Source organism: Oryctolagus cuniculus, chromosome 18 (genome assembly GCF_964237555.1).
Source record: "Oryctolagus cuniculus chromosome 18, mOryCun1.1, whole genome shotgun sequence".
Classification (NCBI taxonomy): domain Eukaryota; kingdom Metazoa; phylum Chordata; class Mammalia; order Lagomorpha; family Leporidae; genus Oryctolagus; species Oryctolagus cuniculus.
This window is the reverse complement of record NC_091449.1, coordinates 6772580-6840966: the sequence shown is the minus strand read 5'-3', so window position 1 is coordinate 6840966 and position 68387 is coordinate 6772580. Positions and strand designations below refer to the sequence as shown.

At 57.3% G+C, this 68387-nt stretch overlaps 3 protein-coding genes across 5 annotated transcripts; 1 reads left to right on the top strand and 2 right to left on the bottom strand.

Moving 5' to 3' along the window:
* Positions 1–2723: 2723 nt before the first annotated feature.
* Positions 2724–5111, bottom strand: LOC138846622 (sialic acid-binding Ig-like lectin 14). Its single transcript, XM_070062954.1, has 5 exons — positions 4863–5111; positions 4405–4788; positions 3944–4222; positions 3577–3712; positions 2724–3429 (listed from the first exon to the last, which is right to left on the bottom strand). The coding sequence occupies exons 1-5, from the start codon at positions 5101–5103 to the stop codon at positions 3396–3398; spliced, it is 1074 nt and encodes a 357-aa protein (XP_069919055.1). The 5' UTR covers positions 5104–5111; the 3' UTR covers positions 2724–3395.
* A 33210-nt stretch (positions 5112–38321) lies between these two features.
* On the top strand, positions 38322–50684 carry SPACA6 (sperm acrosome associated 6). 3 transcript variants are annotated; one of them, XM_070062563.1, is made up of 9 exons: positions 38322–38681; positions 38789–38866; positions 45513–45581; positions 46025–46048; positions 46297–46374; positions 46459–46565; positions 46784–46940; positions 47050–47260; positions 47345–50684. In XM_070062563.1, exons 1-9 carry the CDS (start codon positions 38492–38494, stop codon positions 47376–47378), a joined length of 948 nt encoding a protein of 315 aa, XP_069918664.1. In that variant the 5' UTR covers positions 38322–38491; the 3' UTR covers positions 47379–50684. The 3 variants fall into 3 exon arrangements, with proteins under 3 accessions (XP_069918664.1, XP_069918665.1, XP_069918663.1); XM_070062564.1 differs by lacking the exon at positions 46297–46374; XM_070062562.1 differs by having other exon boundaries at positions 46297–46565.
* Positions 47811–61281, bottom strand: HAS1 (hyaluronan synthase 1). The gene is made up of 5 exons (XM_051836595.2): positions 60979–61281; positions 55727–56431; positions 54145–54370; positions 53650–53782; positions 47811–52938 (listed from the first exon to the last, which is right to left on the bottom strand). The coding sequence occupies exons 1-5, from the start codon at positions 60985–60987 to the stop codon at positions 52263–52265; spliced, it is 1749 nt and encodes a 582-aa protein (XP_051692555.2). The 5' UTR covers positions 60988–61281; the 3' UTR covers positions 47811–52262.
* Positions 61282–68387: the final 7106 nt, after the last annotated feature.

Below are 68387 nucleotides of genomic sequence, written 5' to 3'. Positions count from 1 at the left end.
AGGAGGGAAAAACGCAGGGGGTGGGTAGGAGAGGGGCGGTGGCAACCAGAAGCCATGAGGGACAGACAGACAGACAGACAGACAGGACAGGTTTCCCCACAGCCTGTACCAGGAAAGCTGGGCCCCCAGGGCAGCAAAGAGGCCAGGCTGGGCCACCCCGGGACACAAGGCCCCACCTAATAGAAGTGAAAAAAAATCCAAAGTAATGAACAATCCAGAACTTTGGTTTATCTCAGATGGTGTGTGTGTGTGTACGTGTATTTTTCCCAAAGCCATATTACTTTTAAATTCTTTTTATTTTCCTGTACTGTTTGAAAGACAGCAGGACAGAGACAGAGAGCTGCCGCGTGTGTGTTCCCTCCCAGATGCCCACAACAGATGGGGATCAGCCCTGGCCAAGCCAGGAGCTCAGAACTCCATCCGGGTCTCCTGTGTGGGCGGCAGTGACCCGAGCCCTGGGCCATCCTGGCGGCCTCCCTGGGGGCACGTTAGCAGGGGCTGGAACAGGATGCAGCCGGAGCAGGAAGCCAGGAGCTCCAGTGTGGGGATGGAGACCCCAGCACCGTCTTAACCCTGCAGCACACACCCACCCCCAATACCACTCCTCCCTCGGATGGACCTCAGACACAGAGTGGCCATGGCGACTTTGGACGCGTCCAGGCCCCTGGCTTACAAGGAGGCTCCATCCCGGCAGGTCCACTCCAAGTTAGAACGCGGGAACGTGAGGATGCGCTCAGTGCACCCTGCGCCCAGCACCACGGGACTCTTGGTGTCTGCCCTCGAAGCACGTGACCCTGTGGAGCCGGATTCACGGGCACTGTGAGCACAGGAGGAAGCCGGCCCGAGCGGAGACGGATCTCCAGGTTGGAGACTTTCCTGAGCATGCACGGCTCTCCCTCCATCCTAGTGATGGAACTCGCTGTGGGTCAGCTCCACCTGTCCAGATGTTGAGAGGCTGAGAGGAAGCTGGTGAGGAAGCGCCAGGAGCCCTGAGGTTCCCCCTTGTCGGGGAGGGCGACAACAACGTGGGGAGGCTGGGCTGAGCGGCCAAGAGACAGGGCCAGGGAAGATGGCCCCTTGGCCCCAGCCTGGGGGCTGCAGAGTGAGACAGCCACGGAAGACTCTGTCACGGGAAAGAACAGGGATTTGTGCCACACGGGGTCCAGCGCGCACTTGCACCTGCTTCCTGTCCCGAGGGTGCCGCCCTCCTCTGCCCCCCAACCCGAGGAGGACGTGGTGCAGATACGCCCGCGGGAGGTGCTGCCCAGACAGAGGAAGGGCCAGCCTGTGCTGCCAGTCCCCGTCACTCACGGATCACCACGGACTCGCAGCTGTGGGATCTCCGCCGTGGTGAAGCACCAGCCAGCCAGAGCCTTTCTGGGCACAGAGAAATCTGAACACAATGCGGTATCTGAGCCCAACAGGTTTGCACCGTGATTAGGAAATGTTCTGTTTCGGTTAGGAGATGCTGGACTGCTTCGTACGACTGACAAAACGGAAAGGCGGGAGGAGGATGGGGACGGCGACAGCCCCGGGGTCAGGGTGTTCCTGTGAGCACTGGGGCAGGAGGTCCCTGGCAGGAACTCTGAGGGCTCCCTGGGGGACATGATGGCCCAGGTTCCGCAGTCTCTCACTGCGATGGGGCTTCCATTGAATGTGTGCCCCCAGCTCCCATTTCTCTGTCATTTACTACCAGTGTCTATAAAACGCTTAATAAAATTTATGATTTCAGGGACCAGGGTTGTGGCATAGCAGGTAAAGCCATCACCCGTGATGCCTGCATCCTAATTGGGCGCTGGTTCGAGTCCCGGCTGCTCCACTTTCAATCGAGCTCTCTGGTATGGCCTGGGAACTGTAGCAGAAGATGGCCCAAGTGCTTGGGCCCCTCAGCCATGTGGGAGACCTGGAAGAAGCTGCTGACTCCTGGCTTCAGCATGACCCAGCCCTGGCTGTTTCTAGGTAGTCAACTAGCAGATGGAAGATCTCTCAATATCTCTCTCTCTCTCTCTCTCTCTCTCTCTCTCTCTCTCTCATTCTGGCTTTCATATAAGTAAATAAAACTTTTTTTTAAAGTTTTTTTATTTATTTGAAAGTCCAAATTAAACAGAGAGAGAAGAAGAGGCAGAGAGAGAGAGAGAGACTGAGAGAAAGATATTGAGAGAGAGAGAGATTGAGAGAGTTCTTCCATCCGCTGGTTCACTCCCCAAATGTCTGCAGTGGCCGGAGGTGCGCTGATCTGAAGCCAGGAGCCTGGAGCTTCCTCCGGGTCTCCCATGAAGGTGCAGGCATCCAAGTACTTGGGCCATCTTCTGGTGCTCTCTCAGGTCACAGCAGAGAGCTGGATCAGAGGTGAAGCAGCCTGGTCTTGAACCAGAGCCCACATTGGCAGCCAGCACTGCAGGGGCTGGCTTCACGCACTACACCACAATGCAGCCCCTAAATAAATAAATCTCACATTATTTTATCATTTCAGGCCTTCTGCAGGACGTGGTTCAGTGGCGTTTAAATCCATTCCCTTGTTGTGCTGCTATCACCACATCTGTCCCAGGAGCTTCTTCATCCTCCCAACCAGGACAACTCACACCCAGGACCCCAGCCCCATTCTCCCTGGTCCCCGTGCCTCTCTCTTCTCTCGGGTCTGACTGCACTGCACATGTCACGCAGGCAGAGCCATAGATGCCTGATTTCCCTTAGCCTGTGTCCTTAGATCATACGTGTTGAAGCATGTTTCAAATCTTCCTTATTTATTTATATATTTTTGAGAGACATTGTTATATACTCACACATACACACAGAAAGAGAGAGAGAGGAGAACGAGAGAGACACACAACGATAGGTCTTCCATTTGCTGGTTTTCTCCCAACATGGCCGCAATGGGCAAAGCTGAGCCGATCTGAAGCCAGGAGCCAGGAGCTTCCTCTGGGTCTCCCACGCAGGTGCAGGGACAAAGCACTTGGGCCATCCTGCACTGCTTTCCCAGCCAAGCACAAAGATGGATCAGAAGAGGAGCAGCCGGGACATGAACCGGCGCCCATGGTGGATGCCGGCACCACAGGTGGAGGCTGAGCCTGCCACAGCACAGCTGCCCTGATGGGGTCTTGACTGGAACAGAAATGCTGTGCCCCTGACCACACCGTGTATCCGGGTGTATCCAGGAGGGAGCCAGGGAGACCGGAGACTCAGCTGTCAACAAGGCAACTTCTGGGTAACAGGGCGCTGAGGTCCAAGTGGGGAGGGGACAGGGGTGGGAGCTGAAGCTGGGGTGGGGTGGGGCAGGACCAGCAGGGATTGGCGGGTGAAGTAGGGGTAGGGGAGGAGCAACAGGGGTGGGAGGGTCTCATGGAGAGACTGACAGTGTGTCCGCGCATCTGTGGCTCTGAGCTCCAGTCCTTCTGTCAGTGCTGAGTTGAGACGGAGAGGGCTCCGCACCTACAGTGCAGACAGGAGCCTCGTCACATCGGCCACGTTAACTCCCAACCCTGGGCAGGCAGGGCAGGGTAGGGCAGGGCAGGGCAGGCAGGGCAGGGCAGGCAGGGCAGGGCAGGGCAGGGCAGGCAGGGCAGCCGGGGGGTTCACCTGGAGTAGTAGATCCAGGTGAGGCCGTAGGTGAGGAGGAAGCCAGCCCCCATGAGGGAGCCCCTGATGAGGGTGAGGACCAGGGGCCAGGAGCCCTCCTGCTTCTCAGGCTCACAGGTGCAGGCAGAGGGACTTGCTGGGGAAAGGGAGAGGCTGAGGGTCCACCCCTCCCATCCTGCCCTGTCTCACTCTGCACAAAGACGGTCACGCATATGCACACTCATTCATACATGCACACACTCACACATGCACACAAACAAGCACACATCACACACATGCGCTAGTCACACATGTGCACACACACATGCACACACACCACTCCCACCGCCCTCGGGGGCCCAGCTGTCCCCTCTGCCCCAGCACTCACAGGAGACATTGAGCTGGACGGTTCTCTCCGTGGTCACCTGAGCTCCTTGGAGGTCCACCCGACAGGTGAGGCTGGTGCCATGGTCCTGGGGCCTCGGCGTGAAGGTGAGCAGTGGGGAGCGCAGTGTCCCGGGGTCCTGAGAGCCAAGGGCCTCCCCCGCCCAGGAGAAGGAGAGCGGTCTCCCCCCGGGGCAGGAGCCCGGCAGGCTGCAGGTCAGCTGCGTGGGGCGGCCGGACTCCAGGGGTGCCGGGACGTAGACGTGAGGCTTCTTGGTCAGGGCTGGGCAGAGAGGCAGGTGCTGAGCCCCAGGGTGGGGACCAGGGTGACCCTGAGAGTGACCCGGGCCTCGGGCCCCAGGCTGGGTCCTGACCCCACATCCCTTCTCAGCAGCCCAGCCATTCTGTCCCTGACCTACTATGGGGTGGCCAAGCCCCCGGCCTCACCCGGGTCACCTGCCACACCTGTCACATGCAAATGCAGCTTCGTTTCAGCGTAGGTGTATCTGACATCGCCTCCTGTCTCCACGCGGAAGAAGTACGACCCTGAGTCCCCCCTCCTGGCATCTCTGATGCTCAGGGAACAGTTGGGGGTCCTGAGGTCGCTGGAGACGTGGAATCGGCCCTGGGCCTCTGTCTTCACTGGCCGTTGTGGATGGTTTGTGGCCACAGGATCATCAATGTAATTGTGGTCCCCCTCCCGGAACCAGAAGATGTAGACTTGGCTGGAGGAACCCCAGAAGGGCTTGGGGTAGGAGAAGGAGCAGGGCACAGAGACACACAGCCCCTCCTGCACCGTCACCGACTGCTGCACCTGGAGCTCATACCCGGGAGCCTCCTGCAGGGACCCTGGGCAGGGGGACACAGAGGCTCAGCCACTGCCCGGCCCCCACCTGTGCCTCCCCCTCCCCCGGCCCACTCACCCCCCCACAGCAGGGGCAGCAGCAGCAGCAGGGGCAGCATAGAGTTGCCGTCCAGGACCCACTGTGGGAAGGAAATGCCCGGAGCGTGGGGTGTGTCCGAGGAAGCTTGACAGGAAGCCAGGGGCTGAGTGAGAGCTGTGGTCCCCGCCAAAGGGGAACTTGGGCCCCATGTGGGTTTAGGGGGTGTGGTGGGAACAATGAGACCATCTGTGCCCCCACTGTACTCCAGTGGCCCCTGCATGTGGACGGCTCGTCCTGACTTCCAAGTCTAGATTTGGGAGGTGTGCTGTGGCTCCCTCGGCACCAGCGTTGCCATCTACGCCACATGGCCAGCTCCCTGGGATCTGGAGTGTGGACCCTCAGGGTGAGCCAAGAGCAGATTCGCTGTCCTGTGGTATGGCTGTGCCGAGGGTCATCGTCTAGGAGGGAAGTCCAGTTCCTAGGGACAAATAGATCACCCATACAGGGTCTCCCGACCCCAGCCACTCCCGTCCCCCTCACCCTCAGGGAGCCTCAGACTCCAGCCCTGGTGGTGTTGTCCAGGCTGGATCTTTGCAGGCAGAGGGCGTGTAGTAGCCAAGCTGGACCTCTGACCCCTCAGCTACCAGCTCTGCAGCTCTACAGAAGTGACCACACCTCTGTGTTTCAGTCTGCTCGTCTGACACATGGAGACGGCCACAGATACGCTGTGTGCATTCAGTGGGCTCCGCTGTGTAGAACGCCTAGGCAGTGGCCGGCACTGGGTACTCAGTCCCTCAACTAACACTTCCCATGCACCTGTCGCAGGCCAGGCTCTGTGGACACAATGAAAGAGAAGCTCTCAGGATGGGAGGTGGATCAAAACCTCTCTGGGTGGAGCGGGGTGTTGGCTGGTGTTGTGGTGTAGCGGGTAAACCACCGCCTGCAGCATCCATATGGCCACCGGGTCAACTCCAGGCTGCCCTGCTTCCAATTCAGCTTCTGGCTGTGCGCCTGGGAAAGCAGCGGAAGATGGCCCAAGTGCTTGGGCCCCTGCTCCCGCATGGGAGACCTGGAGGAAGCTCCTGGCTCCTGGCTTTGGCCTGGCCCAGCCCTGGCTGATGCAGCCCTTTGGGGGAGTGAACTAGCAGATGGAAGCTCTCTCTTTCTGTAACTCTGCTTTTTAAACAGATAAGTCTTTAAAAAAAAATCCTCATGGGGAGGAGAAACCTCTGAGGATAAAAAAAATTGTAATACCAAAGAGGAATTGCTGGGGACTGCTGAAATTTTTACGAATGCAGCTGGAGATGGCCGCACATAGAAGTGACATTTGAATAAAGCTACGAAGGAAGTGAGCGGATGAGTCCTGTTTGGATATTGGCAAAAGTGGTCCCTGGACGTGCACAGATGGCACAACTCTGGTCCCAGGGCGGGAGCAAAAGGGACGAGCTGGGGGAACCATGAGATGCCCCCCTGGTGGGACGATGGATGGGCGATGACACAGGGGCAGTTCTGGGAGGCCGCCTGGCTCAGAGGGTGGACAGATTTGGGGGCTTTCACAAGAACCTGATTCCCACCGAGCATCTCTGGGTTCTCTAGAAAAGGAGAACTGAGAGAGGGAGGAAGAGAGAGAGAGAAAGAGGAATGGAAAATCCCAGAGAGAAACAGTTCGTGTTTTAAAATTGTGCACCATTATGAAATCTCGGGCCTGCCTGCTCTGCTGCCCCGGGAAGTGAGTCACCCCTGGCCCTGCAGATGCCTACTGGGCTCCAGGCTGCAGCCCAGTTGTCACTCTGCTGTCACATCAGTGGTCGCAGTGGCTCAGCACTTGTGCTCAGGTGGCCCAGAGTGCGGGAGCAGTGAGCCGGGGAGTCTGGTGTGACAGAGAAGCCGCGAAGGGCTTCCTGCAAGTGAAAAGGTAACAGCGCTTGCTGTAGCCACTCTCCATGGCTTCAGAAATGAATCCTCTGGGGTCTTGGAATCTGTGCCCTGCGGGTAGAGGAATTGGCTCAGGTCGTCAGGGACACCGACAAGGCTCAAGACTGCCTGTGGCAGCCGAAGGTGCTCTGGACCAAGGGCTGCCTGGCTCCTCATCCTGGGGACATCACTGTTTCAGCTCAAGTCCATAGGCAGGAAGAAGTTCAGGTCCCAGCATGAAGGCAGCTGGCTGAAGAACTTTCCGGTATTCACAGCTCTGTGTTCCGTTCACACCCACCCCAGGGAGGGCAACCTGCCGATGCAAGCTTTACCCTCATAGTAGCAAAACACCCTCAAAGAAACAGCCAGAATAATCAGTGACCAGCTGTCTGCAAGTCCAGGGGCCCAAGCAACTTGACCTTTGATGAACCCTCCAACCAACGCGTTGAGAAGATAGTTCTGCGCCTCAGCAGCGGAGGGGCAGGCTTCTATCAACTCCCACTGCTCACTCTGCTTCCTGCAGTGAGACGAGACTCCGGCAAGGCTGTGGCAACACTCGGGAGGTGAGATGGTGATGACGCAGAGGAGGTGGTGAGGAGCAGATGGAGCTAGCAGTGTGTGTTGACAGGCGAGAGAAGAGAAGCAGAAAGGTCAGGATGAAGCCCACGTCTTTGGCCCCAGCATTTGCAAACTTGAAGGTGGCTTTGCCAGATGAGGGAATATTTTTATTGTTTTGTAATGTTTAAAGCAGAGAACCAAGGAGGGTTTTAAGGAAGAGAACCAAGAGTTCAGCTTCGGAACATGTTGGGTTGGATGTGCATATCAGACACAGAGTGGAAAGTAAGTGGAGGGAGTTATGTCCATGAGGCTGGAGCTTAGGAAAGACTTCTGGCTGGAGTGATTACCATCAGATGGCATTTGGAGTCATGAGCCTGAGTGATGTCAGTATATGTGAGATTTAAAATGCAAAAGAGACAAGGACCGTCTCCAGGGGCTATGAGAGCTGGGTATCAAACCCAGGTTTCCACTGAAAATAACTAAAAACAGATAGTAACTCTGTGTCTCACAGCACACCAAGACGTTTGGTTGGCCAGACTTTTCTTTTTTTTGAGACAAAATGAAATCCTCTTAAAATCATGGAGGGGCTGACAAGAGACAGAAGAATTTTCAGTCCAGAATTGAAAAATGTGTTGAAACCCAGGAAGTCACACATGCTGGAGGTGGGGGTGGGATTTGAACAGGGGAAGCTTGAATTTAGGGCTTCATGGACCTGAAGATCAGAGTGTGACAAATGCCATGAGTAGGGAAAGTTACCTGGTGCTTTGGTTTGGATACTACTTTGGGTGCTGACCATCCCCCAAGAGGCTCATGTGTTAAAGGGTTGGTCCCCAATGTTTTACATTAATGCTCCTAAGATGGTGGACTCTTAATCCAATCATGGTGCTTAGAAGTGAAGCCTTTGGGAGGTGATTGGGTGGAATTGTGCTGGGTTAGACTCACCAATGGATAAATAGTAGCTCACAGAGGCACAGTGAGGCACACAGTGGGTCACAGTAGATCACGGAGGCACAGTGAGCACACAGTGGGTCACAGTAGATCATGGAGGCACAGTGAGCACACAGTAGGTCACAGTAGATCACAGAGGCACAGTGAGGCACACAGTGGGTCACAGTAGATCACAGAGGCACAGAGAGCACACAGTGGGTCACAGTAGATCATGGAGGCACTGTGAGCACACAGTGGGTCACAGTAGATCACGAAGGCACAGTGAGCACACAGTGGGTCACAGAAGATCACAGAGGCACAGTGAGCACACAGAGGGTCACAGTAGATCACAGAGGCACAGGAATGCACACAGTGGGTCACAGTAGATCACGAAGGCACAGTGAGCACACAGTGGGCCACAGTAGATCATGGAGGCACAGGGATGCACACAGTGGGTCACAGTAGATCACGGAGACATAGGGATATGCACAGTGGGTCACAGTAGATCATGGAGGAACAGTGAGGCACACAGTGGGTCATAGCAGATCACAGAAGCATAGTGATGTACACAGGGTGTCACAGTAGATCACGAGGGATAGTGAGGCACACAGTGGATCTATATAGATCATGGAGGCACAGTGAGGCACACAGTGGGTCACAGTAGATCACACAGGCACAGTGAGGCACACAGTGGATCTATATAGATCATGGAGGCACAGTGAGGCACATAGTGGGTCACAGTAGATCACACAGGCACAGTGAGGCACATAGTTTGTCACAGTAGATCACACAGGCACAGTGAGGCACACATTGGGTCACAGTAGATCACAGAGGCACAGGGATGCACACAGTGGGTCACAGTAGATCACGGAGGCACAGGGATGCACATAGTTTGTCACAGTAGATCACACAGGGACAGTGAACACACAGTGGATCTATAGTAGATCACAGAGGCACACAGCTCTTGTCTCTTTCCACGACCTGCTTGGGTGACTCTGGGACTCCCCAGCAAGAACAATCTTGAACTGTGAACCTGCAGAACCGTGAGCTAGAACAAACCTCTGTCCTGCAGATGTGGCCTGTGTCAGGTATCAGAGCCGGAGGCCACATGTGCCTTCCCATCCACGTCCAGGCTCTATCTCGGTAGGTGAGACTTTCTGCCTCACCCACTCTTTGGCCATCGCCCCAGGAGACATCATAGACACAAGAAGCATATCTGGACCTTAGGGCCAGCTTCCTTCCCTGAGACCCACCCCCCTTCTCTAACCTTGTGCTCAGATTCATCAGTTAAGGGGCAGGGACATAGATGAGATGGGTGAGCAGAAAGGAAGTTAAACCAGGAAGTTATAAGCACCCTGACTCAGCAGAAAAGGGCTGACTTCCCATAATATCTACAGGGAAAAAGCAAAGAGCCCAACACAGTCCGGGCCCCCAGTTGCCTTCTGAGGGATCTGAGTTGATGTAGAAGCAGCACAGTGCCAAGTTCTCAGGATCAGACCGGCAGCTCCAAACCTGAGTCTGACCCATCAGTGTTATAACCACTGGCAAGCTTGCTCTCATCCTCACTCCTGCAATCCTGGATTTCCTGAGATTGAGGAAAATCCAGGGCTGCCTGGTGATTCTGCCCTCCCACGCCCTGGTTTGGTCATTCATTTTGTTGACTCTTCACCTGACGCCCCATCTTGACTTTCCTCCAGGTGAGCCCCCTCCCACCGTGGTCAGCTCCGCCTCCTGCTCTGGAGGTGCCTGGGGACCAACACTGACCACCCGACATCACCATCACCAACAGCACCGAGCCAAGGTCTGCAGCTCACAGATGGGCTCTCATCCTACTCTTCCGGAGAATCGGAATCCCAGGACTTTCGCTGTACCTTCGGAGAAATTAGCTGCCCTCTTTCTCCTGGGCTCCCTGAACTGGGGAAATGTAAGCCTGGAGCTGGCTTTGCTCAAATACCTGATGAGCACCTGCCCTAGAACAAAGCCAGCAAAGGGAGGTGTTATCCCAGGAAAGGGATTCTGGGAACATCAGCCAAGTCTAGCAACTGCTGTGCCTGAATCCAGTCTTTCTCAGGACTTTTCAGCTAACTTGGGCAATGGTTGGTGTTTTTATTTCCCATTAAGCTGGTTTAAACCCAACTGCTCTGGCCTGCACCCCAAAGAGTTCTGCCCAATACAGACTCTCCCCTAACTACCACGTCCACGTCTCCTTGTCTGCTCTGGTTCAGTCCTGGGAGTCACCAAAAACCTCCCCAAGAAACCTGTGTTCAATGTTCAGAGTTTGCAATCCATCTGTGGACGTCTGGGAAAGATTCTGACATGTGCTAATTCTTCTTCCTTTTGGGGAGGGGGTCCTTGTGTTTATTGCAGCTCAATTCACAACAGCCAAGACAAAGCATCAACCTTGATGTCCATCAGCTGATGAGTGGACAAAGAAAATGGGGCACTAACACAGCATGGAATGCCACTCAGCCACGAAAAAGGAAAATCCTGTCCCATACAACAAAGTGGATGCCACTGGACACCACCATGCCCAGTGAAAGAAGCCAGCTCAAAGAGACAGACACCACACACCTGCCCTGACATGTGGCAGCCAATGCACAACACAAGAAATGCATGAGGAACAAACGGTGCTTCTGAGGCATGACTGTCGCTTTTCACTCCTGTGGACCCTCCACGCCTCACTTGTTGAATTCCACGACCCTCAAACCAGGTCTGTGAATGTGGAGTGGACCAAAGCCATGCCCCTGCAAACACAGACGATGAGGGGGGAAGAGAGGGAGGGAAGGGAGAGAGCCATCGAGGGGAGCAGAGGAGTGAAGGGGGAATGGCTGCCCCCTCAGAACTGTGCACATGGAATGCACAAAACTCATTCTCTTTACCTTAACCAAAAAAGGGAAAAAATGGCATGTCACTCAGTCGGTCCAGTTCTCAGCTTCCTCAAACAAAAAGTGATTAGGGGCTGGCACCGTGGTGCAGTAGGTTAATCTGCCTGCAGTGCCGGCATCCTATAGGGGAGCCAGTTCGAGTCCTGGCTGCTCCTCTTCCCATCCAGCTCCCTGCTATGGCCTGGGAAAGCAGTAGAAGATGGCCCAAGTCCTTGGGTTCCTGCACCCGCATGGGAAACCTGGAGGAAGCTCCTGGCTCCTGGCTTTGGATCGGTGCAGCTCCAGCCGTTGCAGCCATTTGGGGAGTGAACCAGCGGATGGAAGACCCTTCTCTCTGTCTCTCCCTTTCACTGCCTGTAACTCTACCTCTCAAATAAATAAATAAATAAAAATCTTTAAAAAAAATAAGAATGATCAGTAAACACCAGAAAGCAAGTGTGAAGTATTGCAGGTGTAGCTTCATCTTTCAAATAAATAGATCCTTTTAAAGTTTTAATTAACAATCACACATAGTAACAGATGAATAACAATAGCTTATTGTAGATCTTAGAAATCTCAGCATACAATGTTTTTACTTTCCTTGCTAAGTCCAGAATTTTGTTATTCTTCTTAACAAGGACATAGCTGACGCCCATTAATATAAAATACAATCAAAACCGACTGTAGAAGTAAGCAAAGATCAACCAGATGAGAACAAGCAAAGGTTGTGCGTTCAGAGGTGGGTACAGCAAAGGAGCAGCCGTCACCACTTGTGTCTTGGCCAAAACTCCAAGGCAGGCAGAGGAACAGGAGAGCTTTTTAGTGGCCCAAAGGGCAGCTTCGGATGTGCCCTGCTCGGAGCCCGTTGGCAGGGGGGCACTGTGGGTGGGTCAGCTAGAAGCGGGGAGTCCTGTGTGATTGGGCTGGGGGACACATTGGACTTCCTCTGGTTGGTCCTAAGTGGGAGCCAGGGAGGAAACTCTCAGAAGCCATCAGCTTTTACTAAGTCCTGCTGCAGGGTGTAGCTCCCTGGACAGGCTGCCAGAGCTGCTATCGGTCTGGTTCTGACAAGTGTGACCTGCAGGTAGTCGCTGGCTGCCTGACTGCTTGCTGAGATGCTGGGTTGGGTCCTGGGCTGCATGCTGGGGGTCTTCCCTCGCTTCGACTTCCATTGAGCAGGCTGGGCTTACCTTCTATTTGCATTGCGTTTGACGAGGACGGTTTGAGGCTATTTCAGCTACTCGGTTTCCCACATTGAAACATGGGGAGACAAATCGCACGAACCCGAAAGCCCAGATTTCCTTGCCAAGTTGGAAGCTCCATATTGCCCATAGGGTCAGTTTAGGATCATAGGCTCTCCCGCCCTCCACTGGAGCCAAAATCCAAGCACCATTTGTTTTTTCCCATACAGTAATTTTCTTCACTCAATCACCACAAATAGGGATTTAGTTCTGGGAACCCTGGACCTAAAGAGCCGACTACCCGCAGAGGTCAAGTTCACCCGGAGAAAAGGGAGAAACCGAAGCCCAAGGGCTCCCCCTGCTGGACCAGGTGAACTCAGCATGTCTGACGGGTTTCCCTTGCTAAGCTCAGGGTGACGACTTTCCCCAAGCGCAGATGGGCACCGCCCATCACCCAACAAAAATGCACCCCAAGAAATGTCTGAAAAGGAGAGCAAGTGTTAGGTGAGCCGTGAGGACGCCGCTTTGGATGTCTGCATCGCCTAGCAGAGCCCCGGGTTCCAGCCCCTGCTCTGCTTCCAATTCTAGCTTCCTGAGCACCCCCAGCGGGAGAAGGTGAGGGCTCAAGTAGCTGGGTCCTTGCCACACATATGGGAGACCCAGACTGAGCTCTGGGCTCCTGGCTTAGGTCTGGCCCAGCCCTGGCTGCTAGGGAGTGAACCAGCAGGTGAACGATTCTCTCTCTCTCTTTCTCATCTGCCTCTCAAATAAAACTTTCCAATGAAGAACAGAAATGTAGCTGGAGACTGCTGGTTTCCACGCTGATATACAAAGAGCTTAGAAGCTGCCACCCTCACCCTTACAATAAGAAAAAGCTGAACAAACTGAGAACCTACAAGAGAGCTACACAGAGCAAGCTGCCATCCACAGACCTGGAGACTGGCCAGCCAGAACTTCACAGCGAAAAGCCGAGCACCTCCGGGGGAGCTGCTGCTGGACCACAGGCGGGTAGAGACACGCACGCGGTGGCTTCGGCAGGTTGTGGAGTCTGGTGTGGACTGGCTCGGCGCGGAGAAACCCTTGAGGGCTTCAGCTGTAGAAGCGCCTGCTCTCTCCCGAGTTTTCCTCTAGGAAGCCCACTGGGTTTGGCCCAGAAAAGACCCCCTCCACACACACACAGAGCGTTCTCCACGAAGCAGGCCTGTGCTCCAGGGGCAAGGAATTTACTGCAACCTCCTCCCACCTGGGGAAGCTGCTGCTCTGAACCCGGCATGCGCCAGCCTTCCCGTCCCGGCTGAACTCAATGGGAGGGATCACTTGGGAAGGCTGCAGCCGGAGGCCCTGACCCACCCAGGGGCTGAAAAATGGCCCCTAAAGACACACAGATCCCGATCCTGAGAACCTGTGCCTGCGGTTTACACGGCCAAAGACCCTTAAGTTAAGGGTTTTGAAATGGGAACGTTATTTGTTTTAAAGATTTATTTTATTTATTTGAAAGATGGAGTTAGAGAGAGGTAGAGACAGACAGAGAGGTCTTCCATCCGATGGTTCACTCCCCAGTTGGCTGCGATGGCCGGAGCTGTGCTGATCCAAAGCCAGGAGCCAGGAGCTTCTTCCAGGTCTCCCACATGGGTGCAGGGGCCCAAGGACTTGGGCCATCTTCTACTGCTTTCCCAGGCCACAACAGAGAGCTGGATGGGAAGAGGAGCAGCCGGGACTTGAACCAGCACACATATGGGATGCCAGCACTGCAGGCAGCAGCTTTACCCACTGTGCCACAGTGCCGGCCCTGGCAAGGTTATTTTGCCTGATCTGAGTGGCCCTGAATGTACCCTTCGTCAGTCTAAGAACTCCATTATTTTTCAAACCCCAGGCCTACCGCATACATTTTCTTTACCTGATTTTTTCTAAAATCTTTTGCTTTTGTAATTCCTGAAAAAAAAATAGGTGCGCTGACCCTCAAACAAAAACCCCTGTGGCTGGAGGCTCACCCAGCTTAATTTCCACACCTGCTCAAGGGGAGGCCGTGAGCAGAGCAAAGTCCAAGTGTGCCCCCTGCTGGTCAAGGTCGCACATTCAGCGGTGGGTCGTGGGGACCAGGAGCCCAGTGCTCCAGCCCCAACTTCTGGAGAATGACTAAGTAACCCAGAAGTAACATAGCCTGAAACAATTAATGGAAAGGAGCATTTGAATGATCAAGGACACATAACAATGGTAGGAGAGCAGCTTCCTGTCGCTCCCCCTCTTCGTGGAGGAACGACACAGGACCCTGTGCTGTTCTTTTGTCTGCTCGGCCCCGGGTTTGCTGCTGGTTCTTCCCGGGTTGGCTACTGACCCTTCCACCTCTGTGGAAGGGCGGTTCCCCCTGCCACTTTCCCCACTTCCACGGAGGAGCGGCACACCGCCGGCCGGCTCTCTCGGGGGCTGCTCAGATGTTCCTTCAGATAGATGTTCCCCTTAGATGTTCCTGGTGCATGTTGTCTCTCTCCTCCTTTATAGTCCTCTTCCACCAATCCCAACTCTGCTACCCACACGCCGAGTATGCTGCTCTCCTCCAATCAGGAGCAGGTCCTACAGTTTATTGGTTGAACTGGAGGCAGCTGTGTAGAAGCTGTTTCCTCCTCTCCCAGCACCATATTGTAGGAGAGCAGATGCATAGAATAAGTCTTAATTCCAGTAACTTAGTCTAGTCTGAGTTGCTCCCAGTTGCTCCCCACACTTCCTAACTTAAAAGAAAACTTTCTTAAGACATAGGATAAAAACAACACTAGAAAATCCAGGGAAGATAACTAAGAAGAAAAGATGGCAACAAGAAATAAAATTTAATGACAGGCATAAAACAAGTGGCACACGGAAAAGAAACCCAGTCAGGAAAAGTCAGGACGTAGGGAAAGGACCGATGATTGGAAATGATGAGTGGGAAGGTGAGGGTTCTGGGGGAATCACATTGTGGACAGAATTCTTGTTCAGTTTCTTGCTGACAACTAGGAAACCTGAGATGCATTCATTTCTTAAGAAGATGTAAATTACAAAAATATTCTCAGGACGAGATGACATATTAACCAGATCAGATAAAGGTTGACAGAACCAAACACATTGTTTCAAACTATCAGCAAATAGATGATGCTGATTAAAAGAACACTGAATAGAAGAATAAGAAGCTGCATAATTTTTCGAACAGAGCCAGCATCACACAGCGTAAGCACTAACAGAACAGCCCTAACAGGGAAAACTATAGCAAATCGTACTGAGAATCAGTTTTTTAAACAATGGATCCAAGCCATTTTTAAGAAATAGATTTATTTATTTATTTGAAAGGCAGAGTTACAGAGTGAGAGAGCTCTTCAATCCTCTGCTTCACTCCCCGAATGGCCGCAACGGCTGGAGGTAAGCCAGACTGAAGCCAGGAGCCTGGAACAATATCTTGGTCTCCTATGTGAGTGGGAGGGACCCCAGCCCTTGGGCCGTCCTCTGCTGTTTTCCCAGGTGCATTAGCAGGGGGCTGGATCAGAAACGGAGCAGCCAGGACTGGAACCCTCACTCATATGGGATGCCAGCTCATGGGTGGTGGTTTAACCGGCTGTGCCACAGCGCTGGCCCCATGTTGTCTGTAGTGATGGAGAAGATTCCAGACAGATAATTTGCAGCAGAAACCACAAGTATATTTCCAAAAATCAAAGCTGGATGGGTATCACCTAGGAATACAGAAATGATGGAATGTTGCAAAATCTATTTAAAAATATTCCCATAGACAGGTTGAAGTAGACTGTGTATGGGTTTATTAAATGTTGAAAGGGCATCTGTTGGCTGGCGCCACGGCTCAATAGGCTAATCCTCCACCTAATGGTGCCGGCACACCGGGTTCTAGTCCCGGTCGGGGCACTGGATTCTGTCCCGGTTGCCCCTCTTCCAGGCCAGCTCTCTGCTGTGGCCAGGAAGTGCAGTGGAGGACAGCCCAAGTACTTGGGCCCTGCACCTCATGGGAGACCAGGAGAAGCACCTGGCTCCTGCCTTCGGATCCGCGCGGTGCACCAGCCGCAGCAGCCCTTGGAGGGTGAACCAACGGCAAAGGAAGACCTTTCTCTCTGTCTCTCTCTCTCACTGTCCACTCTGCCTGTCAAAAAAAAAAAAAAAAAAAAAAGGCATCTGTTAAAATTCAGGCGCCTTTCCACCCGTTAACCTGCTCGTGTAAGACTATTTCCCTAACCCAGAATTGTGTCCCCCTCTCCGATCGTGTAAAACCACAGCAAGTCCAATGCTCCCGCGCACAACGTCACACCGGCCCAGGCAGCACTGCATCCGGCACCCCTTCTCTGCTGTAGTTGCTGGCCCCTAAAGCTTAACGTAGCCCCACTATTGCCGACCCCTCCTCCACGCTTCCTCCTCGCCCCCTCTCTGGAGCTCCGGACTGTGGGGAGCAACTCAGACTAGACTGTTACTCAAATTAAGACTTATTCTATGCATCTGCTCTCCCACAATATGGCGCTGGGAGAGGAGGAAACAGCTTCTACCCAGCTGCCTCCGGTTCAACCAATAAACAGCAGGACCTGCTCCTGATTGGAGGAGAGCAGCGTACTCGGCGTGTGGGTAGCAGAGTTGGGATTGGTGGAAGAGGACTATAAAGGAGGAGAGAGACAACATGCACCAGGAACATCTAGCTGAAGGAACACCTGTGCAGCCCCGAGAGAGCCGGCTGGCAGTGTGCCGCTCCCCCGGGGAAGTGGGGAAAGTGGCCAGGGGGAACCGCCCTTCCACGGAGGTGGAAAGGACGGTAGCCAACCCGGGAAGAACCAGCAGCAAATCCAGGGAGGGCCGAGCAGACGAAAGAACAACGCAGGATCCTGTGTCGTTCCTCCACGAAGAGGGGGAGCGACACCGGACTCGTGCTTACTTTGCTGCTTGGGCATCCAATTTGCAGGTCAAACTCCTCGTGTCCCAAACTCCTCGTGTCCCAACCTCACTCTGGTTTTCTGCCCTGAGCTTGCTCCCCCACAGCCTTCCCCACCTCAGTACATGGTAGCTCCATTTTCTAACTGCTCAAGCCAGAGACCAAGGAGGCCCCCTTACCTCCCCTTCTTTCTTTACACCCGCATCAAGCCAGAAACCCTCTCGGGTCCACATTCAACAGACACCCAGAACTTCCTCTTCCCTCCTCTCCTCCCCCTGCCTCCCATCCCCCTCCTCCTCCCTACTCCCCCCCATGCCTCTCTTCCTTCTCTGGTGAACAGAGTCCTAGAGCCTTAAGTTGGGACACAGCCAGTGCAGATCTGTGCAGACAGGTGGCCCAGGATGGTATGAGAGAGGCATTTGCCCAGGGATGTCAGAGAGAGGTGTCCCGCCCCGAGCAGAGTGGGCATTTGCACACACCAGGATGCCCCGCCACGGGCGTCAGAGCTGGGCGTGGGAGGGAGGGAGTTCTCTGCCCGGGGTGGGGAGCAGAAGGGGACATCCCAGGAAGGGGGGCATCCGTTAGATGAGCGAACTGTGGATATTTGGAAACTGGCTTCTTACCCTCAGAGAAGGGGTTTGCACAGAGGGAAGGAGGTGAGCCAGGATGACCGAGCCATCACGGGGCTGGGACCAGCGGAGAAGACGTGGACTCTGGGAGTTCAGTCAGCGAATGCAAGCGAGGGACGGCGTCCAGCCAAGTCAGGAATGAGACAGCAGCGCCTGTTGCCCCCGTCATCATGTAACATTCTGACAGTGGGATTCTTGGTTGCAAAGGAAACCAGTTTGGATTAATTTCAGCCAAAAAGAAAAAAAAGACTCCATTCATAGGACACTGAGCAGCTGATGGATCGGATGAGAAAGCTAAAGGGCCGAGTTTAGAAAGTGGGTCAGAACCCTAGCAGACAATAACAGCGGAACAACTGCCAAGTTTGCCTGGGGACAGGCGCGGGCGGCACCGAGGCACCAGTGAGCGCTCGGTCCTTCTCGGGGCCAGTGTGAGGCTACTCACATAGATCCCTGCATGGCAGCTGCTAGGTTTCCGGGAAAGCAAAGACCTAGCTTTTAGGTCCACTCTTAAGAAAATTTATTTGAAAGAGTTACAGAGAGGCAGACAGAGAGGTCTTCCATCCACTGGTTCACTTCCCAAATGGCTACACTGGCTGAAGCTGAGCCGATCTGAAGCCAGGAGCCAGGAGCTTTTTTTGGGTCTCCCACATGGGTGCAGGGGTCCAAGCACTTGGGCCACCCTCCACTGCTTTCCCATGTGCTTTAGCAGGGAGCTGGATCGGAAGTGGAGCAGCCAGGACTCGAACCGGCACCCATGTGGGATGCCAGTGCTGCACGTCCAGGCTTCAACCTGCTGTGCCACAGCGTCAACCCCAGCTTTTAGGTTCTTAGTGGGGGGAGGGGAAGTAGGATCTCCTACCACGGCTCCTGGCACCATGGGATTCCCAGAGGGGGATAGTTCAGCTGCTACCTACACACACTGTTGCAAGTGTGCTAGCCAAATGCAATCAGAAAAGAGAACCAAAGAAAAGATGTAAGTATCGAAAGAGGATCTATCCTGGTTGTTTGCAATTCGGACGATTGTATGCCTGGAAAAGCAAAAATCAACTGGAGGAATTATTAGGAGCAATACAGTAACTCATCAAAGTGTCGAGTTATATACGAGAGTTTTCAAATTTAGCAGTGCTGATGTTTGGTCGTGGGGGGAGTAAAGCCGCATCTTGTGCACTGGAGAGTGTTTGCTTTGCTGGTCCCTGGCCTCTATTCAATGAATGCCAGTAGCACCTGTCCCTGGCCCAGTGTGTCAAATAAAAATGTCCCCAGGCCCTGCCGAATATCTGCTGGAGGGAGGGAAAATCACCCCTACCTGAACTGTATTGCCCAGTTAATCTATAAAAATAAATAACTTTCTTACATTGAAAGAATGGTGCCTGGAAAATCGTAATGGGGTGGCATCGCCGTGCAGTGAGCTGAGCCTCAGCCTGGGACGCCGGCATCTCCTGTGAGCACGGATTCGAGTCCTGACCACTCCACTTCCAATCCAGCTCCCTGCTAATCCTCCTGGGAAAGCAGTGGAGGATGGCCCAAGTCCTTGGGCTCCTACACCCGCGTGGGAGACCTGGAAGAAACTTCTGACTTCAGGCTGGCCCAGCCCCAGCCGTTGTGGCCATTTGAGGAGGGAACCAGCAGATGGAAGACTCTCTCTCTCGCTCTCTCTCTGTAACTCCATCTTTGAAATCAATCAATCAATCAATCTTTAAATACACTAGGCACTAACTATATGTGACTTAGCTAGTGTGACTGCGTAGTTGAATTCTCAACTTGATGTCACTTTAGTTCAATCTTTTTTTTTTTTTTTTGACAGGTAGAGTTAGACGGTGAGAGAGACAGAGAGAAAGGTCTTCCTTCCGTTGGTTCACCCCCCAAATGGCCACTACAGCTAGCACGCTGTGCCGATCTGAAGCCGGGAGTCATGTGCTTCCTCCTGGTCTCCCATGCAGGTGCAGGGGCCCAAGAACCTGGGCCATCCTCCACTGCCTTCCCGGGCCACAGCAGAGAGCTGGACTGGAAAAGGAGCAACTGAGACAAGAACCCGGTGCCCCTACTAGGACTAGAACCCGGGGTGCCGGTTCATCAAGCGGAGGATTAGCCAAGTGAGCCATGGCGCCGGCCAACTTTAGTTCCATTTTTTTTTGTTTTACAGGCAGAGTGGACAGTGAGAGCGAGAGAGAGACAGAGAGAAAGGTCTTCCTTTGCCGTTGGTTCACCCTCCAATGGCCACCGTGGCCAGCGCACTGCAGCCAGCGCACCGTGCTGATGGATGGCAGGAGCCAGGTGCTTCTCCTGGTCTCCCATGGGGTGCAGGGCCCAAGCACTTGGGCCATCCTCCACTGCACTCCCGGGCCACAGCAGAGAGCTGGCCTGGAAGAGGGGCAACCGGGACAGAATCTGGCACCCCGACCGGGACTAGAACCCGGTCTGCCGGCACCACTAGGCAGAGGATTAGCCTATTGAGCCGCGGCGCCAGCCTCCTGGTATATCTTGTCCTGTCCTTGCACTTAAAAACTTTCTGAGTCAATTCGCTTTGTTATGGCATATGGTCCCAGCAAACAACTGGGCTTTACTGTTATTTTCTGACATCATAATTGGCTCTGTTTTATTTATTAGAAAGGAAGACAGAGACTCAGACCAACAGAGACCCTCTACCCCGTTTCACTCCCCAAGCACCGTCCCCGGCCAGAGCTGGGCCAGGCAGCAGCCAGGAGGTAGGCACGAATCCTGGCCTCCATCTACCTGAGATATCACGGGCTACTCCCCAAGCTGCAGCTCTGCAGGAAGCTGAGTTGTTTGTGGGGCTGGGACTCAAACCCAGGCACTCTGATACGGCACATGGCTGTCCCAAGGGGCATCTTAGGCACTAGAGCGAATGCCCGCCCCAAGATTGCTTATATACGTATTCAAATGTATTCCTAGGGCATATGTATTTGATCTTCATTTTACCAGTTCTGTTATACTTGGTATTTTACTATTTTGAAATTTTGTTTCCCCATATGGCCTGGAGAGAGAGAGAGAGAGAGAGAGAGCCACAATGGCTGGAGCTGTGCCAATTTGGAGCCAGGATCCAGGAGCTTCTTCCTAGTTTCCCACATGGGTGCAGGGGCCCAAGCACTTGGGCCATCTTCTACTGCTATCCCAGGCCATAGCAGAGAGCTGGATAGGAAGAGGAGCAGCTGGGACTCGAACCGGTGGCCATGTGGGATGCTGGCACTTCAGGTGGATGCTTAGCCCACTATGCCACATCGCCAGCACCAGTTGTTCTAGTTTTTAACTTTTTTTTTTTTTTTGACAGGCAGAGTGGACAGTGAGAGAGAGAGACAGAGAGAAAGGTCTTCCTTTTTGCCATTGGTTCACCCTCCAATGGCGCTGCGGCCAGCGCACTGCAGCCGGCGCACAGCGCCTATCCGATGGCAGGAGCCAGGTGCTTCTCCTGGTCTCCCATGGGGTGCAGGGCCCAAGCACCTGGGCCATCCTCCACTGCACTCCCTGGCCATAGCAGAGAGCTGGCCTGGAAGAGGGGCAACTGGGACAGAATCTGGCGCCCCGACCGGGACTAGAACCCGGTGTGCCGGCGCCACAAGGCGGAGGATTAGCCTAGTGAGCCGCGGCGCCAGCCTGTTTTTAACTTTCATATCTTAAACTGCCCCCACTCTCATCATTTAGCTGCTGTCAACTTTTTTTTTTCTCTACCTCAGAGGTGGGATTCGTGTTTTTCTACACTCCCACCTTCTCTCCCTCCTGGCCTGTGCTGTCACCTGTCTCTTCCATGGCAGGAGTCTCCAGGCTTCCACCCTGCTCTCTGTTCACAATCCCCACCATTAGGTGAGCAGAGGCAGGGTTTGGCGCTCGGCAGTTCACGGAGGGGTCACCAGGGCGGCTGCCCCTTCCCCGCGGCTCTCCACTCACTGCAGGCACCAGCTCTCTCTACCCGACGGTCTCCACTTTGCCCTTAGACAGCGCTGTGGCTGGGCTGTGGTTTGTGCCCCAGGGGCTCCAGAGCTGAAAGCCTGGGCCTTAGTGTGTTGCTGCTGCGGTGTTGGGCTCTTTAAGTGGAGTGGACGGTATCGCTCAGGGACTAACATAGCTCTCCTGGGCCCCGCATGGTTCTCAGGGGAGCGAGTTGCTTTCGGGTGAGGCCACCCCACGTGCCGGACCCCTTGGCATGCAACCCATGGCTTTTCCAATTTTTCTCCGTGTTGTGATATAGCCAGGGGCCCTCACCAGGGTGCCGGCATGATGCTGTTGGATCTCCTAGCCACTGGAGTCCTGAGCCAAATAAACCTTTTTTGGCACCAGTGCTGTGGCGCAGTGGGTTAAAGCCCCAGCCTGCAGTGCTGGCATCCCATAGGGGCGCTGGTTTGAGACCCGGCTGCTCCACTTCCGATCCAGCTCCCTGCTATGCCCTGGGAAAGCAGTGGAAGATGGCCCAAGTCCTTGGGTCCCTGCACCCACATGGGAGACCTGGAAGAAGCTCCTGGCTCCTGGCTTCGTTTTGGTGCAGCTCTGGCCTGAAGCACGTGGTTTCTCTCTCTCCCTCAGATAAGTAAATCTTTTTAAAATACAAGGAAAAAATGGAATTAAAAATAAATTTATTTTAAGACATCTAGAGTATACTAGAGAATTCTAAATATGGTAAGGGTAAGTTCTTCTGGGAAGAAATGGTTTATTTAATAAATGAGCTTGGCAAATTCAACCCATCTGGAAAAAATATAAAGTTGGACTCCCATCTTATCTCACATTATATACACAAACGCATGCCAGACGGAAACATAAAAAAAGTTATAGCAGGATTATAAGAAAACTATGTGGCAGTGTGGCTGTGGAAGTAAGTTCCTTAATGAAGACAAGAAACTCAACAGTTCTAGGAAAAAGGGGACCCTTGAAAATCCACATAGATCTCAACATGTTTGTATGGCAAAATATTTGAAAACCAACATCAGAGCACAAGAGATCAGGATATCAACATATGTGGCAGATAAAACTCAAAATCTCTACTCTAAAAAGGAGAGCGGAGACCAAATAATCCAATACAAAATGAGCAAAGAATGTGATTAGGAAATCCATAGAAAAGCAAGTTAAAAAGACCAAACACGAAACAAAGGCTCAAAACGCCCAGAGTTTTCAGTGAAGATAAGATGCCACTCGACCCCTGCACAAGGGCAGGACGATGAGTTATCTAACCTCCACCAGCAGGTATGAGTGTGAGAGAGGAAGCAGCCATGGATGTGGGAGCCGCCTGACCCCATCTGCTAGCCGTCCATGCCCACACTCACTTTGTCTCAGCATCTACCCACTGAAACGAAGGCGTAGCAGAGAGGGCTCATCGTGCGGGGGAGTTAATTGACCATAATTCATGGTAGGAAAACCAAACCAGGAAACTGCCAACAGAGGGAATGCCCACGCAGCTGACACTGGCTGAAAAACTGCGGCACCTCCACTGCTGAACACAGTGCAAATTAAGACACGTATCGGGGCATGCAGGGTAGAGCTGCCAACAGCAGTGCCAGCATCCTGTATGGGCGCTGGTTTGAGACCCAGCCGCTTCACTTCCAATCCAGCTCCCTGCTAATGCACCTGGGAAAGCAGTAGAAGATGGCCCAAATGCTTGGCTCCTTACGTGCATGGGCAAGACCTAGAAGAAACTCCTGGCTCCTGGCTTCAGATCAGCTCAGCTCTGGCCATTGTGGTCATCTGGGGAGTGAACCAGTGGATGGAAGTCCTCTCTCTCTCTCTCTCTCTCTCTCTCTGTCTCTCCTTCTCTCTCTGTGTAACTCTGGCTTTCAAATAAATTAATAGAAAAGAAAAGGAACAACACATTTTTCTAAAAAAAGATATTAACATTAGAGGGAGTTGAGCAAAGGGTTTGTGGGACTCTCTGTACTATGTTTGCAAGTTTTTTTAAAAAATGGGAATTAAGCCTTTGTTTCCTGGTTTCACAATCAAAGTTGGCAGGGTTGGCTGGTTTTTGGCGATTAGTCAAAGAGACCAAACCACATCCCCACCCAGCTCCTTGGTCTCTTCTTGGTTTCGGTGGCAGGAGCAGCCGTGCTGGCCACAAAGGCAGACGGCTCAGTAGAGGGGGGCTCCGCCAGTCAGAAAGTGGGAATGTGGGATCAGCCTGCAGAGACCGGACCACAAGCCCATTGTACCCACTGGTGACAGAGCAAAGGCAGAACCTGCAAACACGGGCAACACGGTGGACGCCCCCCAGGAAGCGAGCTGCGAGAGTCCACTGTGCTGTCAACTGCCCCTGGGGACCACCTGCTGGATGGTCAGCCCTCAGGAGGAGAGTACGGCGGGCTGAAGCGTCACCCGTGATGCCACTCTCCCAGGGGAGGGCCGGTTCAAGTCCCCGCTGCCCTGATTTCCATCTAGCGCCCTGGTAATGTACCCAGGAAAGCAGCTGGGTAGGGCCCCTACCACCCACATGGGAGACCAGAGGGAGTTCCCGGCTCCTGGCTTCAGCTGACCCAACCCTGGCCATTGCAGCCATCTGGGGAGTGAACCAGCAGATGGAAGATTTCCCCCCCTCCCACCGTCTCCCTCTCAAATAAATCAATAAATCTGTCAAATAAAATAGCATGGAGAGCAGCTACATTTAACACGTGGGTTTGGGGACAGTGATCTCTCAGCACGCTTGGCTGTCATTTTCTCCTCTGCACGGCACAGTTCTGATGCCAGATAGATGCTCGCTGTGCCAGCAAAGGATCCCGGCAAAGGTGACGCTGCCTCTGAACTGGCTTCTGCTTCCTCACTAATAGAAACTTATTGACCTAGAGGATTACTTCCGCTCCAGGAAGGTCTGGTCAGAGGGGATGATGTAATGTCACTAAAGCCGTCACCACAAGCCAAAGCTACTCCTCAGAAACCTACTTTCTGAAGAGTCCCAGGACCGGAAGTCAGATTGCTTCTCTTGGGTCTAATCGTGGAGACGTACAGCGCGTACAGAGGAGGACACATGAAGCCTGTTTGTTTTTTGACAGGCAGAGTGGACAGTGAGAGAGAGAGAGAGACAGAGAAAAAGGTCTTCCTTTTGCCATTGGTTCACGCTCCAATGGCCGCCGCAGCCAGCGCACCGTGCTGATCTGGTGGCAGGAGCCAGGTGCTTCTCCTGGTCTCCCATGGGGTGCAGGGCCCAAGCACTTGGGCTATCCTCCACTGCACTCCCTGGCCACAGCAGAGAGCTGGCCTGGGAGTGCCCCGACCAGGACTAGAACCTGGTGTGCCGGCGCCGCAAGGCGGAGGATTAGCCTAGTGAGCCACAGCGCCGGCCACCCATCTCCACTTTCAACAGCTGCCCCCCCCCCCCACTTCGACACCTTGGCAGGAGCAGAATGCTGGTTTTTCAGCATTTATAGAAAGTCTGACATCACGTCTCACAAGTGAAAAATGTCCCTTCTCCAAGCAGGCCGGTCTGGCTGCTGCTTCAGTAGTTTCGCTAAATAAGCCACTTCTTCTGCAAGCAGCTCTTCTTGGCCCCGAGTCCTGCTGTGCTGAGACTGTCGTCCACAGAGTGCGGAACTGTATCTGGTTTTCACTGAAGTGGACCCTGAACATGGAAGAGCCGTTTTGCCCACCTGTTTGAACACCTTGTATGAATACAGAAGGATGCTGAAAGCGTGTCCCAACCATCTTTCTGCGTACGGCCGAAAATCCTTCTCTGAGCTCTAGTGATTTCTAGACACACAACTAGCAGGTGCGAACAACTCGTGGTGTGATTATACTTTCTTATTCCTTATAACCTTTACCATTCTTATTCCGTTACCAGTGACAATGACTGATTTCCCATTCTGCATACCTTCCATAATTTATACTCAGTATGCGGCGAACTATTTGTAAGTCCCCAAAATATCTCAGCAACCGAGGAGAAATATGGTTAAGTTCATCACAAATCAGATTTAAAAGACACCTGATGATTTACTTGTGTGCAAACGTTTCATGTCTAAGGTTCAGAAGAAGTACACAGAAAAATTCTGTGTATAGTTTAATTCAGTCCAGGCTAATTTTTTCAAAAGATGTCTTCTGGAAAGAATTTTTAAAAACCATATCTTGGGCAAATCTTGGAAATCCTTCATCTTCTGCTTCTGAAAATGATTGACAGGGCTACACAGCCAATTTGACAGCTTTGAATTAAGGTTTCAGCTTCAACAGACCCCAACTATAAAGAATTCATCTTTTCCAAGGATTCTTGTAAAGTCTGCTGTTTTGAAGTTTTATTAGTGAGAACACAGTGCATTTAGGGCACCTCATTTCCAGCATCTTCCTGTTTTTTTCATGCTCTTTGCTCTTGTTATTATGTCTGCAAAGACGATCTACCAGAGAAGTTGTTATACATGAGTTCAAAGGGTTTCATGTCCATTTCAAGAAATTTAAATAAGCAAACTTGTCAATCTTTGTAGAATTCATCATCCCAAATGTGAAGAACGTTCAAATAACATTTTTTCTTGACAGATGTATGGCTTAGATGGAACTAAAAAAGTAAAAATAATAAAAAGTTATAAAGATGATTTTCTTTCACAATATGAATGCTAGAAACCAAACAATTCCACAAAGAAAACTGCCAACCACACAGGTGATCTCTGGAGTTCCATCTTGGCTAATCTGCTGTTCTGTCTCGTGCCATTACTTACATTTTTACAACCACCACCAGCTGGTTCAAGAGGAGATCACGTTCTTCCTAATAGTACGTAATTAAGTAATGAAGGCACGCTTCATATCATGGCAACCAACAATCAGCTTATTTCCTAAGCTGCACAAAGGTACTACAAAAAGTTCATGGAAAGGAGTCGCAGCAGGCAAGGGAGGAGCCTGCAGGAGGAGCCTGGCCCTGCTGCAACAGTAGTTTTTCAGGAACTTTTGGAAGATGTCTCATATAGTAACACAGTAATCATTTTTGGATTAAGTTTCTAAATATGCTACAGGAAGGACACATTCAAACCACACAACTAACACAGTAGAATATATGTTTTTGCAACAGATAGCTGGGTTTCTACTCATCACAAACAGCCCACTGATCAGCCCAGGGCCAAAGAATGCCAATGCCTAGCTGGACAATCAGGTCCCGTCTCTCCTTGGTTTCTGTGGTCGGGCGATTTGTTCTCTGCTTAAAGCAGCTCTGTTGAACTCGGTCTGTCTACAGGTTTCTATTTGAATGCGTCAACGTGCGGCATAAAGGCCAGTCCCCTTGTCCCAGGTCAGGAGAGCCTTGTGGAGCCGTCCAGCGCCAGCACTCCCTGTACCTTTGTGATGCCCACAACTGCCGGGTCCTGTTTCTCTCATCCTCCTACAAGTGTTCATCGCTGAAGCTCCCTAACGGATTTCCTGAAATCCGCCCTGCAGGCTCCAAGATTTCACAATCATCATGATTTCAACCTCTTACTCCTACAATGACGTAATCACACACACACAAATATACTTAAACTCACTGATACAATTTTAGCCTTGAGCACACAAGATTTTCACTCCAAATTACATTAGAAGGCTTAAATTGGAAAGTAGCCATTGGGGCTGGTGTGGTGCAGCAGGGTAAGCTGCCCCCTGTAATGCTCACATCCCGTATGAGTGCTGGTTCGAGTCCCAGCTGCTCCACTTCCCATCTAGCTCCCTGCTAATGCTCCTGGGAAAGCATGGCCCAAGTGCTTGGATCCCTGCCACCCATATGGGAGACCCAGATGGTGTTCTTGGCTCCTGGCTTTAGCCTGCCCCCCCACCCCCAGCCCTGGCCATTGCAGCCATTTAGGGGAGTGAACCAGCGGATGGAAGGTATTTCTCTCTCTCTTTCTCTCTCTCTCTCTCTCCCTCTCTCTCCCAGTGTTCCCCTCTCTATAACTCTGCCTTTCAAGAAAATAATAATTATTTTAAAGAATTTTTGAAATAGAAATAACTATTAAGATCTTAACACCAGATGGGACCAATATTTGTTCCTATTATTAATGCTATTGCCTTGGTTAGATACAATGGTAACCCAATCAGTCCCTGCCCACTGAGCCCACACGAGTTCAGGGATGCCAGAATTGACCTTCAAGTTGGCAGTCCGTATTTTGGCTAAAAAAAAAAAAAAAAAAAAAGACTGAGGCAAGGCTGGAGTTAAATAGAAAAAATATTGGATAGTGAAGCTGAAGATGGATTTTAATGCAACCCAGTGTGTGTGTGTGTGTGTGTGTGTGTGTGTTTGCGCTGATTTAGCATGCAGTCAATTGTGGCAAGGCACACAGACTTCCTCGCCACACATTGCTTTCCTGGGGACACTATTTCCTCACTGCTTGCATTGGGAAGTCAAGGTTGCAGCAGGGCCAGGCTCCTCCTGCAGGCTCCTCCCTTGCCTGCTGCGACTCCTGGCGGCCGCCCGCAGTGCCCAGTGCTCCCTGTCTTGCCGACCCATCACTGGCCTCTCTCTCCCACCTGCACACAGTGCTGTTCCCAGAGCGTCACCTCTTGTGTCTTCCCCATGGTGAATACCACCCTGGACTCCGAGCACGGAGTCCTGAAATTGTGCACGGGACAGAACCTTCTCTGGAATGCACTTCTTTGTAATGCATCATGTTCTTTCCAATGCACACACATCTATGATAAAGTTTACTTTTTAAAATTTTAGGCACAGTAAGAGATGGACAACAGCTGATGTTAACGTAGAACAATCATAGCAGTATGCTGTAATCAGAGCCGTGCCACCGTGCTCTCTCCCTCCCTGTCTTTCTCTCACAATCCGAGTCTCTCGCTGTGCTGCACTCCTCATTCTAAGGACGATGGGAGGTGATAAAATGCCCGTGGGATGAGCCGAAGTGACGTGAGTGACACAGACACTGGCATCGCAGTGTTGCATCAGGCTGTTGACCTCCTGTTGGAAGACGGTTGCTGGAGCTGGGATGATGCTGGCTGACCAGAGGCAAATGAAACTTCAGAGAGTGAAACCGTGAACGAAGGAGGAACGGACTTACCTCCCTCTCTACAGGCATTGGACAGGGCCCCCCGAACCCAGTAGGACCTCATCCTAACTTGATTATATTGGAAAATAAATAAATAACCCAGAGAAGACCACATTCACAAGTGCTGAGAAACCGATTTCCATTCCAGCCCATCTTTTTGAAGGGCACAAATCAACCCGAAACAGGCCTGATGGGTGATTTCAGGAAGAGAGACGCCTAGGGGGTGGGCGGGAAGGGAGGGGGGGTCCCTTAAAGTAAACAAAGAGTAAAGAGGAAAGCACTCAAAATACCCCCCGTCCTAGAAATTACCTTGTTTATATAAAGTTCTGGGCGTGTGGATGAAGAAATTAGAATGTGCTTGCAAGGCTATCATCAAGTAATCCCCCTATGTGGTTTAAGCGTGTGCCAGGCGCTATTTCAAGCACTTTATGTATATTAATTCCTTCAATCCTCATGTCACAACGCTGTCTTATAGGCACTATTATTATCCTACTCGTTTTACTGATGGCAAAACTCAGGCTTAAGAGACACAGCCAGCAAAGCGGCTGAGCCCGAGTCAAACCAACTATTCTGGCTTGAGACGGCCCCGAGGCTGGCTAACGTGGTGTTATCCTGTGCGTGGAGAACACGGCGCTGCACACGCAACGCTGGTACCTTTCAGAAGACACCAAACTAAGGTGTCAAGGTCAAGTGCATGACCTTGGCTTCCCATGAGTCTGCATTGCATCCTAGGTGCAGACCAACTCAGGGCGGGGGGCAGGGAGGGGCGATGGAAGTGTTCTTGTCAGAGTCACATGGAGTGGGTTTCCTGCAGGAAGGAGAGACTCAGCCACCGAGGCAGGGCAGAGCATGGCAGCTGACGGCACCCCCTCCAGTGTCCTTGAACCCCAGAAACAGCCTCCCTGCCTTTTGCTAGACGTGAAAGACAGAACACTGAACACCCTTCACTCATCAGACTAACAGCAGGCAGAGCCCAGAAAGGCTGCGCCCCCGAAACCACACCCATTTTCGCACGCCCCGTGTCCCAAAGAGTTAATAGTGGGAGCGAGGTTTGTCTGTCCCCACACTCCCACCCTCCAGCTCCAGGCCTGTGTAAACATGGTCCCTGAATCCTACAACTCTGCCAGGGGCAAGTTACTGGTTTTGATTATTTAATGGGACAACGGGAGCATCTGTTGCCTTGAATCTCCTGATGTTTCTGTGCTAAGGATAGTCCCACCTGCAGGGACCAGGAGTCCCTCTCGGGGTCTCTGGGGGTCGGGGTTGATCTTCCACATGGGAGAACGCTCTGGGGGTCCTGGGGATTATCTCGATTTGGGCGCTGCTCCCTCACGAGGGTGTCTTGGCTGCCTCGACGTTCTGCACAGCCCAGCTCCTCCATTTCTACAGTAGGAAAACAGGTGACTCAGAGTGGGCCAAAGCAGGTGCTCGGGTCTAGCAGTGCCCATCTGGGGGACATGAGCATGGCCTTGGGGTGGACAGGAAGTTTCCATTCCTACCAGAGTGCTGAAGCAAGAAACAACAGATGAGAGTGGTGGTACTTGAGTGTCAAGAGCTGAGGAGAGCCATGGCTCCTGTGTGTGAGGGGTGTGAGTTACGTGTGCCAATATCGGATGGAATCCCAGGGGCTGATGGGAACAGGAGCCTCCGTGTCTCCAGGATTGGTGGGAATGGTGGGTTGCAAGTCTCAGGGGCTGATGGGAACATGGGTTGCAAGTCCCAGGGGCTGATGGGAACATGGGTTGTAAGTCCCAGGGGCTGATGGGAATGGTGTGTCCTGAGTCCCAGGGATTTGTGGGAATTGCAGTAGCTGAGTCTTAGCTGCTGAGAGATTAGTTATCAGAGAGTAACGGTCCCTGTCATCACTAACTGATCTCCTAAGTTTTAGGAACTAGTGGGAATTACGTTCTGTTATCCCAGGAGCATGAGCAAACCCTAGGCCATCTCACAAGCCACTCGTATTTATCCATTCTTCCATCCATTTCAGTAAATGTTTTCCGGAGTGCCCACTGGGAGCCATGCCTGTATTGGTGACACTGGAGCCACAGATGACTCAGAGCCGGACCAGGTTTTCTGTGAATGCCCAAGACAGCCCCCAGTACAGAGAACCCCAACGAGACAGAATTGGAGTTAGGACAGAGGGACAGCACCGTGACGTGGTCACCGTCCCGACCACCTGCAGGGCATCCCGGTGAAGAGGGAGTGACAGCAATCCCAGAGGCCAGAGCAAAGGACGGGACTTGACAAAGGGTCCCTTCTCATCATGCGGGAATTTGTGAGCACAACAGGACAAGATGGCCCGTGACAACCCTGAGAAAATCCATGGGGGCAGCCCATCCCCAAGGAAGGGGTGTGGGACCCAGAGCCAGAGGGGCCTGGTTGGAACCCCTGGCTTTGACACTCATTGTGTGAGCTTGGGCGACTCGCAACCCAGAAACTCAGCCCCTCATCCTCAGGTAGGTGTCACAGCAGTTGCTAACACTAAGGATGCTGTGTGGTAAGTGACATGATGGACAGCAAACACCCAGCCCTGGAACCGGCCCCCAGGAGTCCTTCCCTGAAGGGTCTGTGTCGTCATTACGACAGTTCCTGTTGGCCTAATCACTTATCAGCATCATTTTTCCCACACACACATACCTATGATAAAGCTTTTTTTTTTAAAGGTTTATTTTATTTATTTGAAAGAGTTACAGAGAGAGGTAGAGACAGAGAGAGAGGTCTCACATCTGTTGGTTCACTCTCCAGATGGCCGCAATGGCCGGAGCTGCGCCCATCAGGAGCCAGGAGCTTCTTCCGGGTCTCCCACGTGGGTGCAGGGGCCCAAGGACTTGGGCCATCTTCCACTGCTTTCCCAGGCCATGGCAGCGTGCTGGATCCGAAGTAGAGCAGCCAGGACTTGAACTGGTGCCCATATGGGATGCTGGCACTGCAGGCCAGGGCTTTAACCCACTGCGCCACACGCCAGCCCTGATAAAGCTTAATTTATCAACGAGGGTCAGCAAGAGATGGGCAATGGTAAAGTCAGAATATCATAACCATCGCCACCCTTGATGGGTTCGGTTATTCCATGCAGTAAGGGTTACGTGAACAGAAGCACTGTGGATGACCGGGAAGGAGCTGATACCCAAGAAGGCTGGGGAGTGAGCAAGGGACGGGGGCGTGCACAGCACGGATGCTACACTTAGGGAAGATTCGCGTCCCAGGCAGGATGGCTCGAGAGCTGCTTGCGTGACTCGGGACGACGGGCCACTTGTATCTATGAACTGTTCACGTCAGGCACGTTCCGCTTAGTATTTTTAAACTGTAGTCGATGGTGGGTACCTGGAATCCCGGAACCTGAAGACTTTGGGTAAGGGGAGACTATGGTAGCAATTATTAACAGGTTTTCAAAGACCTAGGAGTATTTATCAAGTATCTGGACTCTGAGGCTTAAAAGCATTAGATGAAATCACTTCCAAAAGAAAGAACCAATGGGGCCGGCTCTGGCTCAGTGGGGAAAGCCACCTCCTGCTCTGCTGGATCCCATATGGGTGCAGGTTCGAGTCCCGGCTGCTCCACTTTCAATCCCGCTCCCTGCTAATGCACCTGGGAAAGCAGTGGAGGATGGCCCAAGTGCTTGGGCCCCTGCATTCACATGGGAGACCTGGAATGAGATCCTGGTTTCTGACTTTGATCTGGCCCAACCCCGGCCGTTGCAGCCATTTGTGGGAGTGAACTAGCAGATGGACGTTCTGTCTGTCTTTCCCTCTCTCTCACTGTTAACTCTGCCTTTCAGATAAATAAATCTTTTAAAAAGAAACATTTGAATATGCTTGAACATTAGTAAGAAAATGTCTGAACGAATTATGGATAAAGAAATGGTTGCAATAGAATACTATACAGCCATGAAAATGAATGAATTAATTCTATTAACATATGGCAGGATTTTTCTGGTATAGTGGTGTTTTTTTTTTTTTTTTTTTTTTTGACAGGCAGAGTTAGACAGTGAGAGACACAGAGGGGAAGGTCTTCCTTTTTCCGTTGGTTCACCCCCAAGTGACAGCTACAGCCAGCGCAAACTGCGCCCATCCAAAGCCAGTAGCCAGGTGCTTCCTCCTGGCCTCCCATGTGGGTGCAGGGCCCAAGCACCTGGGCCATCCTCCACTGCACTCCCGGGCCACAGCAGAGAGCTGGACTGGAAGAGGGGCAACCGGGACAGAATCCGGTGCCCCAACCGGGACTAGAACCCGGTGTGCCAGCGCCGCAGGCGGAGGATTAGCCTAGTGAGCCACGGTGCCGGCTGGTATAGTGTTTTAAAAAAGCAAGGTGCAAACCAATGTGACTCCATCTGGGGGCAAATAAGAGGGGAATGGAACAACACTTGTCTCCAGGCGTCCATAATTCCACCAGAAAGACCCACGGAGAATCGGTGAATGTGAAGTTGTCCCCTGAGAGGACTGGGTGGTTGGAGGCGGGGGTGGGGGGACCCAAAGCCTGAATCCTCCCAGTCCTAATGTCCTCCCAGTCCTAATGTCCACCCAGTCCTAAGCCACCTGCAGCATCTTCTGTCTCCTGTGTCCTCCTCTTCCTCCTGGGTCACTACTGGGCACAGCTCTGTCCCTTCAGTCGCACTCCTTTGAGTCTTGTGGGCCCCTGTCACCCTTGTTAGCCCAAGTCCCCAGCCTGGCCTTGACTGTTGAGAGCTGCCTACCCCCAGCTCTCCCAGTCTCTCCTTGGCTCCTGGTCTCCAAGGCTCAAGCCAGACCCCAAGGCCCTGCCGTCCCCTGCCCCAAGGCATCGCCTTGGGTCCCCTCTGCCTGCACCACCCTGGTGGCCGCCAGTTCAGCTCTAACTGCCCCTGACTCTGGGAGGCCAGGAAGCGGCCACTGCCCTCCTGGGGTCTCTCAGCCTCTGCACCAGCACTGGGACTGACTGAGCCTGGGTCTCCCTCCTCCCTCAGACTGGCAGCTCCAGGGAGGAGGGCAGGAGGTGGGGGTGGGGGATCCAGGTAGAGAGGAGGGGTGAGAGCAGCAAGGGGTTGGGGGTGCAAGGACAGAGGTGGGTGAGAAGGAGCTCAGAGAGGAAGAGGAGGAGGAAAGAGAGGGGAGAGAGAGAAGACATGGGGAGAGTGCTGCAGGCACCAGTGAGGAGGTAGGAAGACAGATGGGGGGGGGGACAGAGAGGGAGGGAAGGGAGAGGGAGGGGGGAGGGGGAAGGGGGAGGGGGAAGGGGGAGGGGGAAGAGATGGAGAGAGTGCTGCAGGCACCAGTGAGGACACAGGAAGACAGATGGGGGGGATAGAGAGGGAGGGAAGGGGGAGGGGGAGGGAGAGGGGGAGAGGGAGGGAGAGGGAGGGGGAGGGAAAGGGGAGAGGGAAGGGGGAGGGAGAGGGAGGGAAGGGGAGGGAGAGGAGGAGAGGGAGAGGGGGAGAGAGAGGGAGAGGGGGAGAGAGAGGGAGAGAGAAGGAGGGGGAGAGATAGATAGGGAGGGAGAGGCAGGGAGAAGGGAGGGGGAGAGAGAAGGAGAGAGGGAAGGCAGAGGGGGGAGGGGAGGGAGAGGGGAGAGAGAGAAGGAGGGAGGGAGAGGCAGAGAGAAGGGAGAAGGGGAGAGGGAGCAAAATCCTGCAAGAATGACAGAGTCGGAGAGGGAGGGAGAGAGGGAAAGAGAAAGGAGAGAGAGAGGGAGAGGGAGCAAGGCCCGGGAGGCCGGGGAGGCCAGCGGTGGAGGCGGCGGCACCGAGCCGAGCGAGCTGAGCCGCGGCTGCAGAAGCGAGCGGAGCCGGGCGGCCCCGGGGAGGGAGGCGCAGCGCCCGCCGCCGCCCGCCGCCCTTTTGTCCCTTCCCTGCGCCCTGCGTCACGCTCCCCGGCCCGGCCCCTCCCGCGCCCTCCCCGCCCCGCTCCTCCTCCCCGGGGCTGGATGGAATTTTTTCCCCTGGACCGGGGCCAGCTCCGGGGCAGGGGGGGGAAGCCAGGCCGGACTGGGCTGGGCGGCGGGGAGGGGCCGGGCGGGGGCCCCCTGGGGAGGGGGCCGGTCCGAGGCCGCGCGGCGGCGGCGGCGGCGGCGGCGGCGGGGTCCTGGGAGGGGGCGCCCCGGCCTGCAGAGCCGGGAGGAGGCGCGGGCCGCAGGGCGCGGGAGCTGGCGACGGAGGAGGATGGCGGAGACGGCGGGAGGAAGGGGAGCGGCCGGGGCGGCGGAGGCGGGCGGAGGATGGAGAGGACGCGGCGGCCGCGGGGCCGCCCGCAGGGCTGGCGAGGGGACCCCGGTCCTCCGACGCGGGAGCCGCGGGAGCCGTGAGTCTGCGGAGCCGGGGGCGGGGGTGGGCCCGGACTCCGGGGTCCCCGAGAGAGGCGGCAGCGGGGGAGGGCTGCATTTCTGGGTTCGGGGGGAGGGGTAGGAGGGGAGCGGGGACCTGGACCCGGGCCCCAGGCTGGAACGGCCGGGGGCACGTCCCGGGGTCTGGAGCGAGCGGCGATGGAGCCGGGGGAGGGAGGGCCGGCGCAGGGCGAGACGCCCGAGTCGCGGAGGTGCGGGCGGCAGCCGAAGGGTTAACGTCTGGCTGGAGGGGCGGGGGAGGGGCAGGGATGGGGCTGCGGGGCTCGGCGGGGTCAAGGGTGAGCCGTGCCGGTGGGAGGGGGCCGGGAGGAGGGGGAGGTTGTCTGGGCGGCCAGACAGGCCCGGGTCAGCGCCGGGGGCAGGGGACGTCTGGCGGAGTAGAGGCGACGCGGGATTCCAGGCGGCGGCCCCCTGCTCCCGCAACCCTGGGCGGCCGGCACCCCGCCCCCCGCGCCCAGCCCCGCATCCGACCCTCGGGCCCACTCTCCCGCAGGACCCGGGGGTCCGCGCCCCCAGCCCCCACCCCCTCCGAAGCCCGGCTTCGCAGAGCCGCGTCCGAGCCCTTAGCATCCTCCTCCCTTCGCCGCCTGCGGTTGGCGGATTTGGGGGCTGGGGTAGGATGGGGGTGGGGGGCGCCTTCCCCGAACCCAGGAGTCCCCGCCGCCGCCGCGGCCCCAGATGGAGCCCAGCCCTCCAGGGGTTAAGGGGGCGGGGCCGGCCGGTTGCCATGGTGCCAGACTGTTTGGGTCTGCTCTCTGACCCTTGGGGGCTCCCCAGGGTCCGCGGCGAGGGGGAGGGGGACCCCGGCCTGGGGCAAGTCCAGCGCCAAGCGCTCGGCCCGGGGTGATCACGTCCCCGCCCACGCCTGTCCGGTGACCTTGAACAAGCGGTGCCCCTGCCCGCCGGGCCTCAGTTTCCCCGAGGAGACGCTGGCCGGGGTGGGGGGGGCGGCGGGGCGGGGGCGACGCGCGGGTCCCGGGAATCTTCAAGATTCTCCGCTTCCCCTCTCCCCCCTCCCCAGGCCCCAGGCAGCCCCGGGGCATGCTGGGAACCCAGGCCCGGGCTCCGGGCCAGGTTGGTGGGGGGGGGGGGGACGGGGGCGGCCTCCTCCCTTCCCCTTCCTCCCCACCTTGGCCTGACTCTCGCCCCCGCCGGAGGGTCTGGGCGGCTGCGGAGGAGGGAAGGGGCCCGGGAGCTGGGACGGTGGCCCCGGCCCCGGCCCCCGCCTCCCCGCCCCGGCCTTCTCCGCCCCCTTCCCGCTTCTCCTCCCCCTCCTCAGCAGGTCGCTCCCCCAGCCCGGGGCCCCTTCCCGAGCCGCCCCCACCCCGCCCCCAGCTCCAGACCTGGCTCGGAGCTGCGAGGGGGAGGGAGAGAGGGAAGGAGAGAGAGAGGGAGAGAGGGAGAGAGGATGATGGGGGAGGGGCGGAGAAGGGGGGAGAGACAGAGACGGAGGGAGAGGAGGAGACGGGGCGAGAGGGAGGAGAGAGAGATGGAGGGAGAGTGAGACCGAGAAGGTCAGAGAGAATGAGAGACAAAGACCGAGGGAGGGAGACGGGGAGGATGAGAGGGGCTGGGGAGGCGGGGAGAGGGGCGAGGCGCGGGAGCCCGAGCCGGGGAGAGGGGCGCGGAGGCAGGGGTAGCCCGGAACTGAGGAAGCAGGAGAGAGAAATAGGAACAGGCGAGGTAAGAAGCAAAGCCGCCCTGGAGGGAGGCTGGGGAGGCCGCGGCGGCGCCCGGGGCTGGCCAGCGGCCGGCTGGGGGCCCCCTGTGGGGTGCGGGCGCCGCGCTGCGCCCACCTGCAGGCTGGCTGTGGCCCTCGGCCGGGCTCAGCCTCACCCACTCTCCCGCAAGGCGAGGATGCTCACACAGCGGCGCTCCGGGCAGGAGCGTGTCAGAGGCGAGCCTGCCGGGGCCTGGTGCCAAGGCCATGTCGGAGCTGGGGGGGTCACCGCTATCACCCCAGAGAGGCTGGGGACGGCTCCTGTGCTGGCCGCCGCAGCCCTGGGTCCGGAGTCTCTATGGCACGGACTGGGAGGGAGGGAGGGAGGGAGGGCAGCGGGCACCCAGGAAGCCAGCTCTGTGCCTCCCCCCACCCCAGGAAGGGAAGTCCCTGGCTGCTCTCCTGGGTCTGAGGGAGGAGGGGCTGGGAGCCTGAGGGAGGAGGGCTGGGGGCCTGGACTCCTGGGTCTGAGGGAGGAGGGCTGGGGGCCTGAACCCCTGAGTCTGAGGGAGGAGGAATCCGAGGGGTCTGGACTTATGGGTTCTTTGGGTAGGAGGGGGCCGGGGGACGGACTCCTAGGTCTGAGGGAGGAGGGGCTGGGCCTGGACTCCTGGGTTCCTCGGGGAGGAGGGGCTGGGGACCTGGATCTCTGGGTTCCTCTGGGAGGAGGGAGCTGGGGGCCCAGACCCCTTAGTGTGAGGGAGGAGGGGGCTGGGGCCTGGACTCCTGGGTCTGAGGGAGGAGGAGGGGCTGGGAGCCTGGACCCCTGATCTGATGGAGGAGGGGCCTGGGGCCTGGACTCCTGGTTCTGAGGGAGGGGGGGCTGGCAGCCTGGACCCCTGATCTGAGGGGGAGGAGGGGCCCCGGGCCTGGACCCCTGGGTAACTCGGGGAGGAGGGGTCCGAGGGGCCTGGACTTCTGGGTTCTTTGGGTAGGAGGGGGCTGGGGGAGCCGGACTCCTGGGTCTGAGGGAGGAGGGGCTGGGGCCTGGAGCCATGGGTCTGAGGGAGGAGGGGCTGGGGGCCCGGACCCCTGGGTTCCTCGGGGAGGAGGGGGCCGGGGGCCCGGATCCTGGGTCCTGGCACCCACCCGTAGAACCGACCTTGCGGGGCCTTCGCCGCACACAAGCTCGTGTCTGTGGGTCCGTGTCGGGGGCTCGCGCTCGCGGCTCGGCCCCCCGGCCCCCCGGCCGCCGCGCCCCCCGGGCTGAGGTAGGAGGTTGTATAGTTGAGGAGGACACCCGAGGAGATGACTATACGGCCTCCTAGCTTTCCCCAGGCTGCGCCCTGCACGGGCCGGGGGCCGGCGGGGACCCCGGGACCTGCCCTCTGGCCTTGCCCCTGCACCCCTCCCCCCTCTGCTGCTCCCAGGAATCTGCTGGGGTCGTGTCTCTGAGACCCCCCGGGTCTGGGGACTTCCGGATTCCCTGTCCCTGATGTCCTGGGGGCTCTGGGACTGTTTCTGCCGGCCTGCCTGGGGCTGCCTTCTGCCCCCTGGCGCTCACGAGGTCTCTGCCCATCTCCACCTTGCCCGATGCCTGCCTGCCCCCATGCCCGGGCCTGCTGGGGCCACCGAACACCGCGCTGCCGGCCTCTGGGTCCCTGAGACCCTTTAACCTGTGAGGACGTCCAGGGTCACAGGTGAGGTTCTTGGGAGCCTGGCGCCCGGCTCAGCCGCAAAGCCTTCTGACCTCAGGCCACAGGCCCCTCCCCCCCTGCAGTGACATCACAGAGGTCACCAGGTTCTGTCCAGGATGGCCATCCGGGTCCTCGCTGCCCTGCTGGCCCTCGGTGTGCCCGCGGGGGCTTGTCTGCTCTGTTTTACCACCTACAGCCAGCGCCTCCGCCTCTGCCACATGTTTGCTGGGAGGCCGGGCCCCGAGATCGACAAGTGCGAGGCGGCCTTCACGGCTGCCTTTAAGACACTCTCGGACGTGGAGATCAGTGAGGACTGCCCAGGGGGAGGGAGAGAGAGACCCAGGCCCGGGGAGGGGCGTGGGGACGTACAGAGACCCGGAGATGGAGCCCCTGCCCACCCCGCCCTCCCCCAGACTATGATGAGAAAAGCCACCTCCATGACACGTTCACCCAGATGACCCACTCCCTCCAGGAGCTGGCCGCTGCCGGGGGTGAGTGAGCCGGTCGGGAGGCCAGGGCTTGAGGCCCCCAGGGAGCTGGCTGTGTGCGGGTGGAGCGGGTCACTCGGAAGGGGAGCGGCCGGCCGAGGAGCTCTCCAAGGGCAGAGGCGCCCACCCGATGGGGCGGACGGAACCTCACGCGCCGTCGGGTTCAGGCCCAGGTGGTTCTGACCTGGCTGTGGCTCCCGCTCTGACTGCTGTGAGGCTCTGGACGTGTCGTCACCCGTGTCCAGTGTCACCTTACGCGGCTGCAAAGTGGGACAGTCTCCCAGCCTGCCAGGATGGCAGAGAGCGAGAGAGAGGGAGGGAGAGAGAGGGAGAGAGAGAGGCTGGAAGGTTGTCTTCCCCAGGGGTGAGACCCGCACACGCGTGCTTGTCGGGCTGAAGCCACGCCGCGTTTGGATGCATGAGGATAGTCGGGGGCAAAGGTGAGAAGAATCGAGGGCCATTCAGCTGGTGGCCGTGCACAGGGACCTCGGTGTAGCCGAGGGGCAGCACCAGCAGCCCTCATGCTAGCCAGCGCAGCCGTGCGGCGCCCACTCCGACAGCGTGCCGGATTGTAGGAGGGGCCGAGTACCAGGTGGAGGCCCCGAGACACCTGTTTCACGGTGGACTGGCCGTGCCTGAGGGCCAGCAGCGGCTCAGGGCTGCTGCCCGCAGGTGCGGTTGTTCTTGAAGGCTCCTGCGCTTGCCCGCTAACTCTGCATCAAAGATCCCCGTGGTAGGACGGACATGGCCCCATCCGTGCAGGGTGGTGTCCAGGGCCCAACGTGGAGAAGACCTGGGCTGTGAATCTCCCTCCCCCAGAGGGGGAGACCTGGAGAACTGAAGAGCCAGAGAGGGCGCACGGGATTTTGGGAAGTGCCCTTTCTCCCTGTGTAGACCGTCTTGTCTGGCTGTTTAAGTCTTGGAGAGGGAGAGAGTGCAGGTTGGGCTGAGGGGTCCAGGCCAGAGCCGTGGGGTTGGGGGTGGGGAGGCCTGGGCAGGGGCAGGGGTGGGGGGGTGCTGCAGGGCTGGAGGGTGGCGTGCAGGACTGCAGTGATGGCGCTGGGGACTGAAGAGCTCTTTGGGTGGGTTGGAGGACAGTGCACAGGGTCCTGCTCCTCCCCGAGGGGCTGTGGACCACCTGGGAGATGATGTTGCTGGGTGACACAGCCAGGATGCAGCAGGGCTGGTGGCTGGGAGAGGTGCGGGGCTCGGGGCGGGGGGAGCTGGATACCTGGTGTTGGGTGCGCTGGAAAGTCGGCGGGAGCCTTGCCGACAGGATCCCACTTAGAGTATAACAGGATCCGAGGGTGCTGGCTGGGGAGTCGGGGAGGGGCAGGGGCAGCTCGCACCAGAAGGAGACCCCGAGGCTGGGAGAAGCTGGTAGCAGTGAGCGTGGACGCAGCCGAGGCCACACTGCCAACCGCCTGCCCTCGGCTTGCTTGTGCCGGGGGTTGCCTGGTGGGGGCTGGGGAGGGACATCTAACAGACATGATCAGGGGGCTGGTTGCTGTGTCAGTTGGTCATGGGTGCTCAGTGGGGAGAGAAAGGGAACAGGAAGAGAGCGGGGTCATTGTTTTTGGTGGGCGGGCAGGGGAGGTGCAGATGTGCAGAGACCTGGACAAGGGTGACAGGGTCACACAGACCCTAATCTGGGGAAGGAGTTTGAAGCTGAGGAGGAGGACAGGTGCAAAGGGCCTGGGGCCAGGGCAGATGCCGGCAGGTAGCAGATCCCTGTTTCTTGAGCCCTGGTGCACAGTCTCCTGGGAGGTTGTTAAAATGCAGATTGCAGGGCCCCCTCCCAGTGTTCCTGACCGGGAGATCTGGGGTGGGGCCTGACCGTGGACTCAGTGCCCAGTTTGCTGGTGATGCGGGAACACGTTTCGGGAATGGATGCCGCAGCCCCAGGCCTCCATCTTCTGCTTCTGACACGGGGGAGTCTGTTGGAGGGTTTTACCCGGAGAGACAGGATCCCGCTTAGGGTGTAACAGGATCCTTCTGGTAGCCATGGGGGCCAGGCCAAAGGTGGGAGACCACTGAGAAGATGGCCAGAGGTGGCTCGGGCCAGTTGTGGAAGCCCAGCGGGGCGGGAAGGAGGGAGAGCAGACATCAGAGGACGGGCGCACCCTGGTGAGGGGCTGGGCAGACCCGGGAGGCCCAGAGAGGTGCCCTAGGGCGCAGTTAGTGCTGCCTCCTGGTGGCGGCAGGTGGCGTGGGCAGCCATGGTGAGACCCCTGGTTGAGAAGTGAAATCTGAACCTCCCAGCGTCCTCTGCGTGAGCCCGTGTTTCATTGCTTCAACTCGGACATCCGACGGGGACCTCTGGGGAGAAAATCCTTCATTCAGCCTGCAGTTTGGAGGCTACAATTCCGAAGCAGTGGCCCCAGAGCCTGGCATCGGAGGAGGCTGCTCATGCCGGCCGATCAACCCTCTCTCTCTCTCTCTCTCTCTCTCTTTCTCTCTCGAGACCCCCACCCCGCACAGCACGCCTCCCCACCCCACCCCACAGACCTCGCACGGATCCACCATACTGAGATCAGCAGTCCACCCCTATTCATCAGGCATAAAGACCGCACAGTGTAAACACCGGTGCGAGTTGTGGGAAGCCCATTCCTACGCAATCCATAGCACCCTCCCCGATCCAAAACCTCCGACGTCGGCGTGCTACCTCACCTGCAGAACTGAACCCCTGACCTCATGGGACAGCTCACAGCCAGGACAGTGTAGATTACCCTCAGGCCACGCGAATAAGGTGTATATGAAACATAACCGCGTCTTCTGTTGGGAAACCCGGGTCCCATCCCCAAGACGTCTTCCTGTGTGTATCCAGGGGTTTCCAAACTCCGAAACACTCTGGCCTCAGGCATTTTGGATAAGAGAATTCTCAGTGTGTATAGAAAAGAGGGTAGCGGGGGGGAGGGGGGAGCTTCCAAAAGTTACGCAAAGATTCGAGTTAACAGGTACTTTTATTTTACTGTGAAAGATTGTTGAAATCCAGGCCTGTAGGGGTCTTCAAAAAGTTCAGGGAGAGTGTGTGTTTGAAAAAGCTGCAGAGATCTCAGAATTTATTTTCTTTTTTAAAAAAAGTAGTTATTTATTTGAGAGGCAGAGTTACAGAGAGAGGCAGAGGTAGAGAGAAGTCTTCCATCTGCTGGGTCACTCCCCAAATGGCTGCAATGGCCACAGCTGTGCCGATCCAAAGCCAGGAGCCGGGAGCTTCTTCTGCACCCCCCAGGCCGGTGCAGGGGCCAAAGCACTTGGGCCATCTTCCACTGCTTTCCCAGGCGCATCGGCAGCGAGCTGGATCGGAAGAGGAGCAGCCAGGACTAGAACCGGCGCCCATATGGGATGCTGGCGCCACAGGTGGAGGCTTAGCCTAACTACCCCGCAGCACTGGCCCCTTGAAGTTTCTTTCTTTTTTTTTTTTTTTTTTTTTGACAGGCAGAGTGGACAGTGAGAGAGAGAGACAGAGAGAAAGGTCTTCCTTTGCTGTTGGTTCACCCTCCAATGGCCGCCGCGGCTGGCGGCCGGCGTGCTGCGGCCGGCGCACCGCACTGATCCGATGGCAGGAGCCAGGAGCCAGGTGCTTTTCCTGGTCTCCCATGGGGTGCAGGGCCCAAGCACTTGGGCCATCCTCCACTGCACTCCCTGGCCACAGCAGAGAGCTGGCCTGGAAGAGGGGCAACCGGGACAGAATCCGGCGCCCCAACCGGGACTAGAACCCGGTGTGCCGGCGCCGCTAGGCGGAGGATTAGCCTATTGAGCCGCGGCGCCGGCCCACCCTTGAAGTTTCTTGAGCCAAATTAAGCATTTTTAAATCCTGTCCCCCCGGGCTCTTGCCATGTCTACCACTCGTGGCAGGTGTGCAGGCGCCGCAGCCCACCGGCGTGGTTCGCATGTGAGCCTGGTGACCAGCTCCCCGTGTCTGTCTCAGTTTGCCTTTCCCCAGCTGGAGGGGGCAATAGTCATGGCCCGCCGTGGTGAGCGCTCGCTACCTGCGAGGCACTGTTCCAAACACTCGGACGCACCACCTCCTGCCCTCGCTCCACGATGCCGTGACGTGGTTTCGGATGAGGATGCTTTCGCCTTGTGTGGCATTTCGCTCACGCCCAGAGACGGAGACACTGCTGTCAGCCGCGTTTTATGAGTGAGGGTCCAAGTCAGGAGGGTCAAGTGACTTGGCCAAGGCCACACAGGACGGAGGGCTTGTGATTGGAGGAGCCGGTACTCAAAGCAGTGGGTCCCGTTAATCGGAGCTCATTAGTATTTAGTTTTGGGGGGAGGCAACACAATATCCACCATTCCCCTTACGGTTCCTTGATGTAACCCACACCCCTTGTCCATCCCATCCCTACTCCCACGGCTTTGAAGATAGATAAGCCCACCCGCCCCTATCCTACACTCAACTTGGTATGTCCCACTCCCCCTCACCCCCGCTGTGAGTCATTTGGGTCGGCCCCCAGATGTTCCATGCTGATTCCTGCAGGGTCTCCGCACCCTCTGGCCACGTCCTCTGCATCCTGCCCTCTCCAAGGCCACGCTTCCGCTTTGTGGCCAAGGAAAGACCTCAGTTTGAAGCCACTTGTCGGCCTCACTCTCCCTGAGCAGGTGCCTAGAAACAGTTGTCACTCCCTGAGCGGGTGCCTAGAAACAGTTGTCACTTCAGCCGCTGTCCCGCCAAGACCCTCATTCTGTCCTTTTACCTGTGGCTTTAAGTCGCAGAGGGACCAGTCCCACAGTGGCGTCAGCAGACTTCTCCATGTCAAATATGTCTTGAAGTAGACGCTTACGGCTAACGCGGCAACTCCAGCTTCCTGGGCAACCTGAGCTCCCGCCTCTTTGTTGCTTTACCATCCCAGGGAACAACCTGTGTCCTCACTCACGGTCCTGGATGGCTGCTGGAGCTCCAGCCATCAGACCCAAGTTTCAGGCTGCACATTCGAGAAGGGGAAGGGAGGAATAGGATGGCACTACCTCCCTTTTTACGTTGCTGCCTGGGACTCACCGGTGACGCTCCCACTTACTCATTAGCCACAACTTGGTCACGTGCCCACATCTAGCACCAAGGGAACCCAGGACTTGAAGTCTTTAAGTCTTTTGGGTGGGGGATTTTTTTTTTTTAAGTGAAAGAGCGGTATTTGGAGGCCACCGACAATTCCTGCCAGTTAGTTTGCTCAGGCTGCTGATGCAAAGTAGCTTTGGTGAGGTGGCCTACAGACAGAAACTCAGTGTTTCACAGGCAAGGAGCAGTGCCCGCAGGGGCGCTTCCTCCTGGGGCTGCGGGGCTGGCTCCTCCCTGCTCTTCCCTTGGCGCATCCCAGTTGGGTGTCCGGCCATCCTGCGTGAGCGCCCATTCCCATGGCCTCGTGTTAACCCAAGCTCCTCTATCAAGACCCCCTAATACATACATGCTGAGGACGGGGGCCCCCGGCGTGTGTGCTTGTGTGTGTGTGTGTGTGTGGTGGGGGCGCCGTTCAGCCCACCACCTCCCTGATTTCCAAAACCACTTCCACCCAGAAGTCCACTTCCTCTGCTGGAAAAAGCCACGGACCCTTAACCGTCCGGAGGCCATTACGATGGTCACGGCTGCGACGGCAGTGACAGAACGTGGGAGCGCGGAGGGGCTGGGGGCTGGGGGCTGCGGCCGGCGGATGATGGGAGCCGGTCCTATTTAAAGGGTGTGGCTGTTACTAAGCCCCAGCTAATTACTGCCTTGTGCTAATGTGGTCTCTGTGTGACAGCTCTTCCAATTTTTTTAAAAGAGATACCAAACATTTTCTGTGAGTTTCCCAAATGTTAAATGTTGGCAACAAGTTCATCGGACTTTCCAGGCCAAATACAACACATCCGGGGGCTGAATTTCATTTTTTTTTTTTAAACTGGCAGAGAGAGAGAGAGACTCCCAGTCTCTTAAGCCATAGCTGCTGCCGCCAGGGTCTGCAGCTGCGGTCCGGAAGTGGGTCTGAAGCGCAGGACTCCGAAGTAGGGTGTGGGTTGCCGGCGCCGCAGGTGGAGGATTAACCAAGTGAGCCATGGCGCTGGCCCCGCTGGGTGCTTTTTAAGAAGCCTCGGGGCCGCCTCCTGGATTCTGAGGCCGATAGCCCTGAGCAAAGGACACACTCATGACACAGACCCGGGCGGTTTCCGCGTGTATAGATACATGCGTATATAGATACATGCAGTTATGGACTGGCAGGAGCCATGAGAGGACGGAGGCCTGTGAGTGATACAGGGGGCCTGGTTATGTCTGTGGCGGTGGGAGAGACTCGAGGTGTCACACCTCAGGATGAGCCAGGGGAAAGATGTGGAGAACTGGAAGCCAGCAGGTGCACCGACCTTCGGGAATGTGGGTCTTGGCGTATTAAGGGAATAGAAGGTGGGCAGTAGGGCTGGAGCCCCCCGGCGGGGGAGGGGAGAGCTAGGTCACACACAGGTAGGGCTGCCTGGCCTTGGGGAGGGACTCCTGGTTCCCCAACTGGATAGATGCTGGGAAGGCTTTGTGTCAGAGAGACTGGAGACTGGGGGGCTTGGCAGCCCTCAGTGTACACAGAGTGGTGGGAGGGGAGGAGACACTCCCGGAGGAGAGGGCCTGGGGACTGGGCACGGATGCTGGCGCTGAGCCCTGACCACAGGGGCCCCCTCCTCCCTCCAGGCTCTTACAGGATTGGCTTTGCTGGTGCAGCTAGGAAAATGAAAAATGCCATTTTACAGCTTAAACAAGGTAAGGCACACGCCGCCTCTGCCCACACACGCGCGCACACACACACACATGAGAAAACCCCACGGCTGCTCCCCGCACCTCTAATTCCATCCGAGATCCTTGGTGGGCGAGTGTGGACTGCGTGGCACCTGCCCCTGCGGTGAAGGGTTCCCCGCCTTCGGGAGCCCCACTTGAGATGCTCCCGACTGACTCGCTCAGGCCTCGCCCTGGGTGTCGGGGTCCGCCGGGCCTGCGCGCTCCTTTACTGGACCACGTGGCACCTGGCCACGCCTTCTCCCTACCTGGGCCGCCTAGGGTCTAGCCCCTCCTCCCCGGGCCACCGAGGGCTGACCCTGCGAGGGGTGCACCCGGCCTACCTGCATCCTCCACGGGGCTCAGGTGGGGACCCTGTTGCGCCCCGCAGATGAGTCACGCGTGCCCTCTCCCCCCTCCCCTCCCCCCAGCCCAGGCCTGCATCCCTCCGTGCGGTAAGGATGGAATCCTAAGCCCGGGATCGCACGGAAGGGAGGCGGTCGGGGGCAGGAACCTGGGACAGCAGCTGGGAGAGCGCGGGTGGGGTTCAGGGCCCCGGGGGAGAAAGCGCACGGAAACTTGTGGGAGGCGGGCCCGAGGGCCGACACGAGCCCACAGGAGTGCGGAGCGGCTACCTGGCCGACGTGACCGCATGGCCGCGGGCTAGGCCAGGCAGGGGACACGCAGCGGGGCTGCTCCGCAGGCCTCCAGGACTTCGCCCGGCTTTTCCGCTGCCGCGGGTGCTACTCGCGCGATTGCGACCTCCCCCTGGACTGCCCAGGTGCGAGCCCCCGGGAGGGCGTGGCCCGGGGCGGGGTCCGGGTCTGGGGGCGGGGCCTGGGCGTGACCCGGGGCCGGTCCTCAGTTCGGGACGTGATGGTGCCTCGCGGGGATCAGGCCATGTTCCCTTGCGTCGTGAACTATCAGCTGCCCCAGGAGGAGATCGCCTACTCCTGGAAGTTCGCGGAAGGTGTGAGTCGGGGCGGGACCGGCTGCGGGGAGGGTCTGGCCACGGCAGGTGATGGCACCTGCGGGGCGCTCGGTTTGGATTCAGGCTTCGTGAGAGCTCAGGAGGATGCAGGATTTATGGAGCGAGGGGAAGGGATTTTCTTCGAGCTGGGGGCAGGGTCAACGCCCTGGGGGCGGAGCTGTCTGTACCCGGCGAGGACGGGCGCCCCACGGTCCCGCAGCTCCGCACTCAGGACGTGAACTACTTCCGAGACGTGCCGGGGGCGCACGGGTACCTGGCGCGGATCCGACCGGTGCAGTCCAAGCACAGCGGGACCTTCTCCTGCGTGATTAAGCAAGACCAGCGCCTGCTGGCGCGGCTCTACTTCTTCCTCAATGGTGCGGGCGCGCTGCGGGCCGGGGCCGGGGCCGGGGCCAGGGCCGGGCGGCGCGCGGGGCTCGGCCCCGGCTGACGCGCGCACCACCCCACCCCACCGCCCCGGCGCAGTGACCGGCCCGCCCCCGCGCGCCGAGACCGAGCTGCAGGTCGCGTTCCGGGAGGTGCTGCGCTGGGCCCCGCGGGACGCCGAGCTGCTGGAGCCCTGGGCGCCCAGCCTGGGCGAGCTGCTGGCCAGGCCCGAGGCCCTGACCCCGAGCAACCTGTGCCTGCTCGCGGCCGTGGCGGCCGTGGCGGCCGCGAGCGCGACCCTGCTGGCGTGGTGAGTTCCCGGGGTCGGCCGCCCTGGGCTCCGGGCCCCCCGCGCACCCCCTCCAACGCGCACACCTGCCGCTTGCTTCCCCAGGGTGTTCATTCGGTGGTACCTAAGTGGCAGCTGACAAAGGTCTCTGTTTCTGCCCCCCCTCCCCCCCCCCCCCAATAAAGGATATGTTTTAGCTCCAGATTCCTTTCTCTGGAGGTGGTGGCTGGGCGGGGGCTGGGGGCGGGAGTCAGGCGGCGCCCCAAGACCCGCCTGCCAGCAGGAGCAACCAGAGTCCTGGTTAATTCCTCCTGCTCCACCAAGCCGAGCCCTTGCGATGCGGCCGCCCTCCCTCCCTCGGGGCCCAGCCGCGGCCAGCTCTGCGCAGGCTCCCCGTGGCAGCCGCTCGGCTGGCCGCCTCCCACTGCAGGCCGGTCTGCGCAGTGCGGCGGGAGCGCTCTCTCCCCTGTGGCGGGGCGCGGCGCGGCCTCACGTCCTCCAGCGGCTCCCTGTGACCGCTGGAACCGAATCGGGTTCCTTGCCGCAGCCTTCGGGGCCCTGTGAGTCCTGAGGGGTGCTGAGCTCCCTGGCCTCGGTCAGTGCCCCTGTCGCCTCTGACCTTTCCACCTTGGGGTTCCTCCGGATCGCGCTCTCTCTCCAGGGTCCCGACAGATACAGTTTCCTGCCTAGGATTTTATATATATGTATATATATATTAATTCAATGATGAACTCCCTGGAGCAGCCATCACAATTCATTAACCCAGTTAATCCCCATAACGACTCCGGGAGGCCAGCCCTGTGTTTATTCCGTTGGCCTCATCTCCTGGCTACTTCGACGCCCCACCTCCTTTTTTTTTTTTTTTTTTTTTTTGGTTCTTTATCATGCAAACCTCAGCGCCATTCCCTGCTGCTTTAAACTTCAACTTCAAGGACCCACCTTCCTCTCCTTGCCCAGGTCACAGCTCACCTGTGGCCTTCTGGGCTTGTGAGTGTTTGACCCCCTTTTGGCCTGTTTGTGAGGCTCTGTCCAGACCCACTGTCCACTGGGTGTTTGTTTGCTGCTTGTCTTCCCTGCCTAAAAGGGGGAGCGCCTCCTGCATCTGCTCACTCCTGTAGGCTGACGCCGCCCCCTTCGGCGATGTGTTCATTCACAGAATATTTTTTGAGCACTTAGTGTGTGCCAGGCATTTTTTAAAAAAGATTATTTGAAAGGCAGAGTTATGGAGAGACTTAATGAGAGAGAAAGAGATTTGACCCACTGGGTTATTCCCCAGATGGCTGCAACAAACCCAGGGCTGGGCCAGGTTGAAGTCAGGAGCCAGGAGCTCCATCCAGGTCTCCCACATGGGTAGCAGAGCCCCAAGCACTTGGGCCATCTTCTGCTGCTTTCCCAGGCACATTAGCAAAGGGCTGGATTGGAAGTGGAGCAGGTGGGACTCGAACCAGTGCCCGTATGGGATGCTGGCACTGCAGGCAGGGCTTAACCTGCTGCACCACAGCGCCGGCCCTGCCAGGCATTTTCTTTCTCTGTCTGTGTGTGTATTTTTAAGATTTATTTTATTTATTTGAAAGATAGAGGTGCAGAGAGGTAGAGACAGAGAGCAGTCTTCGATCTGCTGGTTCACTCCCCAAATGGCTGCAATGGCTGGAGCTGAGCCAATCTGAAGCCAGGAGCCAGGAGCTTCTTCCGGGTCTCCCACGTGGGTGCAGGGACCCAAGGACTTGGACCATCTTCTACTGCTTTCCCAGGCCATAGCAGAGAGCTGGATCAGAAGTGGAGAAGCGGAGACTTGAACTGGCACCCATATGGGATGCCAGCGCCACAGCCAGGGCTTTAACCTGCTGTGCCACAGCACTGGCCCCACCAGGCATTTCCAGGAGCTGTAACAGAAGTCAGATTATACAGAAAATGGTACCATCACGCCCGTTAGATTCTAGTGGACGGCACAGGAGCACTGCTGGCTCCAAGTGTGGTAGGTCCCCTCCTTCCCCTGCCATGAACTGATTTAACAGCTGTCCAGACACCAACCGAGTGTCCTATATTCAATTTAACTCTGAAACCAACCACCCGGGGTCAGTGTCAAATCCACAGGTCTGGGGGCCTCACGCTAGCTGCGGTGCCCAGTAGTGGGTTCCAAGGGCACCCGCATGTCTCTCTGACATAGTTCCAAAGTCGGGGGTTCTCACAGCGGTGACTCATGTCACTTGGCAACACTTGCTTACATGTCCTGGTGGGTCATAAAAGCTTTTTCTAAAGGCACTGGTTGAATAGACAGAGGAAGACACACACAGGACAAGGTTGAGAAGCGTGCCCCGTGCAGGTGTGCTGAGCCTGTCCCCGCTGGCCATGCCAGTCGCACATGGCCTTGAAGCCCACGACAGGTGCTCAGAGCAGCCGAGGGTCTGAACCGATAATCTTGGGTAGTTACAACCAGTCAGCATTGAAATAGCTGCTGCTCTGTGCCACCAGCGGTTGTGGAAGCCCACGTTGGGGTCTTCCTAACTCTTCCTAACTCGGTCACAGTTTGGCCTGGGAACAATGTTGCAGGTGCTTGGCACATGATTGGCTGAATGAATGAATGAATGAATGAAATACTCCCACGTGGTGGTGGCTGCCCTCATGGACAGTCACACTGTAACATTCTTGAGCTGAGCAGCTTGGGGGATGCACCTGTGTTTACTGAGATAGGGGGCCGGTTAGAGGGGCAGGGCTCACAGGGACTGGGGGAGGAGAGACGAGGAGTGTGTCCAAGGGAACATGTCCGGAAGCATTGGGATGTGCAAGGGTGGGAGTCCCGTCTCCATGGAGCCCCAACACTGGGTGCACAGGTGACACGGGGAGCGGGGAAGGTGGGAGGAGAGTTCTCCAGTGGTGAGAAGCCTCAGGGAGAGGAACCGGGAACAAAAAGCCGGGGTAGGCAGAAAGCAACCCCTCGGGCATTCTGAAAGCCGAAGGAAGGAAGTTTGTGAAAGAGAGAGGGACTGCACGGTCCCGCGCTGCTGAGTTATGGACCGGAGGGCCTGAGAGGTGCTGGTTCATTTCAGTGACCCTAACCCTAACCCTATCATTGTGACCATAGTGGTGGTGGTGGTGGGGGAGTGCAAACATGGGATTGGCGTAGGTGTAGGAGCCAAGAGGAGGAGCTGGCATGTGGCACAGCCAACAAACTCAGCATCCTGTGTTGGAGCACCGGTCCAAGTCCTGGCTGCTCTGCTTCCTACCCAGCTCCTGGCTACTACTGTACCAGGGATGGCAGCAGAGGACGGGCCAAGTGTCTGGGCTCCGCCACCTATGTGGAAGACCCAGTTGGAGCTCTGGGCTCCTGGCTTTGGCCTGCACCAGCCCCAGCCAAGTGAACCAGCAGACAGAAGATTCTCTCTCTCCCTCCCTCCCTTTCCCCTTTCTCTCCCTTCTTCAAATAAATAAATATTTTTTTAAAAAACAAGTCAATGAGAATCAGTCTCCCGAGTTCTTTATGAAAATGCAAATCAAAACCAGCGAGATACCTGTCACAGCAGTTAGGATGGCTGAAGTCCAAGTGTCAGTTAATACCAAGCGTGGAGAAATTGGAACCTTCATCCATTGCTGGCGGGAATGCAAAATGGTGCAGCCACGTGTGGAAGACAGTCCAGCGGTTCCTCCAGAAAACAAAATACCCGAGAGACCCAGCAATGCACCCCCAGGTTTAATCCCAGGAAAATGAAGAACCTGTGTGCACACAAAGCCTTGCACACGAATGTTCACACTTGCACCTTCATTAATGGCCAAAAAGAGGGACCATCCCAAACGGCCACTGCCTGGTAAGTGGACAAACACTGATACATCCATATGTGGACTATCACTTAGCCACGGGTGACATCCAATGGCATAGTGCCCCCATTCAGCCACAGACACATCAGGTGGCTCCATTTCTGTGAACTCTTGCCATCGGTAAAGCTAGAGAGACAGCAGGTACGTGGCTGCCTAGGTTCTGGAGAAATGTCAGGATGAGGAGTGCCCATCGGTGGGTAGGGAATTCCTTTCTGGGGGTGCTGGAAGCCCCAAGATGATGGAGATATGGCTGCACGAATCTCCGGCCTTCCTGAGAACCATTTAGCTGAGCACTTTGAGTGGCAGAGAACATGGACACACAGTTCTCAGGGAGCCTTGCTGTGAGTAGGAAGAGAAGTGGCCCCGGGGGATACAGTCACAGAGGTGGGAGAGCAGCAGCACGTTTGGGTGCCCATGGGCGAGAAGCATTGACGGAGGACTGGGGGAAGAACTGCCTGGTGACGTCTCTGCATGGCCTAAAGGCCATGGGGCTGGTGCCCTGGGGGACAGGCTGGCCCTGGCAAGCAGTACAGACGGCTCAGTCTGGGAACAGGACGTGGCAGTGGTGTGTGTGGGCACAGAGGCAAGCGAGTGGGAAGATGGGCTTGGGGAAACTCATTTTCTCAGCGAGAGAGGAAGCTAGCTAGGAGTGAGTGTTTGAGGGAAGGCCGGAGCCCACTCCCTTGGAGGGTGCCCCAGTGGATGGAGCCGGGGGACAGCAGGGTCCCCAGGGCCACCCAGAGAGCAGGTGCCTCTTGGTGTCTGAATGAGTAACCCTCGTAAGGGGGCCTGCACCCATGGCATCAGTGTCTCTGTTTTCCAAAAAGGTAACCCCTGTCCCCTGTCCAGGTCCCAGCAGCCAGCACCCGAGACTGAGCCCCAAGTCTCCAGTTCTCAATGATACCACCTCAGTTCTAAAAAAAAAAAAAAAAGTCGGGGACAAGGAGGGCTTGGCAGAAAATAAATAAAATTCTTTATTAATGTCCTAAACACACAGTACAAAGAAGAGATCAAATAAGACCGGGGAGAGAGCGAGGCCCTTCCCCCTCCCCCTGCCCCTACACACCTGATCAATAAATACCCAGAAGTCCCAGCCCCAGCTCAGTCCAGCCTGCGGAGTCTGGTGTCACCGCCCACCCCCCTGACTTCACAGAGGGTTGGGGGGTGGGAATGAGGTCCAGAGAATCCCCGCCCGGCTGCTCGGCGGGCCTCACACCTGCACGCGGTAGCCCCCCGACCGCCGCCTGCACAGCCTGCGCACGCCCACCCAGTAGAGGGTCAGCATCATCACCCAGTAGGCCACGTAGGCGCCGGCGCCGGCCGCGAGGTGGCGCGCCTCGGCCGCCCGCGAGGGCGCGCTCCAGTCGGCCGCGGCCTCGTGCGCTACGCTGCGCGCCAGGCCGCCGAGTAGCAGCAGCGCCCAGAGCGCCAGCGGCAGCAGCGGCAGGTAGTTGGCGGCCAGCTGGCGGCGGCCCGACGTGCCCCAGCCGCTCTGGTTCATGGTGAGCAGCGCCAGGAACTTGGCGGGCAGGAGGCCGCCCATGTAGAGGGGCGCGTAGAGCGAGAGCAGCACCATGCGCACGCAGCCGCGCAGCCAGGCCGCGAAGGCCGCCTTGGCCAGCGCCACGCCCTGCACGCACAGCAGCACCCAGAGCAGCGCCCAGGGGCGGCCGGCGTAGAAGAGCCGCAGCACGGTGGCCGCCACGAAGAAGGGGAAGAGGCCCGAGACCACCGCCTCGTAGGTCATCCAGGCGTGGTGCCGGTGCCACCAGAGCGCGTTGTACAGCCACTCGCGGAAGTAGGACTTGGACCAGCGCGTCTGCTGGCTCAGCCAGCGCAGGAAAGAAGAGGGCGTCTCCGAGTAGCAGCGGGACCGCGACGTGTACCTGCGCACGGGGGCGAGACGGAGAGGGGGGCGGTGTGCATGGCGGCGGGGACCCCGCAGCGCGCTGGGGGACGCCCAGGACAGGGAAGCGCCAGTCGCCGAGGACCAGCGTGCACTCCTTGCGCGGTGGTGCTAGCTGCCAGCTCTTTGCACGGTGACTCACGCCCAGGGTCATTACTCAGGGGGCTGTGGTCGTCCACGCCATTACTAATGCTAGCGCTAACGTATTAGTAACACTCTGCATTGAGACACAGGACCTAGCCTAGTTCCTGGCTGGGACCATTGGTGCCCTTGCTGGGGCTGTGGCAGACATCACTAATCAATCCCGTGCGATTTCCAGCACCCCCTTTGTGCAAAGCCATCTGGCCAGCGGTCAGAGTGTCCTCTCCCCGAAGACACTACTTGGCAGTGTCCAGCCTCCTTCCTGAGTGACTGGGCATCCTCTCCCCTCGCCTCCTGTGGTCTGTGTTCAGAACAGCTGCCGGGGACGGGGTGGGGGGGGTGTCCCGTGTCACCCCTTCGCTCAAGTCCTATAAGGTCTCACTTGGTACGGCCCATTGTCCTGTGATTTCTTTTGAATTTGGAGACCTCTTTCTCTCACACACACCCTGGTGCCTGACCCCTGACCACTGGCCCCTGACCCATGGCCCTTGACCCTGACCTCTGGCCCCAACCCCTGACCCTGGCCCCGGCCCCGACCCCTTGAGCTTACTTGGTAGCATAGCCCATGCTGAGCATGCGATTGGTGAGGTGCCGGTCGTCCCCAAAAGTGCAGTGGGTGCCCAGGAACTTCTGGTTGTACCAAGCCTCGAGGAACTGCTGCAGGAGGTTGTTCCGGTACAGGCCTAGGTGCAGACGGCAGTGCAGGGCCATCAGCCTCAGCTGCCACCCACAAGGTCCCCAGCGCCAGCCCCTACTCCGTCCTCAATCATCGCAATCCGGATCTCAGCCCCAGGGCGTCCTCAACCCCAACCCCATCCCACCTTGACTGTCCCTGAGCCACACCCACTGTGACCGCCAGGCCACCCCAATTTCACCTCCTGAGCTCCTATCTATTTTCAGCCCCATCCCCAAACCCAGCTCCAGCCCCGACCCTGGCCCCATCCTACCCCAGCCTCAAGCCACATCCACATCCCACCACCCTCCACCCTTACCCCAGCCTCTTCCCCCCACGGCCTCCACCCCTCCAGCTCCCCGGCCTGCTCACCCAGGGGCCCGCTGATGCAGGATACACAGTGGAAATAGCTCTGACAAGCCCGCTCCACGTTGAAGGCCACCCAGTACCGCAGGCTGCTCAGGAAGCTGACCCAGGAGTCCAGGGGGTTAAGGATACGCACATCTCCCCCGACAGCCCCTACCCGGGGGTCCTCGTCCAGCACACGCACCAGCTCCAGCAGAGCCATGGGGTCCAGCCGAGTGTCCGAGTCACACACCTGGGAGTTGGAAGGGGCCGAGGTCAGGCCAGACCCCCCCCCACACACACACTCAGGGGAGACGCCTGGGGGTGGGGCGCTGGTGGGGGGATGAGAGCAGCCAACCAGGACGTCGTTTGGAATTTCTGAAGTCACTTTCAAGGTCTGATGACATTTTCAGATGGGGTCTAAGACCCCTGCCCTCCTTTAATACCTTCCTACGGTGTGTGGGTGAGACCTGTCACTCGATTCTAACCCAGAGAATGTGGCGAGTTTGACCGGCTGCGGCCACAGCAGTTGCACTGCCCCAGGTGGACACGGTGCAGGTGTTTTGCAGTGCTGTTAAAGCCCCCGATCTGTTGGCTCTAAGTTGCTCAGAGGTCGTCCTGGGCAGGCCTCACCCAATCCCACAAGCCCTTGCAAAGAGGACACACATGCTCCTCTTGCTAGCCTTGGCACAAGTTCAGTGGCTGCAGAAAGTAAACTGTGCGGGAGACTGGCGCTGTGGGCAGCAGGATGAACCATCGCCTGCAGCGCCGGCCTCCCATAAGGGCTCAGGTTCAAGCCCCACCTGCTCCACTTCCAATCCAGCTCCCTGCTCATGCTCCTGGGAAAGCAGGGGAAGATGGCCCAAGTGTTTGGGCCCCTGCACCCACGTGGAAGACCCAGAAGAAGCCCCTGGCTTCCGTCTGGCCCAGCCCTGGCTGTTGCAGCCCTCTGGGGAGTGAAGCAGAAGATGGAAAACCCCTCTGTCTCCATAGCTCTGCCTTTCAGGTTAAATAATCTTTTTAAAACAATGAACGGGTTTGCAAGAGGAAGACACAGCTTGGGAATACACTTATCAGAGGGCCCCCAAGACACTGGCAAACTGTGAGATCGGTGAGTTTTGTTTCAAAACTGCCAAGGGTGTGGCCATTTGCTATGCAGCTACAGAAAACTAACGTCACTTGTAACTAAATGAATCTCAACTCCCAGCGGGTGAATGAGTGACTAACGGAATAAAAGAAACTCTATTCTGGAAAGGTGGGACGCGGATGAGCCGAAGATGGAAGCCAAGAAGGGAGAGAGGGAGGAGAGAGGGAAGGGACACAACTCTGCCCCAGTGGATACATGAGGCACTGCGCGGCTGGGTGAGTGGGTGGATGGGCGGGTGAACCGGCGAAGGGAAGCAGAGAGGACAGAAAGGGGAATGAGCCAGTGGATGGCGGAACACGTGAGCCAGTGACTCTCCTATGGAATGAACGGAAAGATGACAGCGGACGGGCGGACAAGGGAGACCCGGCTCTACCTGGGGCGCACGAGCGACTGCCCTCTACCGGGTGCACGGCCAATCGCCGCGTGCGCGCAAGAACGAGGGCGGGAAAGAAATACACTCACCTGCACGTAGTCCACCGAGTCGCCCAGGGCCTTGAAGGCCGTGTACATGACCTCGCGTTTGCCGCCCCAGCGCTGCGCCACGCACACGCACCTGCGCGTCCTCACCAGCGCCTCCACCGCCAGCCGCCCGGGGTCCTCCGCCTCCACCTCCCGGTAGGCGCCGGCGCCCAGCGCGCCCGCGGCTGCAGGCTCCCAGGGCTGGTGGTAGTTGCCGTCCCACACGTAGGTGGCGGGGTCCTCATCGGCGAAGACTTCCCGGAACATGTCGACCATGTAGAGGTCCTCGGCACGGTTGCCGTCCACCACCATGAGCACGCGCAGCCGCGCGCGTGGGTACAGCAGCGCGCGGGCCGACACCAGGCACTGGCGCAGGTACGCGGGGTCCTCCTGGTACGCAGAGATGGTCAGCGCCACGCTGCGGGCCGTGGCTGCGTCCGGGGGCCCCCGCGCCGCCGCGCGCCGCGCCGCCGCCGCCACACGCCGATGCTCCAGGTATGCGAAGAGGCTCTGCGCCACCAGGTGTGCAGACAGGAAGGCCCCGTAGAGGCCGAAGGCCAGGAGCCCGTGGCGATCGGAGGCCAGCGGCACGCCGGCCGCGTAGGCCCAGGTCATGAGCCCCAGGATGAGGAGAGCGAAGGCCACGGTCAGCACCCGCCGGGCCAGGCCGGAGCAACGGCGCACTGCAGGGATGGGCTTGGGTGCGTCCTGCAGGGGGGCGCAGAGAAGGGAGGGGGAGTTCTGAGCGCCTCTTCCGAGAAGACCTCCTGGGTTCCCCCACCCGGCCGCCGCTCAGTAACGTCTCTTTTCGGGACAAACGTTGGTTTCATTGCTAGATTCGCCTCTAATAGTGGCAGGGAGCTGCGTTCCATGGCTGATCTTATCCCGTCTCATGCAAACGACTTTCCCCGCATTTTGGACACCTCTTAACATGCGCAAAATTCACCCACAACGGAGCATCACGGGTTAATCAGCAAGGGGTTCCCACCCTGCTCCTCGGTGGCGCACAGAATAAGGGTTGATCTGACAAACAGCAGCTGAGGAACTTGGCCCGGGCTCTGTCCCAAGCCTTTTATATGAACTCGTTTTAACCTGGCAGCATCTAGGAGGGAGGGACTTGGATTATTATTATTACCCCCATTTTACAGGTGGGACAACTGAGTCACACAGAGAGGCCGCAAGCTGCTCAGGTCCCACCCGGAACCCAGATTTGGACCTTGCGTCCAGCCGCTGAACCGCAGCCTTAGATAACGGACTTTGTCCCTCAGGGAGGAGGTGAGACAGGAGGTGTGGCTGGCTCAGGAAGAGCGGCTCCCGGGCGGAGGAGGCCCCTCTCTGACTCCCCAGAGGCCTGGCCTGGTTCACCCTCTCCACTACCCTGCCTCCAGCAGGGCCAGGTGCCCACTCTGTGTTGCTGGAAGGACCCTGGGTGGGAGGGGAAGGGTGCCTTGCGGTTTTCATCTGTCCAGTGGGTGGTTAGCACCGTTCACCTGCCAGACGCCACCCTGTGAGGAAGGCACTGTTCCCATCTCCAGGTGCAGATGAGGAAGCTGGTGCCCCGAGGCACCCCTACGGGAATTAGGACTCCCGGCCCTCCTGCCCCCTGCTAGCTGAGCTGCCCCCTCTGCCACCAGTTCCTGCCTCCTGGGCGTTTTGTAGGGTGAAGCAGTCACTCAGATGTGGACCTTTGATGTCCAAGGCTGGCATCACCCACATGTGGCTATGCAGCCCAAAATGACTGAGCAACTGATTTTAAAAAAACTTTGATTTGGGGGCCAGCGCCATGGCTCACTTGGTTAATTCTCCACCTGTGGTGCCGGCATCCCATTTGGGCACCGGGTTCTAGTCCTGGTTGCTCCTTTTCCAGTCCAGCTCTCTGCTGTGGCCCGGGAAGGCAGTGGAGGATGGCCCAAGTGCTTGGGCACCTGCACCTGCATGGGAGACCTGGAAGAAGCACCTGGCTCCTGGTTTCCGATCACTGTAGCTCCGGCCATAGCGGCCATTTGGGGCATGAACCAACGGAAGGAAGACCTCTCTCCCTCCCCCCACCCCCCTCTCTCTCACTCACTGTCTAACTCTGCCTGTCAAATAAATAAACCCTTAACAAACTTTGATTTTAACTCATTTAAATTGTGTTTTTTTTTTATTGTTAATTTCAGTTGAGAGACAGAGACAGAGAGCTGTCTTCCATCCACTGGTTCGCTCCCCAAATGCCTGCAACAGCTGGGCTGGGACAGGTCAAAGCCAGGAGCCCCAAACTCCATCGGGGTCTCCCGTGTGGATGACAGGGGCTGAGATGACTGGAGACATCTGTGCTGCCTCCCAGCATAGGCAGTAGCAGGAAGCTGGAGTCAGAAGAGGAGTCAGGACCCCCCACCCCCTCCCCCCCAGCACTCAGCCGGGGATGTGGGCTTCCTGAGCCGAGTCTTAGCCCCTATGCCAAGTCCCTGTTCCTAGTAATCTGAATTTAGAAACTGGTGCCCCATTCAGCTATTGGAGTTTGCAACAAGTTGCACACACATGATGCTTTTTCAACTACAATTTTACTAAATCTAAATCCAGATCAAATATTCCCAATGAAGATGTCACAGTGGACCAAGATGTGTGATAAATAAGTGTGAATTAGGAAATGTGTGAATTAGGAAAAGTGTGAATTAGGAAAAGCGAGTAACATATCCCATTAGTCACTTTGTATTGATTATATATTGAAGTTTTTTTTTTTTAATTGAGAGCACAGGTTGGCATGCTAAGGACTGCTAAAGCCTGCCAACTTAGATTTTGCTTTTCTTTTTTCTTTCTGTTTTTACAAACTTTTAAGTCAAAAGAAGGTGGGCAGTGGGGAAGCCGCTGCCTGGAGCACTCCCATGTGGGAGTGTGTGGACTCAACTCCTGTCTCTGCTCCTGATGCGAGCCTCCTGCTGCTGTGTGTCCTGGGAATCCGGGGTGGCGGCTCTGATACTTGGGTCCCTGCTGCCCACAGGCGACCCAGAGGAGTTCTAGGCTCCTGGCTTCAGTCTGGTCCTGCCCTGGTTGTTGTTGGCATTTGCGGTGGTGAACCACGGAGACTCTCTCTCTGTGTGTGCCTGGCTTTGTCTCTCTGCCTTTAAAATTAGTAAAAATAAATACATTTTAAAATTTAAAAAGCCATAAGAGGACTAATTTTTCGTGGTAGATGAAAATAAAATTTTAGTGCCCTGGGATTGGCGCTGTGGCACAGGGGGTAAAGCTGCCACCTGCAGTGCCAGCTATATATGGACGCTGGTTCTAGTCCCAGCTGCTCCACTTCCGATCCAGCTCTCTGCTGTGGCCTGGGATAGCAGTGGAAGATGGCCCAAGTCCTTGGGTCCCTGCACCCATGTGGGAGACCTGGAAGAAGCTCCTGGCTCCTGGCTTCGGATCGGCACAGCCCTGGCCGTTGTGGCCATCCGGGGAGTGAACCAGTGGATGGAAGACTTCTATCTGTCTGGTTCTGCCTCTGCCTCTCTGTAACTCTGTCTTTAAATAAATAAATAAATAAATATTGATTTATACATGTTTATGGCTGATGCTACATGACAACATGTATGACTACGAGAAAATTTGCAGTCATAGGAAGCAATTTTCAAAAAGCTCATTTAAATGTGAGTTATGAGAGAACTATGCATGGATTTCAATTTTTTGCACCAAAATAAAGGGCTTTTTAAAAAACACATTTTAAAGAATTTTTCATTATTGTAAATCTATGTTTTAGCATTTTTATTTTTTTATTTTTATTTAATTATTTTTTTTGAAAGGCAGAGTTAGTGAGAGAGAGAACAGAAAGGTCTTCCTTCCGTTGGTTTACCTCCCAAATGGCCGCTACAGCCGGTGCACTATGCCAATCCAAACCCAGGAGCCAGGCGCCTCCTCCTGGTCTCCCATGCGGATGCAGGACCCAAGCACTTGGGCCATACTTCACTGCCTTCCCGGGCCACAGCAGAGAGCTGGACTGGAAGAGGAGCAACTGGGACAGAACCCGGCGCCCCAACCGGGACTAGAACCCAGGGTGCTGCCACCACAGGCGGAGGATTAGCCTAGTGAGCCAAGGCGCCGGCCTAGCATTTTTATTTTAAGCAGTGGAGGTCCCAGCCACAGGGCCACTTCCCAAGTGTTGCTAACAGCCAAGGGTGCCTGCGAGGCGGGAACACAAGCCAGGGCTCCCACATGGGTGGCAGGGACCCAAACAGTTTAACTTCCACTCTGCCTCTCAGGGATGGGGCCAGCGGGAAGCTGGGGTCAGGAGCCGAGGGCAGACAGCGTATGGACGTGGGTGTCTGAGCAGTACCGCCCAACCCCCAGCACTACACTCATCTTTTAATTCCATTTCTCCACGGACCTTCAGGAGTGCCCCCACATCGGGGCTCACATTCTGCTTCTTACAGACACTTAATGGCTCCATAGTAACCCTCAGTATTTTTCCTTCTAGAATCTTCCTTCCTTACTACTTTGCCTCAAAACCTGGCTCCTCCCGTGTTCCCCGGGATAGCCTAATTCACACCAGGGGTCAGAGAGCCAGGCAGGGACCCGGAGGGTCATGATTCCAGAGACACGGATGAACATGTGAGTGGAACCCCCACACACACATGTGCTCATGCATGGTGACATGCAGAATGAAGCGCCCTCTATGGGACAACCCCCAACGACACACACACACCTGGGCTCAACACAGCGATCCCAGGACCCCTGCCAAGGGCCACACCGGGGCGAACGGGCAGCCACACGCCTGTCAGCAGGAAGTGGCGGCACAGAGGTGCCCGTGTGGCGACAAGCACCCACTGTGGGGCTGAGACCAAGGCTCAGACAAGGAGAAGTTTCAGGGGAAAAAAACGATCAGCTAAGACGAGATTGAAGGCCAGGAAATTGCCCCGTTCATTGATCAAGAGTAGCTGATTTCATTCAGATCCACTTGAATACAGAAACCCGGACTCCCATGTCACAGGCAGACGGCTCTCCTCTCTCCCTCTCTTCCTCTCTCCCTCTCTCCCTCTTGCTCACTCTTTTTCTCTCTGTCTCTCCCTCTCCCAGGGAACGCCAGCACCCACAGATCTAGAGACAGGTTAGCATGTACTAAACAGGTCCGTGTCACATGTCAGGCCATGGGACAGCTCCCACGCATGGCGCTGCACAAGAGTGCACTGGGGAAACTCGCCCGCACACCCGGGGTACACTCACACTCTGACGGATCCCCCCATGGTCACAACGTGGCAGCCATCACTCGCTCCCTCGCACACACGCACCTGTGTCATCGCCGCAGGTCCAGCTGCTCTCTCCTCTCCTCTCCTCTCCTCTCCGGCGTGCTCTCCCAGTCTCTCTGTGGCCAGAGAGCCAGAGGGGGGGCATTTGAAGACCAAGCGCAGGCGGGTGTGGGAGCAGGGGCTGATGTCAGGCTAAGCTGGGCCAGGGGCTCTGAGGTCACAGCGGAGCCAGGCAGCTCCACCCACTTCCCGCCATTCCTCCCACCCCCTCACCAGACAGACTCCCTTCCCAGTGCTCGGTCTGCCTTGCTGCTGCTGCCAATCCTGGCTTCTCCTTCTCCCCTGCCCCCCCTGGCCTGTCCTCCCCCTTCCTCCTCCAGCCCCCCTGCTCTGGGAAGTTCCCCTGCTCGCTCTCTCACCCCACCCCCGGCTCTGTATTCCCCCCACTCCTCCTTCTCCTTCCTCTGAATTCCGCCTTCTCTCTCCCTCTCCATCGCCTCTCCCTGCCCTCTCTGTTTCTTCCAATTTCTGCATTCCTCTCTCCACCCCCCCCCCCAGCTCCCTCTCTCTCCCATCCTCAGCTCTCCTCCCCCTTCTTCCCTTCCCCGTCCCCAGCCCAACTCCTCCCCACAGCTGCACCCCTCCTGTCCCCAGGATCTGCCTCTGGGTTGGGTCCCCCTGGGGATGTGTCTCAGCCCCTGGCAAATGGAGTGAAAAGCACACATGTGCGTGCCTGAGGGTGTGACTGTGCGTTCGCTGGCGTGTGAGGCACGGCTGCCTGGAAGCAGAGCCCTGAGTGAATGTCTGTGTCAGTTCCGTGCCCGAGTGACGCGGGTCTGCGTGTGCGTGTGTGTGTGTGCACCTGCCACACTCTGCACAGAGGCCTGGAGCCGAGGTTTTCTCCCTGAGGACTGGGGGTGAACTCAGACGGATGTGGGCCGCCCGTGGGGGAAACTGAGGCCCAAGAGATGGGAGAGGCCAGGGGGAGGGGCTGGCATGTCTGGGCCCCCAGCCCCTCAGGATCAGAGCTGTGATAAAGACCAAGTTCCTCTTGCCTTGATTTTAAGAAATCTCATTGTCTGATGGCGTCTTTCTCCATGTCTGCGAACTGAATGTGCGACTGATCTCCTCCATTCCTCTCTCTCCCTCCCTGCCCCCCCCCCCCCGCTACCTGCTTCTCTCTGGATGTGCGTCTGTCTCTCCAGACGCCTGCCCCTTGGCACCCCTGACTTCCTTACCCTTTGTATTTGTATTTGCACCTGTCTGTTTGCCTGTCTGTCTCTGTGTGTCCTGTCTGTCCGTCCCCTGGGCACTATCTCTTTGCCTTTCTCCATCCCTCCCCTCCCGTTTCTCTCTGTTTTTCTGTCTCAGCCTTCCTATGTCTCCTGACCTGCCCTGGGGCTGTCCCCCCCCCCCCCCCGCCAGAAGCCAAGTCCTCACATTCCGGGTTCCCTCCCCCCCGGGTGGGGGGGCAGCTCCAGGCTCAGCCTCTGCCCAGCTGTCAGGTAAAAGGCTGAGCAGAGCCAGGCGCTGCCACCCACCGTTGCAGGAGGGGCCTGGGTGTCTGACGCAGAGGCCGGAGCCCTGGCCGCCCTGGTGTCTGCTGCGTCAGGCTGGGGGGAATCCTCCTTGGAGAGGCGAGCCCAGGACAGGAGGAGGGAGCACCCCAGGCCCCGCCCACGAGCTGGGCATTGGGCTGCCCAGCCCCACGCCCTCACCCTGCCTGGGTGGAGCAGCTGTATAAAACCAGATGTTTCTAAAACCAGAGTGTGAAGGAGGGACCAAGACGGTAAACTCCAGGCTCTCAGCCCCCTCCCTCAGACCCAGGGGCCCAGGCCTCCAACGCCTCCTCCCTCAGACCCCCAAGGCCAGGCCCCCAGCATTCTCCTTCCTCATATCTGGGAGACCTGGCCTTCCGCCCCTTCGCCCACAAACCCATGAGCCCAGGTGCTCCAGTGCCTCTTCCATCAGACTTAGCTGTCCAGCCCCCATTGCCTCCTCCCTCAGACCCAGGAGTTCAGGTCTCAGCACCTCCTCTCTCAGGCACAGGGTCCAGGGCCCCAGTACCTCCTCCCCCAGACCCAGGAGTCCAGGTCTCAGCCCCTCCTCTCTGACACAAGGTCCAGACCCCCAGTGGCTCTTCCATCAGACTCAGCTGTCCAGGCCCCCATTGCCTCCTCCCTCAGACCCAGGAGTTCAGGTCTCAGCACCTCCTCTCTCAGGCACAGGGTCCAGGGCCCCAGTACCTCCTCCCCCAGACCCAGGAGTCCAGGTCTCAGCCCCTCCTCTCTGACACAAGGTCCAGACCCCCAGTGGCTTTTCCATCAGACTCAGCTGTCCAGCCCCCATTGCCTCCTCCCTCAGACCCAGGAGTTCAGGTCTCAGCCCCTCCTCTCTCAGGCACAGGGTCCAGGGCCCCAGTACCTCCTCCCCCAGACCCAGGAGTCCAGGTCTCAGCCCCTCCTCTCTGACAGAGGGTCCAGGCCCCCAGTGGCTCTTCCATCAGACTCAGCTGTCCAGCCCCCATTGCCTCCTCCCTTAGACCCAGGAGTCCAGGTCTCAGCCCCTCCTCTCTGACACAAGGTCCAGGCCCCCAGTGGCTTTTCCATCAGACTCAGCTGTCCAGGCCCCCATTGCCTCCTCCCTCAGACCCAGGAGTTCAGGTCTCAGCACCTCCTCTCTCAGGCACAGGGTCCAGGGCCCCAGTACCTCCTCCCCCAGACCCAGGAGTGCAATATCCCAAAATTCCTTGCAGGAAGAGATGGCCCAGGCTGGAGCAGCCCAGACAAGACAAGGATTGCAGAACAAGGACAGAGGAAGCCAGGGCACCCCCGCGGGCGGCAGCCCCCTCTCGCAGAGCCCTCCACTTGGGCGATGCCTGGCCCACAGTGGCCTCCCGAGACCACCCGGGAGCCTCCGGGTGTGGTTCACAGGGTCCAGGGCAGAGGAGCAAAGGGCAGGGGAGATAAGGCACGGCGAGGCCATCTCCTGAGCTCGGACGGGTGGGGCTCCTGGCCAGATGATGCCCGGCACCCAGAGATGACTCAGCCCTGGGCCCTGCCCTTGAGGGGGGTGCCAATCTGGTGGAGGAGACAGCTGTGTAAACAAGGAGCCACATGCAAGTATGGAATGCACAACCCAGTCGGGGAGTCAGGGAGGGCTTCGTGGAGGAGGTGATCCTGACAAATGAGGAGTTAGCTGTGGTCGCAAGGCAACCAAGGCCAGAAATGTTGTGGTCAGTCCAGAAAGTTCAGGATAAGGGGGAAGCGAGGAGGTGGGAGTATAAGGTGGGAGGAGGGGGGCTTATTTATTTTTAAAGGTTTATTTACTTATTTGAAAGAGAGAGAGAGACCTTCGATCTACTGGCTCACCCCTTAGATGGCTGCAACAGCCAGGACTGGGCCAGCCCCAAGCCAGGAGCCAGGTGCTTTCTCCAGGTCTCCCACGTGGATGCAGGTACTCAAACACTTGAGCCATCCTCCACTGCCTTTCCCAGGTCATTAGCAGGGAGCTGGATCGGAAGTGGAGCAGCCAGGACTCGAACCGGTGCCCATGTGGAATGCCAGTGTTGCAGGTGGCGGCTTAACCCCTTATGTCACAACGCTGGCCTGTTTCATAGCTTTTAGTTCCTGGTTTCCACACGCCTTTGAAACACTCTTGTGCATCTGCAGTGTTCAGTGCCACGCTTGGGTACGTGGGTATGCTGTGGGACGGCTGAGGGAAGCTGCCTACCGTCCACAGTTAGGCTCAGAGGCTGGGCAGCAGGGAGCCACGGGCGGGCTGTGAGCAGGCAAGGTGCAGCGCCAGCTCTGGGCTGTGGGTGGGGCGGGTGCGGTAGAGGCACCAGGGGTTCCTGGCTGGGTACGGCAGAGGCTGGTGGGGACACACCAGAGACACCAGGTCTGCTCTGCCCTCTGCGCTCTGCGCTTGGATGGAGCTGAAGCCACAGGACGGCAGAGGCCGGGAACAGGGGGCTGTGCATGAGCCCAGCAGGTGCAGTCGGACTCTGGGGACAGGGATAGGCATGGGGGGCCCCGGGGACCCTTCCTCTGAGCTCGTCCCATCCCCTTGTCACTGTGATGCCCGCTGCTTTCCCTGCGGCTCTCCCAGACTCTCTGGCCCGTGTCTGTCTGTCTGTCTGTCTGTCTGCATCCCCGCCTGTCTCTCCCCCAGGCTCCATCTCCCTGTCTCTCTGACCCTCCCTCCCTCTCCCTGAGTTGCTTTTCTGTCTCTGTCTGCCTCAAGTCGTCACACTGCCGGTTTCTCTCTCCGCAGGGGCCGGGGGAGGGGAGGGGAGAGCAGAAGGAAATTCAGAAAGTAGGGAGGGGGCTGGGGAAGCCAGGAGAGCAGTGGGGGGGGGGGGAGCCAGCCAGGCAGCTGGGACCCCGCCCCGCCCCAGTCACTGCGGTCCGGCCGGCCTGGCCTGAGAGGGACAGGAGGGGACCAGAGACAGGGATCCCGCGACTGGCGGGAAGCTGGCCGCCCTGCACTTCCAGGAACCGGGAGTGCTTGGATCACTGTGCGCCCAGGGGAGCCCCGGCAGGCAGGAGTAAGGGGTGGGGGGGTTTCCTCCCACGCATGCGCGATCTGGGAACACCTAGGGCTCTGAGATTCTGCAGAAGCCCTGGGCGGGAGGCCAGCACTGGGGGCGGAGCCTCCCCCGAGTGCCTGTTGGGAGGAGGCGGGAGGAGCCGGAGGGAGGAGAGGACCCGCTGGTTGGGACCCTGCGCCTGCCACGCTCTGCACCCAGCTTCCGCCATCGCTGTGCCCCTGCCTGGAGGGGAGCTGGGCCAGAGGGGACTTCCTGTCTCAGCAGCTCTGTCTGCGCCCTGGACCGCTTGCAGACAGGGATAATGAGGCCTGGGGAAAGTACTTCCCCGGCCGGGCCTCACGGCCTGGGCCAGCAGACATCAGGTCACAGAACCCGGGTGTCACCGAGTCACATGGGCACCGAGAGCAGGTCCCTGTGGGAGAGGGGGCTGGACTCCTGGGTCTGAGAGAGGAGGGCTGGGGCTGGACCCCTGGGTCTGAGGGAGGGCTGGGGCTGGACCCCTGGGTCTGAGGGAGGAGGGGCTGGGGCTGGCCTCTGGGTCTGAGAGAGGAGGGCTGGGGCTGGACCCCGGGTCTGAGGGAGGAGGGGCTGGGCTGGACCCCTGGGTCTGAGGGAGGAGGGCTAGGGCTGGACCCCTGGGTCTGAGGGAGGAGAGGCTGGGGCTGGACCCCTGGGTCTGAGGGAGGAGGGCTGGGGCTGGACCCCTGGGTCTGAGGGAGGAGGGGCCTGGACTCCTGGTCTGGATAATGGCTTCGGGCACACTGATGCGCACTGCAGAGGAGGCCTGGCCCTGTGGTTTCTTGGGTCTGACAGACAGCTGTCCAAGGTGGAGTCCCCCTCACAGGTGGTTTCCTGGTCCCTTACGGCTGCCACACCTCTGCTGCCTCCCAGCCCCTAGGCCCCAGTGGGCGGGGCCGGCAGCCAGGACATCTCTTCACTCGACATACACATGACCCCCGTGTGAAGGGTTCACGGCCACCGACCATCACCATGCAAGCCAGGAGGCACGCAGCCCAGTGGCCCTGAGACCCAGCGTGGGGAGATGAAGCTTCCCCGGGGCCGCAAGCCGGAAGTGCACCCTGCACCTGCGCTTGTCAGCACGCAGCTGGATCTGTGACCCATGGCGCCCAGCGCATCTGGGTGCTGGGCCTCGCCCCTGCGTGTTCTGCCTTTCTTACAGAAGGGATGCCTCTGGGCGTGCAGGAATAAACCGCAGCCTCCCGCCCGTGCCTCGCATTGCCCTGTGTGCTTCCCCCACTTAGCACCCCTGAGAGCGCGCGTCTCCGCCTGCAGTGGCTGCCTGGTGGCCCCTGAAGCCACGTCCGGGCCCTCACCCCTAGAACTGGTGGATTCAGAGAGGCGGGCTTGGCTGATGGCAGGAGGTTACGACCTCCATAGCAGGTTCAGAGTGTCCCAGGGCCGCTGTGTGACACGCAGGGAGGGGTGTGGCCGGTCGCAGGGGAACATGCGGGGAAGACAGAGGTGTAGGGGCTGGAGGGTGAGGCGCCTGTGAGTCAGCCCTGTGTCTTCCTGCGGCTGCCATGGTAACCAAGTACCCCAAACCACAGAATCGTTGCTTCACCGCTCCGCAGGCTGGGAGTGCAGGACCGGGCCGTTTCAGCCACACTGTTTTCTTCTGAGGGTGGAGACACAGCCTGTGCTCCGTGCCTCTCGCCGGCTTCTGGCAATGGCAGGTCTCGGCAGGCCTGGACCGGTGGAGGCTTCACCAATATCTCTAACGCCCTCCTCACACGGTGCTCCCGGTGCACGCGCGCCTGCATCCGGTTTCCCCTTTGCGTGAGAGTCCGCCCTACACCAGCTTGCCCTCAACTTAAACAATCCGCAGTCACCCTGTATCCAGATAAGGCTGTGTTCTCAGGTCCTGGGGGCTTAGGACTTCAGCCTGGGAGAGGGGGTGGGGACACAATGTAATCCATGTCCCCAAGGGCCCCCAAGGCTTCCAGACGGAAGCTAGGAGCAGGGTGTGGAAAGGAGAACTTCCTAAGGACCCAGCCCTGCTGACACCTTGATTTGAGACTTGTAGTCTCCCGAGCTGTGACATAATCCAGTTCTGTGGTTGGAAGCCACTCGGGTTGTGGCGATGAGTCACAGCGGCCTTAGGTCACTGAGGCACCAGCCCAGCGCTGGGCACTACGGCGTGTGGTTGCCCTGGAGGAGAACCTCCCTGGGGACTTCCTCTTCCGGGGTGCACAGAACCAGAACAAGACACGAAGAAGCTGTTTCTTCTTCTGCAACTCCCGCTCCAGGGACTCCGGACAGAAGTCAGCTGGATGCTTACCAATCTGTTGATTGCCGATGGGCGGTGCGACAAGGAAGGGAGACAGGAGAGAGGACACCTGGCATAGGGGACACAGAGAGAGACAGGGCTGTCTCCACCAGGGGCAGGGGGCCAGCTGCTGACCGTGACGCTCTGCATGCCTAGGTCTGTGCTGCCTGCTTCATAAATAAGCTCCAACCAAAAGAGAGAGAAAGAGCGGGAGAGAGAAATGGGGAGAGGGAGAGAAAGGAAGGGCAAGAGCAAACCCTCTTTTCTCAGGAACCCACTCCCTCACTTGTGAAAGCAGAGACCCTGTGACTGGCCACTCCTCGGAGGACTCGCTCGCAGCCTTGCTGAATCAGGGTGGGGTTAAGTTTCCAAAACATGCACTCTGTGTCTGAAAACCACGTCTGCGATCAAATTTACTGATTATACAGGAGATACATCTCACAGCCTGCAAACGTTCACGTACAATTCACTGGACAGCCAGCGCCATACAAGGTTAACTTTGGGGTGATTTGCTCTGTCTTGGGAAATCCGGTTCCAGTTTGGACATCACTGTTGCCAGCAATAGTGTCCTGATATCAGACTGCCCAGGAAGTGCCTAGATCCAACTCTGCC

Bases quoted from the DNA above. Each gene is read 5' to 3' on its own strand.
- HAS1 (XM_051836595.2), bottom strand. The intron at 54,371-55,726 runs GTGAGTGTATTT...TCCAACTCCCAG, and splicing joins ACTCGGTGGACTACGTGCAG to GTGTGTGACTCGGACACTCG. The intron at 53,783-54,144 runs GTGAGCAGGCCG...GTCTGCACCTAG, and splicing joins CTGCATCAGCGGGCCCCTGG to GCCTGTACCGGAACAACCTC.
- LOC138846622 (XM_070062954.1), bottom strand. From the start codon at position 5,103: ATGCAGGGGCCACTGGAGTACAGTGGGGGCACAGATGGTCTCATTGTT. The intron at 4,789-4,862 runs GTGAGTGGGCCG...CCCCCTGCCCAG, and splicing joins GCTGCCCCTGCTGTGGGGGG to GGTCCCTGCAGGAGGCTCCC. The intron at 3,713-3,943 runs GTGAGTGCTGGG...CCCTTTCCCCAG, and splicing joins CGTCCAGCTCAATGTCTCCT to CAAGTCCCTCTGCCTGCACC.
- SPACA6 (XM_070062562.1), top strand. From the start codon at position 38,492: ATGGCCATCCGGGTCCTCGCTGCCCTGCTGGCCCTCGGTGTGCCCGCG. The intron at 38,867-45,512 runs GTGAGTGAGCCG...TCCTCCCTCCAG, and splicing joins GGAGCTGGCCGCTGCCGGGG to GCTCTTACAGGATTGGCTTT. The intron at 46,049-46,296 runs GTAAGGATGGAA...GCTGCTCCGCAG, and splicing joins GGCCTGCATCCCTCCGTGCG to GCCTCCAGGACTTCGCCCGG.